Source organism: Nycticebus coucang, chromosome 13 (genome assembly GCF_027406575.1).
Source record: "Nycticebus coucang isolate mNycCou1 chromosome 13, mNycCou1.pri, whole genome shotgun sequence".
NCBI lineage: Eukaryota > Metazoa > Chordata > Mammalia > Primates > Lorisidae > Nycticebus > Nycticebus coucang.
The window spans coordinates 101,172,982-101,240,421 of record NC_069792.1 but is presented as its reverse complement, the minus strand read 5'-3'; the positions used below and the strand labels follow the sequence as shown (position 1 = coordinate 101,240,421).

The 67,440-nt window shown below is 57.0% G+C and overlaps 5 protein-coding genes across 8 annotated transcripts; 3 read left to right on the top strand and 2 right to left on the bottom strand.

Annotated features, from left to right (window-relative positions):
* Window positions 1-4,180: 4,180 nt before the first annotated feature.
* SLURP1 (secreted LY6/PLAUR domain containing 1) lies at window positions 4,181-5,480 on the top strand. Of its 2 annotated transcripts, none has more exons than XM_053559308.1 (3): window positions 4,181-4,254; window positions 4,567-4,686; window positions 5,230-5,480. In XM_053559308.1, the coding sequence occupies exons 1-3, from the start codon at window positions 4,197-4,199 to the stop codon at window positions 5,352-5,354; spliced, it is 303 nt and encodes a 100-aa protein (XP_053415283.1). In that variant the 5' UTR covers window positions 4,181-4,196; the 3' UTR covers window positions 5,355-5,480. The 2 variants fall into 2 exon arrangements, with proteins under 2 accessions (XP_053415283.1, XP_053415282.1); XM_053559307.1 differs by having other exon boundaries at window positions 5,184-5,480.
* Window positions 5,481-7,504: 2,024 nt separating this feature from the next.
* THEM6 (thioesterase superfamily member 6) lies at window positions 7,505-11,641 on the bottom strand. Its single transcript, XM_053559426.1, has 2 exons — window positions 11,043-11,641; window positions 7,505-8,815 (listed from the first exon to the last, which is right to left on the bottom strand). Exons 1-2 carry the CDS (start codon window positions 11,556-11,558, stop codon window positions 8,702-8,704), a joined length of 630 nt encoding a protein of 209 aa, XP_053415401.1. The 5' UTR covers window positions 11,559-11,641; the 3' UTR covers window positions 7,505-8,701.
* A 6,504-nt stretch (window positions 11,642-18,145) lies between these two features.
* Window positions 18,146-20,317, bottom strand: PSCA (prostate stem cell antigen). Its single transcript, XM_053559414.1, has 3 exons — window positions 20,264-20,317; window positions 19,204-19,311; window positions 18,146-18,881 (listed from the first exon to the last, which is right to left on the bottom strand). Exons 1-3 carry the CDS (start codon window positions 20,313-20,315, stop codon window positions 18,667-18,669), a joined length of 375 nt encoding a protein of 124 aa, XP_053415389.1. The 5' UTR covers window positions 20,316-20,317; the 3' UTR covers window positions 18,146-18,666.
* A 6,011-nt stretch (window positions 20,318-26,328) lies between these two features.
* Window positions 26,329-39,650, top strand: JRK (Jrk helix-turn-helix protein). Of its 3 annotated transcripts, XR_008373894.1 has the most exons (4): window positions 26,392-26,678; window positions 28,051-28,142; window positions 29,675-32,700; window positions 36,683-39,650. XR_008373894.1 is itself a non-coding variant. In XM_053559300.1 (3 exons), exon 3 carries the CDS (start codon window positions 30,072-30,074, stop codon window positions 31,782-31,784), a length of 1,713 nt encoding a protein of 570 aa, XP_053415275.1. In that variant the 5' UTR covers window positions 26,329-26,381; window positions 28,051-28,142; window positions 29,675-30,071; the 3' UTR covers window positions 31,785-39,650. The 3 variants fall into 3 exon arrangements, 2 of the variants coding, with proteins under 2 accessions (XP_053415275.1, XP_053415274.1); XM_053559300.1 differs by lacking the exon at window positions 26,392-26,678 and adding an exon at window positions 26,329-26,381 and having other exon boundaries at window positions 29,675-39,650; XM_053559299.1 differs by having other exon boundaries at window positions 29,675-39,650.
* Window positions 39,651-62,839: 23,189 nt separating this feature from the next.
* Window positions 62,840-66,238, top strand: ARC (activity regulated cytoskeleton associated protein). The gene is made up of 3 exons (XM_053559046.1): window positions 62,840-64,793; window positions 65,057-65,200; window positions 65,412-66,238. Exon 1 carries the CDS (start codon window positions 63,030-63,032, stop codon window positions 64,215-64,217), a length of 1,188 nt encoding a protein of 395 aa, XP_053415021.1. The 5' UTR covers window positions 62,840-63,029; the 3' UTR covers window positions 64,218-64,793; window positions 65,057-65,200; window positions 65,412-66,238.
* Window positions 66,239-67,440: the final 1,202 nt, after the last annotated feature.

The window sequence follows — 67,440 nt, the reverse complement described above, 5'->3', positions numbered from 1 at the left end:
TCAGTTCATGCCCAGTCATAGGTTCTGTACCTTTGACCTTGACCTCATTGGCTATGAGGCGACCTTTCAGTTTCTGTCCCTGTTCTGAGACACCATATGGCCTGAGTCCTTCATCCAGGCTCCCTCCTCAACTCATCAACAGGGAGGAGAAGCAGGTTTGCAGGGACCCAGCCAAGCCCGGGCTTCCCAGTATAGCAGCCTGGCAGCTCTATATCCCATGGGGGCTGGACAGTACGGGGTATGGCATGGTGGGGAAGGGAGGAGCCAGTGGCCCCAGATTTGGGCTAAAGAGACAGGATCAGGTAGGGAAGGGAAGGAGCTGAATCCCACATCTAGTGACACAGGCCACCTTCCCCTAGCTGGATGTTCCTCTCTGTAGGGCTCTGTGGCAACCAGGAGAGCAGATGTGGAGCTGCTCTGAGAGGGAGTGAGCTTCCCATCTGCATGAGTATCCTAGCCTGTGCTAACTCAGCCCCACCAGAGAAGCTACAAGGGCATTTATACCCTTGGAGAGGTCAATCCAAGTGCCAGGACAGGGTCCAGGTGGGGCCAGAAACAACACCTGTCCTGGGTTTCCATGGAAGAAACAACATTTATTACCCATCCATCCTTGTATCCGTCCATCATTCATACATCTACCCATGCACACCCTCCCCCCTCCCCATCCATCTGTCCCTCCATCTAGCCAACCCTGCTCGACAGTTAGCATAGCCAGGTCTGGGCTGTGGGAGGAGGATTCTTATAGGAATGGAGACATGTTCCCCCAGGAAAGGAGCCAACAGTTCAGCAGCCCCTTAGGCCAGGCCAGGCAGGGCAGGCCTTAGCCACCAAGGATAGGGCAGGGCTCTGCTGTATCCCAAAGGCAGTAGGCATCCCTGGAGGGTTCTGGGAAGGGCAGTGGATCAGTGCAGTGTGCATTTTAAACAGCTTCTCTGAGTGGAGGGTGAGGGGTGTGCCCAAGGAGGAAGAGCCAGCTCCCAGGACACAGATGGCTGACCTGGCAGCTATGGCCAGCTGGGTGGACAGGTACAGGCAGGGCCATGGATGCATCTTGGATAATGGATGAGGGCCTGGAGAGTGGCCCTGGAGGTTCCTCTCTGTCCCCCTCCTGACGTGGGCAGGCCACAGGAGGGAGGATGCAGGGATACCCCACTGGAGCCTCTGCCAGCTGCTGCTGACTGTCTGGCAAAGCCCAAACAGTTTTTATACAACGCCCCTCAATTCAACTGTCCAGCAACCCCAAGGGCTAGGAGCAATCAGCATCCTGGGACAGGGATGCAGGCTGACCCCAGATTAGCACTTCCAGCTCAGGAAGCAGCGTTACCTCCCGTGTCACACACTACCCTTGACCAGTCTCAGAGCTGGTCTTTGGTTCCATGTGTAGGGCCAGTGGAAAGGGCATGGCTTCACCAAGAGGCAGGAGGTTAAGAGGGCAGACCCACTGGGTCACAGATTCAGCCCTGCCTGGGTTGTGTCTGGCTTGGTGCTGCTTTCCCACCAGCTAATGGGGTGCTGGGCTCAGGGATGCTCCAGGGTGGTGCCCGCTTTGCCTGAAGGAGGGCCGTGTGTGCCCCTCTTCTGGCTGCCACTCCCACCTAGAGCATCTTCCCAGGTTTTCCCTCCTTTCAAAGTCAGGGCAAGCAGCAGCCCAGGCGGCTGCAACTGACAGCACGCCGGCATCTCTATCCTCAGCACCCAGACCTGCGGCTCACTGGCACACCCACCCATCCACCCACACTGTGACCTACATGGAGCTGAGAGACTGGCAGAGACGCACCCTTAGCTCAGGCTTGCTAGTTCTCATAGCCACCCTGTGGGGCAGCTGTTTCCCCCGCCACCAAAAAAAGAAAGGGGGACAAGAGTAAGCAAGCTTGGAATACCCAGGATGTTGGGCAGAGCCAAGACTGGGCTCCAGAACCAGATAGCTCCTGGCACCTCACAGTGTCTGCGGAGCAAGCCCTGGGGAGGAGCCGCTCCTGCTGCCTGTGCAGGTACAGGCCCAGTGTTTGATTTGCAGTAACCATGATCTCTCCCTCTGCAAACTATGCCCTCTCCATGATTTATTGCAACCATCCCTAAGCCTTGTAAAACTAGCCTCAGCCCATTTAACTTTTGCAATCTACAAACAGGAAACTAAAGTCTAGAGCAGTGATTTTCAACTGAGGTGTCATGGCACACTGGTGTGCTGAGAGAGGATCTTAGGTGTGCTGTGAAAATTTTTAAAGATCATTAATTAAATTATTTTCTAAAGCTGAGTACAGTGGTTCATGCCTGTAATGTTAGCACTTTGGGAGGCTGAGGCAGGTGGATTACTTAAACTCAGGAGTTTGAGACCAGCCAGAGCAAGAGTGAGACCCCATCTCTACTAAGAAAAATAGAGAAATTAGCCAGGTGTAGTGGGGGATGCTTGTAGTCCCAGCTACTCAGGAGGCTGATGCAAGAGGATCACTTCAGCCCAAGAATATGAGGTTGCTGTGAGCTGTTATGATGACCCAGCAGTCAAGCCAGTGTGACAGAATGAGACTCTGCCTCAAAAAAAAAAAAAAAAAGCAACATGTTCTTTAAAAAGAAATAAAATAAATAAATAATTTTCAAAAGAAGTTCAAAGCACAGTAAGAATATTCTTTTTTTTTTATCAACATAATTTAAGTGTTCCATGTAAGTTTAACTACAGGTTCAAGTGTGCCATGAGATTAAAAAAAGTTGAAAAACACGGGTCTAAAGAAACAAAGGGGCCACCCAAGGCCATATATGGAGACAGCAGCAAGGCCAAGCCTAAAATTCAGGCCTCCAACATAGGCATTGTCCTAACGCCCCATCCAGCATCCCATTCTGCCTCATCAGGGCCCATTCACCATCCACCTATCTACCCCTACTTCTCCAGCCACCCATCTCTCTGTCCTTGAATTCTCTCATCCCTACATTCCTCTCTCCACCATCCACTCTCAAATATCCATCTACCCACCCACCTATCCAGCCATTCATTCCTCCAACCATCCATCTATCCACTCAACCATCACTCAATCCATCCGTCCATCCATCCATCCATCCATCCATCCACCCATCCATCCATCCATCCATCCACATAGCCCTCATTAGGACCTTGGAGGATAGGGAAACCTGAGAGGCTGGCATACCAGATCGGGCTGTGGAGCAGGAGAAACTAGACAGGCCTTGCAGCACAGGGAGAGTGAGGCAACGGGTAAGGGGCCATACAGTGTGCACTCTGGAAGGCCCAGGCAGAAAAGGCATGGGCACAAAATGTTCAGTGGGAGGAGGGCCGTGAAGGTCAGACGAAACTGTCAGGCCAGGAGAGTGGCAGAGTCCTGTTTTCAGGGGCCTAAAACTGAGAAACTCAGGCTTAGCCTACAGGCTATTCGCAGGGAAGAGGCCAGCAGTGATGAGAGGCCTCACCAGCCCACACCACACCCAACCGACACCTCATCAGTTTTCCACACTGGTCTCCACTGTGTGGGCATGTGTATCAGGGTACGCCAGACAGAGGGGTCTGCGTATGGAGGGCAGTGGTCTTGGCCGGATGCAGTTCCTTCCTGGGGTCAGGTGGGCTACAGGGAAGGAGCACCAGGCAGGTCTGGGCAGCAAGGGCCAAGGCCATCCTGGACCTGGGTCTTAAGTGTCCCCAAAACTAGAGGTGAAGTATATTATAAATACTCCAAGGTACTCAGATGTGATTTATATTAATAGGTTAACTTGTTAATCAAAAAATGGTATTTTAACATAGTACTTGCAAAATACTTACAATAGTCTCGTCAAGATATAATTCACATATCATACAGTTCCCTCATTTAAAGTGCACCTATGTGGCAGACATAGTTACCTACGTGAACCTCAGGGGCCCATCCAGGACATGGGGGCCCATAAGAGGGTCAGTCTGAGCTCAGCAGGATGTGCCTTCTCCATCAAAGCTAAGAGACAGGACATGTCTGGAGAGGGATGAGTTCTCCAGAGCTGGAGGTGTGCAAGCAGAAGGCAGGCCATGGTCTTCAGATGGGGCTCCTAGGTCCCGCCTTCCCCCCCAGTTGGTGAGTGACAATGGCTCAGGTGGCTGCCTCCATGTGACACTCTACTGACTCATAGACTGGCTCCTGCCACCGCCCAGGAGCAGCTGTCCAAGGGGCCGGGTAGGTATAAATCTCGATGTGAGGCCAGCCGCCTCCAGCTCCAGAGCGCAGAGGATGGGCCCTTGCTGGGCTGTGCGGCTGCTGCTCATGGCAGCCTGCAGCATGGGCTGTGGTGAGTGGGCTGCACATGGCCCTGCCTCTGCACCTGTCTGCCCACCTCCTAGAGGACTGAAGGCCTCCTCAGGATCCCCTTAGGGCTCCTTATCCTCATTCTCAATGAGTCTTCTAGGTCCTAGAGCTGAGAATCGTGGCCCCATTCTCTAGCAAGGGAGACTGAAGCTCGGTGGAGGGATGTGGAGTTCAAGTCTGTCAGTCAGCCAGAGGGCCTTGAAGGCACCAGCAAGTCTCCTTCAGCCTCTTCCTCTGGGTGCCAGGATGGATCTCAAGGCCAGGTGATGAGGTTCTGTCCCTACCCCTTGCCCAGGTGAGGCCTTCAGGTGCTACAACTGTGAGCAGCCCACAGCCATTGCTTCATGCAAGAACATTACCCACTGCAAGCCAGAGGACACAGCCTGCAAGACCACGCTGGTGACGGTGGAGTCAGGTGAGGTAGGGGCCTCCAGCAGGCCTGGGGTGCACTCCCCCAAATGCCTCCCTCAGCCTGCTGTTGCTCTCTGGGCCTGAGAGGTGGCGGGTGGGAAGGGCAGGGTGGACTTCCCCACCTTAGAGGAGGCCCATGCAGCTTAGGGGGTTACTGCCCCTTAGGGACCCACTCTGAGGCACCAGACACTTGGGGTGGGGTGGGGCAGAGGTCTCCGGTGGGACTCAGGTCCCAGCTCTGCCACACACTGGTAGGGCTATTGCCTCAGCCTCTGGCCTGGATAGCCTGGGGCTGGTGCTGCAGACGTGTGAGGGGCTCGAGCTCTATCCGTGAACATGTCACCATCGGTCAGGGAGCTAGGCGTGGAGGACTCTCCAGACCCAACCCGAGGAATGGGGATGGCAGGGAAGGGTTGGAAGCGGCAGGAGGGGCAAAGCCAAAGGCACAGGGGAGTGCAGGGCTGGGCAGGGCTGCGGCTCTGACACTGGCCCACCCTGCAGAGTACCCCTTCAACAACAGCCCCATGGTGACCCGCTCCTGCTCCAGCTCCTGCATTGCCACTGACCCCGACGGTATCGGGGATGCCCACCCAGTCTACTGCTGCTTCCGTGACCTCTGCAATTCGTAGGGCGGCAGGCTGGGAAAGCTTTCCACAGCACCTCCTCTCCTGATGGGGCCTGGCTCTGCCTGCGGCCAGTTGTGCCCACACGCCTCCTTGTGCCACTCAAAGGCCCCAAAGGGAGAGAAGCATGCCAGGGACGCTCTTTGCCCTCTGTCCCCCAAACTCATAGAAAATAAATGAGGCAAGGGTTGAGATGACTTCTGTCCTTCCTGGGTATCAAAAAGCACAGAGCTGGCCATGTTTCATCCAGGGCGTTTTGGGCCCATTTCACAGACAGGGAAAGTCTGGAACTGCTAACTAGCCCCACCACCTCCCAGACTAGGACCTAAGCCCAAGGAGTCTCCTTCTCCCTTAGGTCCCTGGTGTTGGGCAGAGAAGTCAGACAGGAGGGGCCGTCTTAGCCCGGGACATGTCAGCCCTTTTGGTTGGCCTCACTGAGTCACCTGGCCACGCTGGGAACTCGCTGTCTAGGAGGTGGGCAACATACTGCTGTCCCAAGATCCCAAGGAGCTCTAGAGGTGGGTGCCAGGCAGAGCTGCACCCCACTCATCAAAACCTTGTGCAGGGGGTCTGCATCCTCGGGTCTTGATGGAAGGGGACACAGCAGTGACCAGCCAGCTGAGTGGGCCCAGGAGGTAGGTGCTCCAGCCAGCAATGCAACAGGCAGCTGCCCCAGCGTAGGCCCGAGGACATCCCACCAAAGCAGCCTAGTCTCTGTCTACCTGGCCCTCGGGGCACATACTACCCACTCCCCAGGGCGAGAGTCTCTAGGGACTGCTTCACCAGCACCTACCATGGGGCTCCTGGGCCTAGCACCTGGACATTGTGCAGACCCCAGACACCACAGCAGGTGGGGCTTCTGGAGCTGACATTTGTCCTGCAGCTGTCAGTCCATGGGAGGCACAGGAGAGATAGCAGGGCCCCATCCTGTGCATGGGTGGGAGCAGTCACTTTCCTCTAACTTCCCAGGAATAGCAGGGCTGTGGGATCAGACTGGGTCCAGCTGGAAGAACAAGGCACTGCCTCATTTCCAAGTCCCAGCTGCCCATTCCCTACCCAGGCCTGACCCATCACCCTGGAACAATGCCTGAGACTCAGCGGGGTCCCTCCTCTGCTCAGTGGTCAGCCTGTCCTCCAAACATAAAAGCCAAGATAGCCAACTGGCCTTAAACCCTCTGCCAAGCTGGCCCCTGGGCCCCTGCCATGTTTTGTTTAGCTCCTGAACTGACAGAAAAGCCCAAGAGGTCTTCAGGGTATAGCCTTCACCCATCTTCATGACCCAGCCATTGTGCACAACCCCCCAACACACTCACACGGGCACACTCTTCCTCAGTTCAACCACTGAGCCTGGGACTCCATGTCCAGGCAGACATGCCCTTCATAGCCTGGGGACAGCTGCTGAGCCAGGGACCCATGGGACACCTTCATATGGTACCAAACAAGGCTGAGGCACCCCACCCCAGGTTCCAGGGACACTGGCTGGACCAGCCTCTACCTGAACATGTACGCCCACCACTTCCTGTCTGGATTCCCTGGAAACTTGTCCTCTGGACCTCCAGGAGGGCAGCAGAGGCTCTGGTCCACCCTCTTGGCTGCAGCCCCTCTTCAGTCCTACTTCCCCCATCACAAAATGCCTGATTCAAATCCAGCTATCTCCAATTGCCTGCTTCTCCCTGCCCCCCTCTTTGGGCAGGAGGCCAGAGCACAGATGTGGCCCTCGTCCTCCTCACCTGCGGTTATGTCCAGGAATCTCACTTCTCCTTGCTCTCTTCAAAGACCCTGTGGAACAGCCCAACTCACTGCCCACCCCTCCCACCAAGGTCCATTGATCTCAGCCCCCAAGTGCTACCCCCACCCTGCCCTCAGGCTCTTGGAGCCCAGACTGGGCATCTGTGGATGGGGGTTGAAAGGCTCAAGGGCTGGGGTCCAGGAGAGGGTCAAGAAGTGCCAGCAAGGGCCCTTGGGAAACCCCTTCCCAGCCTCAGTCTCAGGTTCTGTGGGAGGCAGACAAGTCCTGCCCTGTCAGTCAGACCCCTGAGCTCAAGGAGCCTGACAAGCCTGCACAGCCCCCATATCAGAAACACATCCTGGCAACAGCCTCTGAGGGGAAGGGGCAGTCAGAAAGGAGGCCTTCCAGGCACGCTTGCATTTGAAATCCTTTAATCTCAAGCTTTCTTTAAATAAGACAAAAAGATTGCCATTCCCAAGTGGCTTTAAGGCAAGAACAGCCGGGGAGCGGGGTGGTGCCAAGGGGATGTCAGGGGCATCCCTGCAACTCCTGGCTCTGGCTTAAGCAGGGCTCCTGAGGGGGCAGCAAGGCAGTTCTGGGTCCAGCTGCTCTCTTGCCCTGGGCTGGTGGGGGCCAGTGTGAGTGGCACAGTGTGGGTGGCCTGAGTGGGCAAGCAGTGATCCCCACACACAGGGTCCTGGGCCTCAGCACCCCCTCTCTGGGACCTGAGGGCATTGGCCAGAGCCTCTGGCTAGTGACTAGCCCTCACTTTGTCCTCAGTTGTCCCAGCTGTTAAGGCCAGCATTAGGCAGGAGCAGGCAGCCCTGGCCAGCATCCCGGCAGCCTGGTGTCCCCATCAGCTGCCACGACAGGCCACTCGCTGCTGGCCCAGCAACTGACAAGAGGCCTATAAAACAGAAGGTAGAAGGGCCAAAAAGATACCCCACCAGCCTTCTAGGGAAACAACTCTCAGAGCAGGGACAGCTCTCATGAGAAGACAGATGCCTAAGATGCTATAGTCCAGAGGGAAGGGCCCAGCCCAAGGTTATAGAGCACAGCCGTAATAGGCACCCACCGGAGTTCAGCCCCTGCTGTTCCCACTCTGACCAGGACACCCCAGCAGGGAGCCCTGTGCCAAATGACGACTCTCAGCCACCTGCCCAGCCACCTGGAAAGACTAGCAGAGGCTACCACACCAGGGGAGCTCAAGTAAGGCTGAATGCTGCTGGCACATGCCAGCCGATCCTCATTCCTGCCTTTGGTCTGCCTCTAGCCAGGCATCTGACCACCCAGACTCCACCCTGCGCCTGCCCCACCTCAAAGGACACCAGAGGGAATAAGCTGGTGAGTGCTGCGCTGGCCTGGCCCTGCCTCTCCCAGCAGCTGACAGGGATGTACTCAGGCCACTGTGCTCTTGGCCTGTCCTCTCCACCTAGGAAACAGAAGCACGGCCTCACTGCAAGGCTGGGCTGGGCCTCCTGCACCTCCGTCCCCACCCTGGGTGAGGGTACTGATACTCCCCCATCCCCTGCCCAGCACAGAGGGGTGTCAATAACTGGGGAGGCCAGTGGATGAAGGGGGCTGGGTAGGGGCCACTCTAGCTCCCAGAGAGCCCAGCTGGGCCTGCTCATTTCACAGGCAGGGTGGGCTGGATGCAGGAGCAGCGGTCACTGGTCCTTGCCGGCACTGCTGAGCCCACTCTCTGCACAGAGCAGCCGGCTGCTGGCCTTGTTGTAGGTGACCCAGTGCTGCAGATCTTCTGGCAGCTCAGGCGGCTCCACCTGCAGAGGATAAGAGGGTGAGGCTCCCATGGGTCATGCACTGCTGTGGGCAAGCTGAGTCCAGGTTGCTGCCTCCCTCCTCTGGGCCTCTGCCCATGCCACTCCTCAGCCTGTGACCTTCCAGAAGCCTCCTCTCCTCTACCCACCCTGGCTGTGCCCCAGGCCCCTCCCCGCCCCCTGTGCTTGTTATTCCACCATCAGAGCTCTCTCCACACAACCCTGCCTTTGCCACGCCCATCTCCACAGGGAGACCACGTGAGCCCTCTCTGTCCCCAGAGCCCAGGCAAAAGCCTTGATGCTGGGAGGTTGGAGGATGACAGAAGACCCAGAGGAGCCAGTGGCAGGGGTGAAGGAGTGGAAGGGGAATGGCACAGGAGCCACTCTCCTCTGAGAGTGCAGGCTGGGGCTGGTAGACAGTGCACCAAGGGCCCTGGACTTAATCTCCAGGGCAGCTCTGGGCCCAGCCATGTCATTTCCCAGCTGTCTCCTCCTGCACACACAGCCACCATGTGGTGACGGCAGCATGACTCTGCGTCAGGCCTAAGGAGTCAGAGACTTCACAGATGGGTGCTGGGGACTCCAACATGAGGAGAGTGGCCAGGCAAATATCCACCTGACCTCAGGGGCAGTGGCCACACAGAGGTGCTTAGAGCTGGAGCCTGGGCCTGTGCAGAAGGGTTGGGTTCAGAAGAGGAACTGTCTGCCCCCCATGGAAAGTCCCAGCAGCAGGGGCAGTGGCCACACAGAGGTGCTTAGAGCTGGAGCCTGGGCCTGTGCAGAAGGGTTGGGTTCAGAAGAGGAACTGTCTGCCCCCCATGGAAAGTCCCAGCAGCAGGGGCAGTGGCCACACAGAGGTGCTTAGAGCTGGAGCCTGGGCCTGTGCTGAAGGGTTGGGACCAGAAGAGGAACTGTCTGGCCCCCATGGGAAAGTCCCACCACCACCATCTGGCTCTAGCCCCGCTCTCCTTCTCTGGCCTCAGCACCCCAGGCCAGCCTCTCAGTACATAGGACCTTGGCCTGGACTTAGCCTGCCCCAAACCATACTTGCCACTTGGCATGGGACCCTCACCTTCCTGGGCTCAGGCTAGAAACCCTTGGCCTGAAGTAGTCCTGGGAGTCAGAAAGCTATAAGCTCCACCTCTTCAACTCTGTCCTTGCTGTGCAGTGATCCTGGCCCCTCACCAAACAGCCCATGCATGACCGTGATGGCCACCCCCTCCTGGACTCCTAATATGAAGGGACACAGAGCCCAGCATCTGCCCTGCCCTGCAGGGACAGAGAGTGATCTAGATTCTTTGGGGTTTCCCTGACTCCACAAAGACAAAAGACCAGGACCTGGCCCAGTCAGGTTGCCATCCTGTCTTGAACCCTCAGTTTCCCCACCTCTGATATAACCTCTCATGACTGAGGTGAGATTGTCCTCCTCTACTTGGGAGATGCCTGTGGGAGGCCAAAGAGGGCAGCATCCCACCTGGGGGCACACCAGGGGCAGGCACACCTGGCTTCTCCCCTGGAGGCTTCAGACAACTTTTCAAAAACCTGCCTGTGGCAGAAGCCTGCCCTGGCAACCATGGCCATCTTGGCCATCCCCAGGGTCCCAGTTGCCATGCCCTAACAAGCTTTGCGATGCTAGGAGAAGCAGACCCTGGGGAAGAGCCCTGGGCCCCAGGCAGACACGTGGCCTGTCTCCAACCCGAGAAAGGCAGGAAAGCTTGCAGCTCTCCAGGACTTAGTCCTTTAACCTTAAACCAGGTGACTGAAACCTAGCCCCTCAGTTAGAAGCTGTGTGGAAGGGCTCAGGTCCTAAGGAATGCTCAGCAAACTCCTCTGACTGACCACTCCCCTCCAGCCTCTGGTCAGAACCAAGGAGACAGTGGTTCAGCACGCCAGGCCACGCAGTATCACAAGGACTGGCACCCTAGGACAGACCTGGTCTGTTCTCGTTTTGCAAGAGGGGAAGGAGGAACATGAAACTGTGAAGAACCAGGCTAAAAAACGGCAAGAGAGGAGCACGCTGAGTCCAAGTACGAAGTGTTGATTCAGGGACCCAGGGAATCCCCAGGGCATCAGAAAGGCCCTCGGTCCAGAGAAAAGGGCAGGGTCGGTATGGGGTGGGATGGGACACCCCAAAGAGGTGCAAGCAGTAGACCGTCTTCTCGGGAGGGGGCCAGGGACCAGGAGGCACTGGGGACCCTGCAGGATCGTGCACGGGGCCAGGGCTGCTCACCATGCGTTTGCAAAGGTGTTGCACTACACGCTCGGGCGAAGTGCCCACGATGTGCTGCCTGAAGCGCAGCTGCGCGCACACGAAGTCCTCGTCGCGCAGGCTGATAAAGCAGGCCTCCAGGTAGAAGGCGCGGTCGTCCCAGCCCAGCAGTCGGGTGCGCACCTCAAAGGGCTCCAGCAGGCGCAGAGAGCGGCGGTAGCGCGCGCAGGAGGCGGCCAGCACCGAGTATGCACCCAACTCTCGCAGCGCCCCAAGCACACCGCAGCGGGTCAGGTGCGCGGCGCGCGCCACGTCGGCCTCGCGCAGGTAGCGCGCATTGTTCATGTGCAGCATCAGGTCCAAGTCCGAGGGTAGCACGCGGCCCGGGAAGCGCTGCTCCGCCAGCAGGTCCCGGACCCGCGGCTGCAGCAGGCGCGCGCGCAGCACGGCCCACGGCACGCGCACCAGGTACCAGCCATCTAGCAGGGCGAAGAAGGCGAGCGCCAGGGCCAGCAACACCACCAGCAGTCCCAGCATCGCGGCGGCAGCGCGCAGCCTGCTTGCGCCAGTGCCGGCCCGTGCCCGCTGCGCCGGCGTTCGCCGCCCAGCAGCCCTGCCTGGTAGGCCGCCCGCGCAGCGAAGCCGGAGCAAACCATCTGGCAGAGCCGGCTGAGGGGAGGCACCGACGCCCACTTCCTTCCCCCGTCTCCGCTCCCTCAATGGTTCGTCCGGCCTTCCGGGCCTGCGCCGCTGTTGCTTTCCTCAGACTGGGTGAGGCGCGTTTAGCACCACAGCGGCATCTGGCGGCCGCTCCTGGCTCTGCAGGCTTAACGGGGCTGTGTGCTGCGTCTCCGCCTCCTCCCGACCCGATCGCTCGCGCGTCCCCCGCTGTGGTTGGAGACACGGTCCCACAGCGGAGGTCTCAGCGAAGTGAAAGGGTCCAGCACTTCTCCGGCCTAACCTGCAAGACTTTGCAAGGACCATGGGACACACTCTGGTCCCCAGCGGCTCCGCTGCACACCTCTCAGGCCTCCCCAACCCGCGGAGCACTGCCCAGGGCGTTTGTAGCGGTTCTGGACCAATCGCGATCTAGCCCCGAAGCGCAATTTCAGTCCCATCCTGTAACCTCATTCCAACCCCCTAGATATCCGCTAACCCCACTGTCGCCATTCCCAACTTCTGTCTCTCGGGAAACCCAAGGGGAGGAGCCGGGTAGGTGAAATAGACTCAGCAGCCGGGCGCTTGAGACTCCGGCGGCCTCCTGTCCCTCTTGCCTGCGAGGCTAAGCGGCAAGGCTGCCAGCCCTCCCCGCCAGCCCCAGGGCTCTAGATGACAGCATGTGCCGGTGCCAGAGTGCTGGGTTAGGTCTGAGAAGGCTTTGGGTAGCGGGCCACACGCTGGCCCCGAGCTGGGTGACAGGGCTCCTGCCGGCCCTCCAAAGAGGCGCTCCCTGGAGCAGCGCCACCCACAGCTCCTAGGCTGCTGAGCGTGCCTTGGTCATTGTCAAGGGCAGAGGCTATATTCTTTCTTTCTCTAGCTTTGCTTCTGGGGCCAGCAGCTGTGGCAGAGTGGGATCTGGCTTTCCCGGGTTCCCGGATCCGCTCATCTGTTGGATAGGAGCTGGGAGCTCACTGTCCTGACCTAAGAAGGGCCTTACACCGTCCTGCTGACACTGGACCCTGGAGGCCTGTCCTGGCTCTGAGGCCTCTGTCCCCTGGGAGGGGCAGCCCCTCAAGATGAAGAAAGTGGGGATGTATCTTTTGAGTCCAAAGGCTATTGCTCAAAGAATGCAGACTACTAGTCACCCACTTTGCCCACTGTGTCCCCTCCTGCTGCAGAGCGACCCACAGCTGGAAGCCTAGCCCTGGAGATGTCAGTGCAGGCTGGCAGCTGAGAAACCAGCCCAGAGCCTAAAAGACTTCTTCCACCCTCTTCCCGCTTCTTCTAGTCCTGTTACCATCTCCAAGTGTGCGTTTGTTCACGTTCTTGGGGTTCCTCAGGAAAAGAATTTCAGGACACACCATGCAAGCCAAGCAAGGTAAAGCTTTTATGGAAAACCCACATACACTCTTGGAGGGAGAGTGGACAGGCCCTTTAGCTACACTGGGAGGAGGTGGTCTGAAATCTTTTTAGTCTTACTAATTGAGGGCAGGAGTATTCAAGGCTTTTACTGAGAATTTCGGTAGTATTTCCTGGAATTGAGTTCCCTCCCATTTTCATACTTTAGATGGTTGTTTTGAAATTATCACAGTGATTTCAAGGGCAGAGAAATTGTAAAACCACAATGCAAATGATACTGTGATTAGCCAAAGTTCATGTAAAGTGGCAGAGTTGTTCCTGCCTGAAGTTACCAGCCCCTCCAGTTAGCTTCTGCCTAAGAGTAGTTTAACATTCGCCCTGGTCTCCAAAGCCTTACCAATCCCCACATGAACCCTCCTCCTGTCTCTCCCACCAAGCCTCCCTGTCCACTGACCTCACCACTATATAATCAGGGGATGTCTGTCTCCCACTCAGCCCAGGAGACTCAGGTGCATAAAATGGAGGTGGTGCCCCTGGGAGTGGTGGCTCTGCAGCTGACTGCAGGCCTCTTTTTCTGGGTACACGTCTGCCTGGGCTGGAGCTGGGAGTGGGGCTCGGCCTAGGGGCATGTGTCTTTTCTGGAGTCTGCTGAGTGCCCCATCATTCAGGCAGTGGCCTTGTCTCTGGGCCAAGAACACAGGTATCAGCACAGAGCCAGGCCTGGGCACAGGGAGGACTCCTCGCCTGGGTCACCCCACCCCCACAGCCTTTGCGGAGTAGGTAGTTGGGAGTCTGGGTTGTGGGGACTTCAGTAAAACCTTATTAAAGTATAGTAAGGACAGTCATGAGGATTTCTTGGCCCACAGAGAGACTCTTTGAGGTATCTCTAGGACAACTTCTACCCAGAGCTTTAGAACCTCTTCCTGTCTGGCTAGACTCCTGCGGCTGGATCCACTGGCTTGGCCGAGGAAAGAGAGGAGGGGAACCCACCTCAGGGAATAGTCTGGATGCAAGGAGGAGGGCAGCTAGGGAGAGATGGAGTGGGGGAGGAGGGAGAAACGTAGTAAAGTGGGGGGAGGAGGAAATGAGACCCTGTAGATGGCTACGGTCCCCACACATGCCCACCCTCACACATTGCCCCTCCAGCTGTGAGCTGTGAGCAGTGAGCTGATCTGCCCACTCCAGCTGCCCTTGTTCTCTGTAACCCTGGCCTGGCCAGGGGAGGAGGAGAACTTACAGAATGGGGACCCCAGGCAGGTAGTGGGCAGTCCATGGAGGCATCTCACTGTGGCTGTCCATGCCACATTTTGGGAGGGTGGGCAGGATCTACAGACGCCCACGTGCTCTGTAGGTGAGGATGCCCCTCTTCTCAGGGAGCTGGACCATCACTGACCTAGGGGAAGCCCACCCGTCCCAGCCCTTGAGCACCTAATCAGGTTTGGGAGCAATCCCAGCTGTGCCAGTGTCCCCAGGGGAAGGAGAACGTTAGATTAACCCCAGCCCCAGGTCACAGGTGTCTACTTGGTGATAATCCCTGGAGGCCTGGTGTAGGGTAGACAAACACTCAGAGGAGGATGGCTAGGAATAGCTGTGTCACCTGAGGTCAGTCCCCTCACCTCTCTGAGCCTGTTTCTACCTGGGGGACAATCCTGAGCCTCACCACTAACTCTCAGTGTGATCGTGGGAGAGTTACCTTGCCACTCAGTGTCTCAGTTACTTCTCTGTGAAGGACGAATGAGTGAGGCCTGGAAAGCCCACAGAATCATGCCTGGAATATGGTGAGGGTCTATTATCGTCGCCTATTGTTACTATAGACATAAAAGGATCAGTTCAGCATCTCACATAGCAAATGCTCAGGAAATGGCATCTTAAAAACTAAAACTATCCACCCATTCAAGGGAATGCTAGCCATCAGAAACAAGGATGAGGCTCTCTGTAGGATAATATGTAGAAATAAACATATCCTACATCAAGCACACAAAGTGAACACACAAAATGGCTTGCTTTTTTTCCAGAGGCTTAAGGGACCTGGGCCCCACTGGGACACATGCAGAGTTGGCTTGCCTGGAGTTAAAAATTCCACAAGCCATTTCTCTGAAGCTGTGCACCCCCGTGAAACCTGAGATCAAAGGGCATGCTGCCCTTCCTCAGAGATAGGGGCCAGAGGGTTGACGTATGTTAACGACATATTGTCAGAGGTCTTTAGGTGCTCTGCCCTGAGGAAAAGACACAGTCGTTACTTCATACTGAGTAAACTGAGTGAATGCTTGAAGATATTCTTCCATTAACTCTGTTCCCCTGTGGCTACTTTCTTCCTTATGATTTTGTTTAGACACCTGCCCAGAGATTAGTCAGCGTCTAGAAGAAGATGTTTACTGCAAAAGTGATTGTGTTGATATGGTAACAGGATATTTCCTTTCAAGTTAATTCCAGATAGGTAAAATGAGGTAATGGTGAAACTAACAGATAATAGATTAAGTGTGTACGTGACTAGAAAGGTATAAAATCAAACCCCTAAATAAAGAACTTTGCTACGTGCCATACCTATCCTGTGTAGTCCGTTTCTTGACTTAATAATTACAGGAGCGAGTTTACACCCATGGCAAAGCTACTGTTCGTTCATGTCTCCGGTCATGCAACACTCTCTTTCTGAAAATACAGCAACTAAAAGAACAGTTTACCCACCAGGCATGGTGGCTCACGCCTATAATCCCAGCACTTGGGAGGCCAAGGCAAGAGGATCTCTTGAGCCCACTAGTTTGAGACCAGCCTGGAAAATGGAGTGAGATACCACCTTTATGTTAAAATAAAATTCAACATTAGCTGGGTGTGTGGTGACCTATAGTCCCAGCTACTTGGATCTCTTGAGCCCAGGAGCTCAAGGTTGCAATGAGCTATGGCTATGCCACTGCACTCCAGTCTGAGCAACAGAGTGAGGCTCTATCTCTTTAAAAAAAAAAAAAAATCAGTTTAGCTAAAAGGATATGTATTGTGTTCCAGACACGCAGGTTGAAACTGTTTATCTGCGTGTGTTTGCAAAAGGACACAAAAGATATTAAAATGTTGACAGTACCACTCTAGGGTTGGGGGGTGTAGGTTCTGGACTTTCTTTTTCTTTCTATAGTTTCTACAGGTGAGGCAATGCCTGAGGAGAGGCCGGTGTGGGCAGGCAGATCCTGCCTCGGGTTGGCTGGTGGACCCAGAGCAGGTGGAGGACACTCGAGGCCCTGTGAGCCAGGGCGAGGGCCTGGGCTGCTCCTACAGGTGGCCCTTGCTGGCTGGTCCATGCCTTGGAGATGTCAGTCCCTGTCAGCCCTGTGTCCCTAATGTGCTGTGTGACCTGAACAGGGTCCTTGTGTAGGGAAGGGGTAGGGGTGGCTATTCCCAGAGGTCCTCAGCTCAAATGCTTGGTGATTTCAGGAGGTCAGAGACAGCCCAGGTGACAGTGAGGCCTCTGCCCTGCAGGGTCCTCTCTCACCTGGCCCAAATCATTCAAATTAGGAAGTTCTGGGACAGGATGTGGGGACCCTTTGCATGCAGGGCCCCAATGGGCTACAGCACCGGGACACACCTCATATGTCTGGACCTCAACCCCAGGGAAAAGGACCCCCTCTAGGTTTGACTGCTGTTGGGTACTTCATCCGATTCCACTGCCCTGTAGGGTCTGGGACCTGGGATGGCTCCCGGTGTCTGGGAGGTGAGAGAAACTTGCCACACCAGAGGACTGCCATGTGGGAAGGGCCTGCAACAGCACCTGGAACAGCAGGTGCTCAGTAACTGTGCTCAGCAGGTTGGACAGTGCAGGGTACCAGCATCCTACACCAGGGTCATCAGTGATCTCCAGGCAGCTTCCCTTGCTTTCTGTACCCTGCCTGGGCTGATGGCTTCAGGAGATCTGTGTGGTCAGAAGCACAGTCTGTAGGCTGCTGTTGGCCTAAGTTCTAGCCCCAGGTCTTGCACCGGAGCCTTGATGGGTGCAAAGTTCTGCCTGGGCTCCCCAGGTCTGCAGCACCCTCCCAGAAAACAAAGGCCTGGCCCTGGACCCAGGCCCCAGACCAAGGCTGGTTTGTGTGCTGAATGGGTGTGGCAGAAGGTGGGGGCAGGATAGGCCTGGTTGGGGACTAGGAGTAGAAGGAATCAACACTTGGGGTCACTCCAGTGCTGGCCTGGGAAAGGTGTACCCTTCAGACACCACTGCCCCAGGCCACCCAGTGCTCCAGAGGGAAGCTCCCACCTGAGGTCACATGCAGGGTGAGCCTCCAGGCTGCCACTTCCTCCATGTGGCCCTGCCCTCAACTGACCCCATCCCCAGCTCAGAGCTCCAGGGCCCGGGTTCCAATCCTGTTCAGTATGCATTGTGGGTAACAGACCCCCTTCCTCTCTGAGCCCCTGTGGCCCCAGTGCTTTTGAGGCTGCATCCTGAGCAGGTCCCACCCAGAGCACAGGCTGTCCCCAAGGCCTGAGTTAGTGAGGCCAGCTGTTTTCAAAGAGGCTTTCTCAGGAGTGGGTGGGGACCCCTAGCAGGGCCTGGACTCTAGGTGCAGGGGAAGCTGGCATGGCACAGAACCTCCCATAGGAGGCCCCAGAGGCGTGATAGGACATCGTAGAGCCGGGAAGGGACCTGGGGGCTGGGGTGGGGGAGGCCAGCCTGTCCCTGGGGACACTGTTGCAGTGTTTGAACACTTTACTGTGGGGGTGTGGCTCTTACAAATAACAAATTTGAAAATCAGAGAGGCTCACAGCAGGCCAAAGGGGAGGTGGCCAGGTGCTTGTGGCAGCAGCCCCACTCACCCAGCCTCTGTTTCCCATGAATTTCCTGGGCCCATCCTCGCAGCAGGGTGGGGTCACAGATGAGCACCTAAGGCTCAGAGAGGTTTGACAGGTATGAGGCTGCGCAGCTGGTGCGGCAGCCCTGAGAGACGCCATCCTGCCTTGAAGCCCCCCTGCCGGGCGCCTTGCATTTGCCCCTGAGAGGTGAGAGCTGCAGCCATGAGGTCAGTGCCACAGCCACAGACCTGGGCCTGAGAGGTCCAGACACAGTACTGGCCCCCGTCTCCAACCCCAGGGGCATACAAGGACAGAAGGTCTCCAGCTTATCCAACAGGAGTTTATTAAGTGCCTACTGTGTGCCAGCACTTCTGCTCAAGGACCCCCATGGATATAGGGGTCTGGTCCCTCCCTCCAGGCCTCCAGGCTCCATCTCTTGGGGCTTCCAGTACCTCACACCACTCCCATAGACCCTAGTTCTACTCAGCCCAGTTCATCTTGGCCTCTGCTGGGCCCTCCTGAATGCCTGTCCCTGCTGGGGCAGGGACACCACAGACCAGACCTGGCTCAGCTCACAGAGAGGCAAGTGGGCAAGTAAGGCTTCCTGGAGGAAGAGGTGCCTGAGCAGAGGGTTAAGGATGGGGAGGTTGGGCTGGGGGCTGAAGGGACCATCTGGAGGCTGGTCTGTGTCACCAGAGCCTAGCCTATGCAGCGGGTGGGCAGGAGTCCAGGAAGGAACCACAGGAGGGCCAGAGGGCAGAGGGGCACAGCTAAGATGGTGTTAGGACACGCTCTCACGGACCAGGGCCACCCTAGCTGGGCGAACCGTGTGGGGGCTGTGGCGGGGCACTGCTGGAGCCTACAGCCGGCCTGGAACCCAGTACAGTAGGCTACCCAGTGCGGTGAGAAGCGCCACAGTGGCGGAGACGGGCTGCAGGGAGCGGGCCCGGCTAGCGTTGCACAGGTCTGTGGAGCAGCATGTGATGTTCTTCTCCCCCACGTAGTAGTCCTGAGCGTCGTCCACGCAGTCTGAGCTGCAGCCCTTGCTGATGATGGTCAGGAGGCCGGCAGCACCTGGCAGGACATGAGGACCTAGGGCTGAGGCCACCTGGCACTCACCACCTGGCTGTGCCCCTGGCCCTTCTTGCCACCTGCAACTGGAGCCCCGCATGGGGAACGGGCTTGTCTGCACCCATAGGCCAGGGCAGCTGAGCCCCGCTGTTTACTGAAGTGTACAGGGAGAGAGTGGGGGTGGGGCGGAGAAAGCTGGAAAGCTGAGCACTTATGTGTGGGCACATGGCCAGAAGGATGCCGAGCTCAGGGGCATAGACCCAAACCCAGGCCCTTCGGTGCCCCTGGAGGGAAGGGCTGGTGCAGGGACGGCAGGGCCACTCACGGATGCGCTCGGTCCAGCACTTGGTCTCCGCCTGGCTGCAGTTCTGCACGTTCAGGCAGTCACTGTTTTTCACCTGGGCCTTGCAGGAGTAGCACTGCAGAGCGCGGCCTGTGAGGGGTGCAGGCACAGGTGAGAAGACAGCTGGGTACCCCGCGGGAAGGCCCTGATTCTCCAGCTGCACCTGGAGCACTTCTCTGACACTTGGCTGTCTTGAAGCTTTGTTAAAATGCCCACGCTGCTTTGAGGGCAGCCCCCGCAGGGACAGGCTAAGCTCAGCTGGACGCTGAGGAGGTGGAGCTGACAAGACTTGGACAAGACCCTTCTTTGACCTCCCCAGGCCACCAGGCATTGAGGCCCACCTGTCCTTGTCCCCCAACAGCCTGTCCAGGCCTCCAGCATGCTGTTTGGGCCCTGGGTTGTGTCCTGTCCTGCGTTGGGGGTTGGCCAGCTACCAGTTTGTCCTGACCATTAAGTGTCTTCCTTTTACAACAAGAGTAAAGCTGGGGTCCAGCCACCTCCATCCTCAGTACCTCACAAGTTTTGCCCATTTTAGTCTCCCATGGGCCTTGGGGGGCTGTTTTGTGATCCTACTTTTCAGAAGAGGAAGCTGAGGCTCTGACAGGTTTGGTGACTTACCTAGGACCCTCAGCCTGCAGGGACCCTGCCAGAACAGAGCCGCACAGGCCAGACCCTCCCATGGGATGCCCCAGCACCCCTCCTGCACCCCATTCTGCCCCTTTCCTCCAGCGCACTTCTTAGTGGCAGGCTTTTTGCCCCATGCCTCCTGCCGTTGGTCAGCATCTCTGTTCCTCCCTCTATCCAGCCATCTGTCCATCCTCTGCCCCTCCTGGAGCCAGCCTTTCACAGGATGGCAGGGAGAATAGCTCTAGGCATGAGAGGGAGCGCTCGGCTTAAGGCTGCATCCTGGTTGTGCCAAGAGTTGCCCTTGTAGGCCCCGGGCAGTGGCAAGGGCCCCCTGCCTAAGTCTCCCTTCCTTTTGTCTGACCCCTTCACTCCCCCTCTTCCCACCTCGCCCGCCGGGGGCTTGTCAAACCCTCACCTGGCTGCAGAGCCAGGCCAAAGGCCAGCAGGGCAAAGAGGATGGTCTTCATGGTCGCAGGTGGGCAATGGTGGAGAGGGCTTTGGTGGCTTTATATGGCTCCAGTGGGTGGGGAAGGCCACACTGCCCCGGCCAACACCAATAGGTTCCCTGGAGCCAGCGAGGGCCCAGGGCTGGGCGGAGTCCAATCTGGGCCCAGCCGGCACCTCCCCTCCATTTGTCCTTCTTTCTGCCCCAGAGGGCAGAGCCTGCTAAGGCTGTTTTCCAGCCACCCCCAGGACAGGCTGAAAGGTCCTCAGGCCCCCGACTATACCTCCCCCACCTCACAGAGCAGCCCAGATGAGGAGGACGAGGCCTCAGACTCTTTCGCTCTCCAGCCTTCCAGCACCTTGTCCTTCTGCTTGGGCAGAAGCTGCGCTGCCCTCATGGGGCCTAGGGTCCTCAGGTGACAGGCCTTGATCAAAGTGCCACAGCCACATCAGCAGCAAGTGACAGGCAGCTAGGGTCATGTTCCAGGACAGATACTGTTTTGGGGGCCACCTTTCCCGGGGAGGAACCCAGCTACACAGGCTCATATTTATGGAGCATTCAGTGTGTGCTGGGCACCTAAGTGCTTCAGCCTCATTTAATCTCTACCATGTGGAATTTTAACTGCAAGAGAATCAAGGAAATGCCACTCAGGGATGCCCCTGCCATGGTGGAGAGTCACAGCACACTTCCTGTTGGCCCAGCCCATGTTCCCCTGCTCTGTGTCCTGGGAGGCTGGCCTGGCTTCAGTGCCCGGAGACTGGAGGGCAGGAAGGGACACAGGTTTGGCCAGCTCTCCTGCCAGTGTCCTGACCACTGGGCAGTGGTGGCAGTAGCTGCAGCTCTCTAGAGGAGCCCCAGACCCTGTTGGTCAGACTTCTCCTGCCCCAGGGGCCTGGCTGGCCTTGGTAACTGTGCTTTCCCCTCATCCCACCAAACCCAGGGGGCAGTGGTTACCAGCTGCTGTCAGCTTTGGGGTGACTTGTAGTCCCTGTCATCTCCTGAAGCCTCACCCCTGCCTTCATCCACCATCCTTTTCAGACTCTTCCTGTTGGCTCCTTTGGGCATGTTGTTGTTTGGTGGATGCTGGTGGCTATGTGCTGGCCATGGCCACTGCCTGCCTTCTGAATACATGTCTGAAGGGGCCTGGAGGGGACAGGCCCCACCCTCAGGATGACCTCCCCCAGCACTCTGCCATCATTGCTTATGGCTTGTTGGCCCTTCATTATTATTACATCTTCCTCAGATTCTCTCCCTGAGGAGTGTCCAGGGCACCCTGGGGGCAGTGAGGCTGCTGCCGGAAAGGGCATGTGAGGACCAGCCCATCTCCTCGCACACCTGCACCTTGCAGGAAGGCTGAGCAGCAGGTGCTTCTGGCCTTTTCACCCTGAGTCCTGGTCCAAGATGACACAGCTGATGTGAATCAGGGTAGGGCTCCCCATTGGCCTTAGGCCAGCCCTAGACCCTTAGGAGTCCTCCCCTGTGCACTGCCTGCTCTCACTGCTTTGGGCTCTTTCCTGTGAATATTGTCTCTCCTTTGGCAGGTGAGGCCTGGGGCCCAGGCTGGTCAGGAATGTGAGTGTGGCCTCCTCCCTAGGATGCTGTCCTCTCTGCTCTGCCCACACAGAACTTTCTCTCTGAAAACCCCTGTGCCTACAGTTCTGTAAACTCAAGTGTCTGTCACAGTAATTAAAACGCGTGTGACCTCACTGCCCCATCCTCCCTGCCCCTGCTCAGTCCCAGCTCCCTGGGACTCTTCCCTGGATAGAAGCCTTTCTTATCGGTCTCTGTAGTCAAGGCACCTGGTACCCGGCACCAGCATGGAACTTTCATTCCTCAAATATTTACAGGTGTGTAAATGTTTGTTGATCTGATTTGATATAAAGTGATTGCTCTAAGGTTGTGGCTCTCAAACAGGGGTGGTTTGACAAAGCCTGGAGACTTTTTTTTTCTTGTCCTAGCTTAGGGGTGCTGCTAGCCTCCAGTAGGTCAGGCCAAGGGTTGGCTCAACATCCTGAAGTGTTTGGGATACCACCAGAGTCATCAGCCTCAACTATCAGTTGTGTTGAGGTGTGAGACTCACTTGAGGATGACCTGATGGCCACAGCTCAAATGCTAGAGCACCCCCCAAACCCGGGTTGAGCTCTGATCTCAGCCCCAAACTGAACACTCACTATGGTCACTCTGGACTTTGACCCTGATCACCAAACATGCCCCGATTGTGGTCACACCCTGGCCACTGACTGAGTCCTGATCCTGGTCACACTCTGACCCCTGTCCCCCTGTCATTCATGCTTTGGGCATACACTGAATGCAGGCTCTGAGCCTAAACTGAGCCTGGATCCTCTGGCATCCCACCTTCTAGAAAGGTCTGTCACAAAGGGCCATGACTCCCTGCGGTCCCCTTCATGCAGTGGAGCTGGCCAAGGTGTGGCTTCACCTGGCTTACCCTTAGCCTCATTCCTGTGCTCTGCTACTTACGTCCTGGGCTCCAGATTTTCCTGTTTTTGCTTGGTCTCCCTCCAGACTGCCATACCCAAACCAGTCAGGTCTGCCCCTTCACATAGTGCGGGGGTTACCCTGATCCTTGCCAGGATGCCAGCTGGGCCCCTTGGGAGCAGGCTCACCTTGTGGAGAGCCCCATTGCCACCTTCTGGGGCGGCACACAGTCCCACGCTGGAACACACAGCATTCCCGTGTGAATGGTACGGTTCACACAGACGTAGTTTTTAAAAGTAAAGATAGCATATTAATTGCCAAAACACAACTGATTTCTTGTTTATACCCCTATGGCTCATTTGGAAAAATGCACTCAAAGATCAGGAGGGTGACCCTTTGGTAGTCAGTGCCAGGCCCCCATTTGGGGTTCTGAAAACTAAGGGCATGACTTGCAAGCTGTGTGCATGTGACGTGTGTCAGGGTGTTTGTGCAAACTAGCTGATGTGTGTGTGAATGGGGGGCTGTATGTGGGAGAACGTGTGGGTGGTATGGGTCATGGGGAGGGGCACTGTGTCCCTCGAGGACCCACTAGGCAACTGGCAGGGCATGCTGGGCCCTCAGAACCTGCTCCCCCAGGCCTCCTAGCTGAGCAGCTACACCAGCACCGTCCCAGTATCCAGTCCCCACTGCTAACTCCTCAAGGGCCCTGCATGACCAAGAAGATGACTCTTCCTGGTTCTCACAACAGAGTCCCTGGGGCCCTGCCTCACACCTGTTCCCTCCAGTCTCAGCACCAAGGTGGCAATGGGCACCATCCCTGCCCCTGCCCTTTGCCTCCAGTGGCTTCCTCCCAGAGCTGTTCCTGTCCCTCAGCCCCCTCTGCCCATGCCTACTCCTTCCTTCTTGAATCCGTGGAGGAGCCCCCAGACCCACTCAGGACAGCTTCCTTCTCTGCCAGCTGGGCAAGGGTTGCAGAAGCACCCTTTGCCAGGGAGCTGAAGCCTCCTGTCACCTTGAGACCTGCTGGAGTAAGGGCAGGTAACTTCCCTCACCTGAGGCTTCCAGACCTCAAGCGAGGGGCACTGCCAGGGTTCAGGCCTGTCTCAAGGCACAGGGCTGCAGGAAGAGGAGACAGCATGAATGGGGTACAGTCCAGGGCTTGTGAGAGGACAGAGAGAGGGCAATGTGGGCGTGGCCTTGCAAGGACTGGGCTTTATTCAGGGAGGGGGAGTGAGGCCCTCAGAGTGACCCGCTCAAAGGCCCTCTGGCTGTGAGTGTAGATGGTGAGGACAGTCAGGAAGGAGGCTGCTGCTGTGACTCAGTCGAAGCCTGGGGGCTCCACCCTGTGAATTCAGGGGACTGCGGGAAAGGGAGCCCTTGGTGCCAGGCCCCAGGAGACACCAGTGCATCTTCTTCCATTTCCTCCCCCTCTTTATGTGCTCTCCCCACTGCCAGAGTGATAGGAGCTCCTGTGGGAGCCTCACGCACCTTGGAAGTCAGGCTCCAGTTCCTTGCCAAGCCCCACCCCTGCCAGAGCTGTCAGAGTCCTGAGAGGTGCATGTGATCCTGTGTCCACGAGGCGGCAGCAGAATGGCTGTAGGAATGCAGCCAGCCAACGGGACATCCTGGGTCGGGGGAGGGAACTTCCAGGTCCCAGGAGACCTACCTAGGGAGCACCAGTCCAGTGGCCTCACCATGTGCCTGGCATGCTGATTCCATTTCCTCCTCCCTCGAAAAAACATCTGACCTGGCCTGCCCAAATTTCTGCTCCCCAGAATCATGTGCAATAAAATGGTTGCTGTTTCAAGCCACTAAATTTTGGGGGATTCAGTAGGTTGCAGTTGACAGCTGATGGGGTTGGGGGTGGGGAGGAGGTCAAAAACAAAGAGAGCAGGGAGGAGGCAGCTGCAGGCTCGGAAGTGTGGGCCTGGGGAGGACAGATGGAGGGAGGCAAAGAGGTCAGATATTCTGTGGGTTTTGAGAGTAGGTGTCGGTATTAGGGGCTGAGGGCATCAAGGGTGATTGGGTGTTACCAGCCTGAGGGAATGGATGTTGAGTTACCATTTACTGCAATGGGGCTGGGAGCTCCAGTGTGCAGGTATGGAAGGGTGCTGGGTCACAGAGTGGCATCTGGATTTCAGGGTAGGGATCCTGACAGATTTGACTTTGGAAGTAGCACCTAAAGGGATGATGCTGGAGGATCACCACCCAGTGGTGACAGAAAAGAGGGCTGGAGTGAGCCTAGCCAGTAAGGAATCAGCAAGAGAGGAGGAGGACCAAGGGTGGGGGGTCCAGGCACCAAAAGAAGACTGGAGTAAGGCGGTATGAGCTAGCAAAATCTGTGTTAGTCTCCCATGGCTGTTGTAACAAGTTACCGTAAACCTGGTGGCCTAAAACAATAGACTTCTTACCTCATAATTCTGGGGGCCACAAGTCTGCAATTAATCTAAAGGGGCTCAAATTCAGGTGCTTGTGGGGCTAGTTCCTGGTGCCCCAGGAGATCGGTAACCTGCTTTCTTGCCTTTCCAGCTTCTGGAAGCCACCTGCACACCATGGTCTGTGGCCCTTACTCTGCCTTCAGAGTCTCTTTTGTGTTGTTTCCTTGTCCCCTGCTTTCACCATGGCATTGGCTTATTACACTTGACCATTTAAGGCCCCTGGTGAGTGCAGTCCACCCTCTGTACCCATGGGCTCTGCATCCATGGGTCAACCAACCACAGATGGAAAACGTTAAAAATAAATTGCATCTGCAGGGAACATGCACAGACTTGGCACAGACTTTCCTCTCGTCCTTGCCCCTACACAGTAGGGCACTGCCACTGTTCATGCAGCGTGCACATTGCTCGTGGAGGGCATGATGGGGGGTGATAGGAAAATGCCACACCATTTTACATCAGGGACTCATGGATTCTCAAATTGGTGCCCTTGGAGTTCCTGGAGCCCAGTCCAATGGACACCAGGGAGGTTCGGCCCACCCAGATAAACAGAATCTTCACCTATCTCACGAACCTTACTCCTAACGGTAAAGTCCGTTTTCCCTCGTTAACAGTTTCGGGTTCCGGGGATTAGGCTGCCGACATATCTTGGGGCCCCTATTCAGCCGGTCTCGGTCCCGCCGCGATTCCCGGGGGCGCCCCAGTCCCGCGGGCTCGAAAGTTGTGAATTGCACCCTGTCAATGACCCGAGTGGCGTATCCACCTGTCAATCACCCGAGTAGGGTACACACCGGCTTTAGCTAAACGGGGGTCAGGCGGGTGAGCCTTGGCGGTCGCTGCCTTCCCCCTGAGGTACTGCCCAGGCAGAGTTGTCCGGGGCTGGGGTCCCTAAACCCAGTGTTGTCCTCCAGGCTGACGCTTCCCTGAGGCCACAAGACCCCCAACGCCTCCTCGGCTTTTTACTCGTCAAACCGAGACTCTATCGCCTTACCCCCATTCTACAGATGGAGAGAGCAGAGCCCTGAGCGCCCCCAGGTAGAGGCCATACGCCTCCCCCCGGTCCCCACACGGTCTCCGGGCCAGCTGGCTCCAGCCCCCAAACGCCACCGAGACGCCGAGTCCTCCAGCCCGCCTAGAGCGTCCCGGAAGTGGGCGGGAGAGGCGCGGATCAGAGCGGCCGGCACTTCCGGCCAGCGGCTGCGCTCGGGGTCCGAAGGGTGAGTCGGGAGCGGGGTGATCAGGCCCGGCTGGTGCGGATGCGGGGGCTCGTGGGAGCCCGGACGGGGCCGGCCCTGGGCAGCGGTGCCCTCTCCGCTCCGAGCTCCAGGCCCGAGCCCCGCCGAGGACCCGGGTGGGTCCAGCCTGGCGCCCCTCCCTGGAGCTCCCCCACCGCCGTGCCTGGCTTTGACTCCCCAGCCCAGACCCCTCTCGGGCTTCCATTTTCTGGGAGGGTTGGTCCCAAGGCACCCTTGTCCCTGGAAGAAACCAGACGGAGACTTGGCGCCTTTTTTGAGGTCCGTTTTTGTTCTTTCCCCAAACTCAAGTTTCTACCCAAACATGGTCTCTGGGACAGAAACTTTAAAAACAAGGCTGTCCACGGTAACCCCGAAAGGGCTGCGTGCTGCAGTTGCCCCCCACCGCGAAAGGACTAGAGATTGTGAGTCCCGCTCACATCCATAAAGGCTCCTGGGCGCTCTTCCCCGGAAGGCACACCCCGATGCTGCCGCCCCCATCCGTCTCTCCCCGAAGACTCTCAAATCCACCTCTTCCCCCCTCCCCAGGACCCTTCTTGCTTGGAGTATTTTTCATTGCCCAATTACCTTTGCGTTGAGCAGGTGGTTCCTTCCAGCCTTCTCAGTTTCTTTCAGCATGTTCTAAGGCATGAGAACCGGTCTGACTGTGGGCGAGGGCCTTCTCCTCCTCTTCTGCCCCAACTCTGTCCCCTTAGTTCGCCCTATTTTTTTCTGAGCCTTCCGCACAGCACAATTTGTCCCATTCCGTGTTTAGGTGGTCCCAGAGTATCTGCTTCCTTTAAAGGCACAAGGCGAGAACCCCCTTAATCTCTCCATGTTACCCTTTTGTTTAAGACATTTTTTTTCGGAAAGCATACCTGAGTTTCTTTTTTAAGGGAAGTTTTTTGGGTTAGCGAGCAGGACAATAATGGGTTCAGCTATCTTTTGTCTTCAGGCCACACGACCGTGTCACACACCAAGAAATGACTATAGTAGCTGCATATCTGGTGTGGAGCCCCCCTCAGGAAGTTCTCTAGGTATCCCAGTCCTGAGACAGCCCCTCAAAGTTACTGTGGGATTCCATATTTCCCTAGTTGGTTTTTTTTTTTTTTTTTTTTGGTGGTTTTATATTAAAACTCTTGAGGATGGATTATGGCCTTGATTTCCTACCTGGTCCTTGCAGTGAGATGTGATATCACACTATGTACGTGCTGTGCCAAGCAGCTCCCATACGTGGGTCATTGTGAAAGTTTTGAGATACTCAAAGATCAAGAAATGTAAAATCCGCATGGAAACAAATGAAGCCCTCCCAGCAACACCAGTAATCCAAGCAAGTTGAAATTTGCGCAGGTGACTCAGAAAGGATGCTACCGACTGTGTCTTGGGCAAGTGAAACAATGGACCATAACAGTCTATCTCAAAACTCTCGTAGTGATCCATGTACCACACAGTCACCATTGGTAAATAGAAAGTAAGGCCTTAGGGGACCAGCACCTGCATTTTGCAGATGAAGAAACTGAGAAAGGGGGAAGGACCCACTCAGAGCTGACTGGTAACAAGCTTAGAATTTGACTTTGGAGCTCTCTGATTTTTGAATAAGCTTCTCGTTTCTCTTGAGTTGTGTCTGAAAGAGCCATGTTTTTATGTCTCACAGGTAACTAGCCCTCTGGCTTCACTGCGTGAAGTTGAAAGAAGCAGCCAAGAGAAGGGTTCAGGAGGGAGGGCCGTGGATGGGAGCTGGAGACCGTGAGTACCGAGTGCTTGTTCATCCCTGGGCTGTGACTGAGGGTATGGAGTTTGCTGGTGCCACACTGGGTGATCTATGTCCCTCCAGATGAGAACAGTGGAGAAAGCGTGAGGTAGGGTCATGAAGGGAGCTCGTGGGAAGTGCAGGACTATCTGTAGCAGAGCTGCAGACCTGCTCAGTATCCTCCCCAGTTGTCACAGATTAGAGGGCGTCAGGGTCTTACCAGGTGACCCACGTGGCCTGAGATTCCACAGGCTACCCTGGACTAGTGAGGATGCCAGCCTGCTTGGCAGTGCAGAGAGAGATGTGGTGTGTTGGGGGAAACTGTCATAAAAGCATAGGGTTCTGCTGGTAGGGACCCTGATGACCCAGATTCTCTCGATCTGGATAAAGGATTAAAAACTTGAGCAGAACGATGCATTTGATTAGAGCCATGGGGCTAATGTATAAGCACTTTTCTTTGTATTATCTCATTAACTTTGATCAAAGCTATGTGTGTAAACTTAAAAGCAAAGTTTATTACTGAAAAAAATACGTAACTGATTCAGGAAAAATAGTTTGCTCCTGGTGGGCTGTAAGATGGTTCTGGTCCTTTGCTTCTGAACTAGTAATGTCATAAAACATCCTGAATTAGCAAAATACTTGGAAGCCCCTGTGCTGGACTGGCCCGTTCCTGTGACCTCCATGTGTCTGAGTGACACACGTGTAAGAGCGTGTATGTGTCCAGCAGTGTCTGTGCTCTTGTCTTGGTTGGAGAGCCCAGGTGGACAGAGCACTGAACAGTGAGGATGGCACCAGGTGGACAGTAGGGCCTGGGGTTTCAAGACCAGCACGCTCGGAGCTTGAGGTATGAGAAGCCCTGGAGCAGTCATGTGCTGTCCACTTGCTACAGCTCCCAGAGACCCCTGAGCACATGTGGGCATGGGGGTCACGTGGTAGCTGGCAACTTTGGCAGCACTTCCCAGCTCTTGGAGGAGTTTGAGGCCTACTGTTCCAGAGAAAGTTGTAAGGCTTAGTTTTCTGGAGGCAGTTTGCAGCCTTTTGGAGAGAGGATTTAGGGACCCTGCTCCTGTGGGGTTGAGGGTGTTGTTTCAAAAGAGGTCCTGATGGTCTTGAGCAATTCCTGCTCCCTGCACCCTACTGCCCTTTACAAAGCTCAACTGTTTTAGAAGGAGCAGTTGTCACAAGAAACTCAGTCTGGGCAGCTGGGAGCTTTGCTCTGGGCCAGCCCGGCATCACTGGCTTCCTGGCTTCACTCAGTAGCCTCTCCTTAGCATTGACCCCCAGGAAAGGCCAGGTAGCTCTTATGAGAGACTTTTAGTTTTTAGCCATAGCGAGTGACTCCAAGCTTGCCAGGTATAATCTGGGAAGAGCTAGTGTGAGTAGCACGTCAGCATGCTGGGCTGGCAGCTCCGGGGACAACCTCTTCCCAAGAACACCTGTGTTGGTGTGTCCAGAGTGACACAGAAGCACTCAGGGATGTCACGGGCACTCTCTGTCATGTTCTTCTCTCCCCCCCTCTGCTTTTCAGTTCCTGAAGTGCTGTGCCTGGGAGACACGGTTGTGGACCCTGGAGAAGGGCTCCCGTAGCTCGTTGCACCAAGTCCTCGATTAACACGAATCCCGGCCAGTGTGAGGGAGCTGCTGCTACAGTGCCCATGGAGAAGGCCAGAGGTCCAGCCCTGCAGAGCAGTCTAGGGCAGGCTGACAGTCACTTTCCCTGCAGAGACGACCAGCAGCCAACCTCATTGGTAGGAGCCAAGGCCTGAGTGTGCTGAAGCCTGAAAGATGCTGGAAAGCTGAGGCTGGCGTTGCTGCAAGAGGAGGGGGGAGCCCTGGAGGGACTGGGGCACGCACCCAGGCTCAGAGGCACAAGTGGGGAGCTGGAGAGGGAAGGGGCCTGCAGACCCCGGGACCAGCCACTCCTCATGGCCTCCACTCAGGCTGCCGGGAAGAGCAGGGGGGAGAAGCGGAAGAGGGTGGTTCTAACCTTGAAGGAGAAGATTGACATCTGCACACGCCTGGAGAGGGGCGAGAGCCGGAAGGCGCTGATGCAGGAGTACAACGTGGGCATGTCCACGCTGTATGACATCAAGGCCCATAAGGCCCAGCTGCTCAGGTTCTTTGCCAACTCAGACTCCAACAAAGCACTGGAGCAGCGGCGCACCCTGCACACGCCCAAGCTGGAGCACCTGGACCGGGTGCTGTATGAGTGGTTCCTGGGCAAGCGCTCCGAGGGCGTTCCTGTGTCAGGCCCCATGCTCATTGAGAAGGCCAAGGACTTCTACGAGCAGATGCAGCTCACCGAGCCCTGTGTATTCTCTGGAGGGTGGCTTTGGCGCTTCAAGGCCAGACATGGTATTAAGAAACTGGATGCGTCCGGCGAAAAGCAGGTGGTTGACCACCAGGCGGCTGAGCAGTTCTGTAGGTTTTTCAGGAGCTTGATGGCTGAGCATGGCCTGTCCCCTGAGCAGGTATACAGTGCTGATGAGACTGGCCTGTTCTGGCGCTGCCTGCCCAAGCCCAGCCCCGAAGGTGGGGCCGTGCCCAGCCTCAGACACAGCAAGGACAGGCTGGCTGTCCTGATGTGCGCTAATGCTGCGGGCTCCCACAGAATCAAGCCCTTGGCCATTGGGAAGTGTAGTGGCCCTAGGGCTTTCAGAGGCATCCAGCACCTGCCTGTTGCTTATAAGGCCCAAGGGAATGCCTGGGTGGATAAGGAGATTTTTTCTGATTGGTTCCATCATATCTTCGTTCCCTCAGTGAGAGAGCACTTGAGAGCCATAGGTCTGCCTGAAGACAGCAAGGCCCTTCTCCTGCTGGACAACTCCCGGGCCCATCCGCAGGAATCTGAGTTGGTTTCTGATAACATTTTCACCATCTTCCTGCCTGCTAGCATTACCTCATTAGTGCACCCCATGGAGCAGGGCATCCGGAGGGACTTCATGAGGAATTTCATCAACCCTCCCGTCACTCTCCAGGGCTTGCACACGCGCTGCAGCGTGAATGATGCCATATTCAATGTGGCCTGCGCCTGGAGCTCGGTGCCCGGCCACATCTTCAGACAAGCCTGGAGGAAGCTGTGGCCTGCGGTCTTGTTTGCTGAAGGCTGGTCAGAGGAAGAAGAGGAGGAGGAGGAGGCAGACTGCTTTGGAGCTAAGCCTGACAACAAGACTTTTGCTCACATCCTGGAGCTTGTGAAGGAGGGTCCCTCCTGTCCAAGCAACAGACTTCGTAAAAGCGAAGCAAAAGAGTTGGGTGTAGCAGGAAGGGAGGTGGAGGTGGTGGGGCCCCCTGCTGCCGTGTCTCCAGCAGGAGCTGTTTGGAATCCAGAACAGGCTACAAAAGCCAGCCAGGACAGTGTGGGAGACTCTGGTGAGGACGAGGAGTCAGCCTGGGAGCAAGCGGCCGTGTCCTTCGGTGCAGTCATCCGCTTTGCTGAGGGGCGGCCGTGCTTCTCCATGCAGGAGGTCGGGCAGCTGCGTGCACTGTACTCCGTGTTCAGACGGCAGCGGCAGGTGCGGCGGAGGCACATGGCCCTCAGGGCTGTGGTCAAAATTGAAGCTCTCCAGGAGTGCTCTGGTGGGCCTGTGGCCTCAGCATGTCCTCCTTTGCCCTGTTCGTCCACAGTAGATGACTGATGGCTTTCTTTGGTGCCTGCCCCTGGCCGCCAGTGTCTACAGCTCTGTGCTGCCTGGCAGTGTGGCTGTGTGGCTCAGGGTGTCTGCCTGAGGTGGGATAGCATACTGAGACAGAATTGTGGGCACTTGCAAGTTGCTCGGAACACCTGCCCCCTGCATGCCTCTGGTAATTGAGGTTTTACTTTATCACCTGTCCCATCATCTGAACGTGAGGAAAATATTCTGGAAAGGTCCAGCCTAACCTAAAACAGACCAGAGTCTCACCCTCGTGGGAGCTGGAATCAGGCTAGATTGATTCTGATCTCACGTTGGCCAGCTGAGCCTTGCTGTATCAGAGAGGGCACAGATGTAGGTCTGTCTAGGAGAAAAGCTGCCCTCCAGGCTGACGGGTGCAGTACCCTCCACAGCTAGACAGGCTGCCATGTATTCCTAGTTCTAGGGCCCACTGCCTGCCCCGTGGAGAGCTCGGTCTGCTGGGCCTGCAGCGCTATGCCTGAGAGTATGTGGCTGGGGGTGGTCACAGGTCACAGCTGCTGTACAGGCTGCACATCCTCCTCCAAACGCTGCTGTCCTTCAGTCCCAACCCTGGTCGGTAGCATGACTCCGGAACATTCCTCTGGTTGCCAGCACATTCTATCTTGGGCTCTGACCTCAAGATGTGAGTGGGCCCTGTGTCGAGTCGACTTGGTGGAGTTCCTTCCTGAAAAGAAGGTGCGATGTTTGGCCAGGCCTGCTCAGCTTCAGTGGAGGGCTCGGGTTCCACGTGGTGGTGGTGGTATTTTAGCTGAGAGCCCAACGGACCATGTTCCCCAGAGTTTCTCACTTAGACCTTAACGTGAATAAGTCTTAGGTTTGCACATAAGTCAATGAAGACGTTAAAACAGGCTGCTTCGATTTCATCAGTATTTGTGAGCAGGTTAGTAAACTTAGTAAACTGTGTGGGTGGTTTCATGGAGGCTGGTGGGAGGGGCAAGGTGGTCTGTGTCTGGGGATCTGTGGCTTCTCCACCCCCTGCCCCTACTGCATGCTGCCCGCACTGTGGTCCCAAAGGCTTCTGTCCATAGCGGCAGCCTCTTTGAATGCATGAAATAGGTCTGTTTTTCTGTGATCTCTTCATGGCTTTGCCCTTGAACTTCATCCCTCCTTAAATTCACATCATGGGAGCTGAATCAGCAGTGGTTTCCAGTCCTGCTGTCCTCTTCCCCCCAGAGACCTTTGTTCCCAAGGGAGAGCAGCTTCTCCAATTTTTAGCCTCTTCAGGCAGAGGGGATGGTCGCTGCTGACAGCCCTATGTTGGGGGAGTGTGTTTCTTGCTTTTAAACGCACTTGTGAAGATTTACAAGTTTGGTCTTCACAGGTTCAGTTGCTGACCTTTGGGTCCTGCTCACACAGCTCCCTCCACGTGTCCAGGTAGCATCTTGGCATCCATGTACTTTGTGCCGCTTTCTTGGCTCCCGTGGGTCCCACCCACATGGCTGGGCCTGGTAACCGCGACTGCAGAATTACAGCTGTTTGAGACGTTGCAGGTTAGACGCCCCCAGCCCAGGGCTTCCACAGCAGCAGGGTGTGTAGGGTGGGGCAGGGCAGGTAGAGTTCCTGGAGGGCTTTCCTGGATTCCCCTGGGGACATAGCCCCATAGGACTGTAACACTTGTGGGGCCAGGATTCTACCCTTACTGCCACAACCTGCTCCTGTACTGCCTGTGTTGGGGCCCATCAATAAATGCTTGTCACCTGCATGGTGGGGGTGATGTGTGTTCTTGGGGTGCAGTGGGGCCTGGAGCATGACCCTGGGTGCAGCCTCCTGTGGCTGGGTGTCTCTGGTGAAGGTTCTTGTAGGGGGCAGGACTTGGGCCCTACTCTTCATGCAGCTCCCTGCTCCCCTGGGCTTGCGAGGTCTTCCTGAGAGTGAGTGTAGGGTGTGTGCTCTGCAGGGTCCAGAGTTTGCTAAGCTACCAGGCCCAGCTGCTGGGTGAGCACCTCCGTCCTCCACCTGCCTCCCCAGGCCCTGCAGAGACAGGCTGGTACTTCGTTCTTTACTTCCAGCCAGTTTCTCAGAAGTTCAGATCGTTGAGTGGTTTAGTCTCAAAGTCTTTTTCCTAAACCACATCTGATGGAACCAGCTGTGCCAGGTGCTGGGTGGAGATGTGCGGAACCACGGCTCTTCACTTGCTTCCAGAGCACAGAGTGAGAATGGAGTATAGTCCCACCTAAGTGCCTTTTTTTCACCTGTGAGCATCAGGCTGCATGTTCGCTCTGTCTTATCACAGTGGCCCCAAAAGCAGTAGCCTCAGGTCCAGCTCTGGTAGGAGGTCATAGGGTACCGTAGTTGTTTTTCCCGCCGCACCAGGGGAGCTGCTTCTGACTACTGTGCTCATCTTAGGTGGCACTCTGACCGCCCAAGACCAAGGGTGCCTGCCTGTATCCCAGCAGCAGGACACTTGCTGCCATCCACCCTGGGGAGACGGTGACCACATGCCACCTTCCTCACCAGATGGGATCGCCAGTACACTGGTCAGGCAGCCACAGCTGTCACCATTTAGGACTGTGGGGCACTTCCTGAGGGGCCTGTTTGCTATCATTGGCCTTCCCATCTGTTGATGCTGAGGATGACTTAGCGGACCCCCGATATCCTCCGTGCCAGAGCAGGACTCAGCCTCTGCTCTTCCTGCAGGCTTTGAGGCAGGGATGTGCAGAAGGTGCAGATGGTCTCCATTCCTGGCAGGCTGTGGCCCAGGGTAGCAAAATTTGGGACAAACTGAAACCCATATGGGGTCCCACTTTAGCTGCTCTGTGGTGAGGAAACTTTCACAGGCACTCTTGTTGGAGTTTTCCTGGCATATAAATGTGCTTGTGTGGGGTCAGGGTGTGGAGGTTGCAGAGTGGCAGTCAGGAGGGGTAAGCTGGGAGGCAGGGACTGGGCTGGGCTTCTGTGCTGTCCTCTGCCTTCCCCTGGGTTCCAGGACTTTGTGACCAGGACTGGGTTCTTGGGTGCTGCCTTGGGCTCAGTTGCCTGCTGGCAGGGTGGGGAGAGAGGACCTCTGAGGCCCTGCTTGTCTTCCCCCTGCTAAGCTGTTACAGAGCCAGGCCTGGCCATCCCCAGGGTCAGGAGCTGCAGTCATGGCAACCACCAGCCTCCCAACCTTGGCCCAGCGCCCATCCCACGTGCCTGCTCCTTTCTGAGTGCGGCAGGTGTGCACTGGACTCTGCCTCCTCTGCTCTGCCCTCTGTTGTCTTTCTTGCAGGGTAGTACAACGACGTGAAATGAGGTGGGCTCACTGTTCTTCAGAAATGAGATGGGGAGGGAGGGGCAGGTGTGTCATGGCAGAGCTAGGCCTAAGGCTGCCTGTTCCTATCCATCAGGCACCTGCTTGAATTGGCTAGCTCAGTGTTCTCTCTGCCCTCACTCACTGTTGGACTGTACACAGTGCTCTCAACGATAGAACTGAAGAGTGGAAACACCCCTTTACCTGCCTCTTTGGGTCCCACTCTTATATGAGAGTGTGAAGCCTCATTTTAATTCCATAGGTGGTCCTGAGCCTCTGAATTAGTATAATGGCCGACCCGACACCGGTCTCAAGAGGCCCACTGGCCATGGCTGGGCTGTCCTTTAGAGAGCCTGTCAGCACAGCCTTCTCCACACCCAGCCTGGCAAGGAAGCCAGACATGAGGTCCTTCAAGGCCTTTGATGTCTGTGGGCTATCCAGTCCCAAATAGGTCAGGGTTGTTATGCCTGCTTAACAGCCAGGGAAACTGAGGTCCAAAGCAGGGAGGTCTAGTTGGTCTCGACATAGTTTACTTTGGGGTCAGGAGTTCTGTAAGAGGTACTGTAGCCCTTTGTCAGGTGGTGGGCCCCTTTTATCAACCCTGTCCAGCAAGATCAGTTATCTAGAGCCTTTGTTGCAATGCCCCCATTTCTCTTCTGAGGTGCTTTAACCTCTTGGCCTTTCTTTGTCTTTTAAGGAAAGAAACGGCTTCTGGATCAGACATTCTTAATTAATGTGGGCTTACATGACCAGGTGTGGTGGCTCATGCCTGTAATCCTGGCACTAGTACTCTGGAAGGCTTAGGTGGGAGGATTGCCTGAGGTCAGGAGTCCAAGACCAGCCTGAGCAAGGGTGAGACTCCATCTCTACAAAAAATTAAAAAACTAGCTGAGCATGGTGACATGTGCCTGTAGTCCCAGCTCTTCGGGCTAGAGCAGGAGGATCACTTGAGCCCAGGAATTAGGGGTTACACTGAACTATGATGATGGCACTGCACTCTAGCTGTGCCCAGGAGTTAGAGGTTACTCTGAACTATGATGATGGCACTGCATTCTAGGTGCCGCGGCAGAGTGAGACTCTGTCTCAGAATACATACGTTTATGCTTACACCTTAAATTGTCTTCTGGTCTCAACTTAAGGATTGTCGATTCAAGACCCACACTGGGGACATTCTGGTTGGTTGGGTTAGAATCCCAAAGAACAAGGGCAACATTGGAAGCTCTTACCCTCAAGGCACTCAGTTTGGTCTGGTTTTGATTTGTGTGTCTGTATTCTTGGTCTGTATAGCAATATTTGGCCCAGTGGAGATCAAAGACTTTGATGGTCACAGCAGAAGCCGTGCGAGGCCTTTAGACTAGTTTATTTGTGTGCTCAGTTGGGATAAAGAGGCAATGGAACCTCACCAAAACAATGGCAATCACTCATAGTTAGTATTTCAACTCTTAAAACAAATCGAGAGTCTCTCGTAGCCTCCCTTAAAGTGAGTAATTCATAATTAAACAAAGAGACTCCACAAACTAGAACCTAAAGAAAATGGCACTTGTGAACAATTTATGAAAAATTTGTGGAGTTGACTTGTCTTCTTACCGCCTCCCTCTCTCCTCCCTTTCTTCCTCTCTTACTCTTCTTCCAGCCCTGCTCTGTTCCCACAGTGTTCTCTTTCTGGGAGAGTCAGTGCAGGAGTAAAGACCATGACTTTGAAGGTCCAGCTGCTGTACCCCAGCTTTGCTATACTTGGCTCTCACTCTGGGAGACCCGTGATCAGAAGCTGACACAGCAGGAGGCAGCAGCCAAGTGGCGCTTGGGCTTCTTGTGTATGGAGTTAACACCTGCAAGTAGCTCCCCAGAAGGAGACGTAACACTGCAGTGGCCCAGTGGGGTTCTCAAACGTTTAAGCGTACAGGCTTTCTGGGACTCCAGCCAGCTACATGTTATGCCCATTCTATTGCACTTTAAAAAAAAACAAAAAACCGATGGCCAGGAAAACTCAGAGTTCAAATAGTTACTAATCAAAAGAAGAAAAAGAGCAACCAAAGAGTTATATGTAGTCTTCAAAGTTCTATTTTTTCCTTTTGCCTGCTTTGAATCTGATGACTTTTCTAGTGATGTTGAGATAAAACTTAGGTTCTTGGTAATACTAATTCAAAATTATTTGGCTGAAGAGGAAAAAAAGCATGAAGAGATCTTAAAGTCAAACTGTAGCGGAAGCCATTTTAGCTGCATTTTGGTTTATGGCCTTCATTAGATTACTCATTGGGGAAAATAAAATTTAGCCATGTGAACAGGTTACAGTTTTGTCAGGAAATAAAGTTAGACTTAACTGTTTTGTTTACATATATGCATGTGTTAATATGTTGTATCTACATAGTCTACATAGTACCAAACTGGCTTGTGGGTAAAGGAGTACTCATAAATTAAGTAAATAAGTTCAAATGCTTTTCAAGTTCTGCTGACTTTATTAATCTTGGTAAATAGGACAAATTTTTAAATTGTTGATAAACTAGAAACGTCTTCAGAATTTAATTTAGACATTTTTGGCTGGGTCTGTCGATCATTCAGGATTTTACTTTCTCTCCCAAATGTTTTAAAGTGACAGAATATTTGCTTCTATGATATTTTTAATATTTGCTTAATTTGCTTAATTATGTCTTTAGATTTGAGACTTTAGATTCCAAGGTGCAGGGAAGTGAGCGTGATGAGGCCTCGGAGAGACGCTGAGCCTTTCCTCCCAGCCCAGCTCCGCCTCTCGCCCTGCAGGGAGAGATTCATTCTTCTGCCGTTACCTTCACAGCTTTGTCCGTTCACATGGGCTCTACATCTGGTACATAACTAAAATTGCTTATTTCCTAGATTTTGTTCATTGAAATAAGGATTACTAAGAGTTAACATTGTAATTAACGTATGTGATTAAAACTACCAGATAGAAGAAATAATTATGCAAAATGCGTAAGGAAAGTGGGATGTGGTTTTGGTTAAACTAGAAAAAGGTTGTAAGAAGGCAGGGGAAGTGGTTTGTAAGGGAAAGTAATTCTGCCTAGTTGAGAGGTTTTCAAGGATTGTTTTAAATTGAAGGAATAAAAAGAATAATGGATAAAACTGGATGGGAAGTTGGGAAACAGAGAGAATGGGGAAAAACCGTAAGAACTTATAATGGTGTGTGGAAGTCTGCTGGTCAACACTGAGGTTGATGGATTTGTTTATACTGTTTTATTAAAATTAGCATTAATACACAAATGCAAAGATGAAATTTTGTCTTTTGAACAAGATTTTTGTGTAATATTAATAAACAGTAAGAGATTTTTTTGTTTACCTTTTGAGTAAACTACCAAAAAAAAAAAAAATAGAAAAAAAGGGCCAGTGGGACAGGCAGGTTTGGTTTGCCTCATGGTGTCTTTGTTGGGTCTAAGAGTCTCCTCTCTGTCAAAGAATAAAGGTTTTTGCTTTTTGAAATCTTTGAATTCAATCATTTTGGCTAAATGACTGTTTACAATGAACTGTGATATTACTTTGAGCAAATGTTTTAAACTTTTGATGTTTAACAAATTTTCCAAAATCAAAATTTCAAATTCTAGTTTCAGTCTTTTTGACTTCAAACCAATTTTTTGGATATTGAGGCCCATGGAAGTCTAGGAGAAAATTCCTGAGACTGGCAGCCCCATCATAGCTCTTCCTTAACCAGAAAAGGTCCACTCCTCCCTGGCCACAGAGCCCTGACCTCCAGAACCCTCCTGTGCCCCATGAGCCGTCCACCTTTGCACAGGCTTTGCAGCTGCCATGGGATCAGAGGACACCGCCTCAGAGCCCCGCACTGTCACAGAGGGTCTTGCCCACCCCAGAGGCTACCAGTGGGGGCTGCCTATGCAAGAGGAGAGCTCTGTCCACAGCTTGCAAAGCACGGACATTGAAACCGCGTCACGTTATTGCAGTTAAAACAGTTTGGTCGGTGCGGCAGCCTTTCTGCCTGTGGGACCCGTGGCGGACTCAGTGTCCTCCCGTGGTCTGCAGGTGGGCTGAGGGCCAGGTTCTGTCCTTACTACTCCAGCCTTGTGTCCCTGCTCTGAGAGATGCCGAGGCAGCCTTCGGGAATCCCCTGGTCAGGACCGAATGGGGCAGCAGCCCAGAGTGCCGGGTGCTCTGCTGGGGAGTGCACTCAGACCCTGGCAACTCCTTTGCTTTGTGCTGCTTGAAATTATAGGAGCAAATCTCAGAATCCCAGAAACTCCCTCCCAAAGCCTGGGCAATCTGACTCCTAGACAGGGCCTAGCCAGAAGCCTGTCACCCTGGGTCCCTGCTTGGCCTGGACTATCTACAGCAGGTGTTCAGCAAATGCTCCTGAATGAATGGGCACCCGCAGCTCCTGGATGCTGGTCCCAACAGGCCCCACCCTAGCTGCTTGCCTGTGGTGTGTGGTGGCCTGGCTGGGCCCCCCTGTTACCTGGGTGCCACTCCACCTGCCCAGGTGATAGTCGTAGGTTCCTCCTCCCACAACGGGAGAAGCCAGGCTGCTGAACTTTGTGCTGTGATCAAGGGCTTCCAGGGTTTTCTTACTGTTACGTTTTGTTTGCTGACATTAAATGATGCTATGGGCTGGCAGGCCTGGCTTCCTGATCCATAAATGGGATCAATGTCATTGTTACTTCTCTAAAGGCTTTAAAGGGATGATCCTGTACACTGTCTAGTTTGTAATCTGCACCAGGCACTGTGACCCTCCCGGGACCATTGTCCTCTGTCCCACATCCCCTCCTCTCTTCTCCACCGGCAGGCAGCTCGGAGCTGGAGCCAGAACTGTCCCTGCTGCTGGTACTGGGCCCCAGCCACTCTCCATAGGATCCCTGGGCTGAGCTTGTGTTGAAGATGTAGAAATTAATCCGTAGGCTGTTTGTGTATTGAAAACCAAGGGGTGATAATGAAAGAAGCCAGGCAGGAAAGGACAGACCATTAGGATCCCAGAGGTATGAAATATTCCCAACAGGCAGGGTCACAGAGAACCAGGTAGAGGCCATGAGCGGCAGTGGGGGGTCACAGAGACATCAGGTTGAGGTCACGAGCTGGGGTGGGGGGGTCACAGAGACATCAGGTAGAGGTCACGAGCTGGGGCAGGGGGGTCACAGAGACATCAGGTACAGGTCATGAGCTGGGGCAGGGGGGTCACAGACATCAGGGAGAGGCCACGAGCTGGGGCGGGGGGGTCACAGAGATGTCAGGTAGAGGTCACGAGCTGGGGTGGGGGGTCACAGAGATATCAGGTAGAGGCCACGAGCTGGGGTGGGGGGGTCACAGAGACATCAGGTAGAGGCCACGAACTGGGGCGGGGGGGATGCATCTAGTTATCTAGTTGGTGTTTGGGGTGAGGGGATATAGCTTCAGTTCTGAAAATAGGTCATGAAGAAGATTACACCACACCATGAACACATTCAAAACCGTTGAATCGCACATTTAAAATGGTTAAGAGGATGCATTTTATGTTATGTATACCTTATTGCAGCAAAAAAAAAAAAAAAAAATAGTTATAAAAAACCCCAACCTGAGATGGTGAGTGGGGTTTGTGGCTCTGGGATGGAGGGGAAGAGGAGGCCGCCCAGAAGGTGCCCACACAGCGGGAAAGGTGCCCACATGCAGCAGACAGGCCTGGCCTGGCCTTCGGGTCCCCACAGAGGCTCACTCCATAGCTAGGATGCAGGCTGGGGCAGGGTCACAAAGGCCTTTTGCTTGGCCTTTCCATCAGCAAAGGCTCCTGCCAGACCCCACCCCCAGTTCATGGGGGTAGATTCAGGCCTGGAAAAGCCAGGGAAAGCTGGGGCACAGACCCCAGGTAAGAGCAGGGTGGGGGCAAAGCTCCAGGCCCAGCAGTGAGCAGGTGAGCCTACTGTGCAGTCCCTGGGCTCTGGGAAGCCACCTGGACGGGGTCAGCTGCCCCTTCTTTGTCCCTCATGTCATGTTTGTTGGGTGTCCCTGACACACTGTGTAGGCCCTGGGATGTCGTGCATGAGAACTGGCCCTTTGGCCCAGGGCTCCTAGGCCCTGTGTGTGTTTGCCATGGGCTTAGGGGTCTGTGGGCTGGGGTGTCCGTGGAGGATACAGAGCTGGCCAGAGCCTGCATCTTCAGGCTTCTGCCCATGTGCTGACAGGCTCTGCCTGGCACGCCTCCCTGCGCAATCCTGGTGGTCAGAGAACCTGGCCAGTCTCAGCTCTGCCAGGTATGTGACCTTGGACAGCACCCCCACCCCAAGTCCTGTCCCCTCCAAGAAGATAAGAATCCACTAAGGTTAAATGAAAATATCCCAGAGCAGATCCCCCACAGGGCAGTGACTCAGCTGGCCCACCCACCCCCATCCCCCGCAGACACCCAGCCCCCAGCCACCTACCCGCCATCTGTCCATCCACCCGACACCTCACTGACAGCCTGCTGTGGACTTGCTGGACCAGGCTCCCCTCACTCTTGGGGACAGCTGAGGCCTTCCACAGCCCTTGCACCACATTCAGGGCATGTCCCTTCAGTCATGCCAAGTGCACCCACCTTAGACATGATGCACAAACCCAGAAGGGAAAGCAAGTCGCTGAAGGCTGCAAGTCGGGACACGCAGCCGAGGAGACCCACTGAGGTGAAGGGCTTCCTCCCCGGCCTCCTGCTGACTTCCACTCGACCACTGGCCAGGCAGTGTGGCCCCACACCTCCCCTCCCTGAGCCTATGGAGCAACTGCTCAGCCTACCTTTTGGATGGCTCAAGGGACTGTCCCTGGGGCTCCATTCACACAGGCACCCTCTGGGCAGGTGGACAACTTTTTGGCCATCTAGCACTCACATGCAATCCTCATGCTGCCCCTCAAAAGATGCCAGGCCACTTGAAGCCTGAGCCCCACAGCGAGGTGCGGCCCAGGCAGAGGCTCCCTATTACATGGCTACCTCAGTGCCCCCGCACATGGGGGCAGCATCACGGGCTACACTGGCCTATGCATCAAACATTCGTTGAACACCTGCTGTGTGCCAGGCTCTGGCCTGGATATTGGGGATCTTGAGGGGCCCATGATCTGAGGGAGAGTGTAGCTAACATCCCAGCGCACTGTGGCTGCCATGAAGCTGGTGTGTGAGGCCTGCACAGGGAGGGACGGCCACTCCAGGTGGGCACAGCAGGGCAGGGGCTATGGGCGGGGGCTAGGAGGGACACTGTCCCGGGAAGTTCCTCCTGTGCCCCTTAAATGGTTCCAGTCACCTTCAGGTTCAGCCAAGAGGGCACCCCCTGGGAAGCTTCACCGGATGCCCTAGTGGGGTCCCTGGCTGTCTCCACCCTGGCCACCTGCCAAGACCTGCTGGTAGGAATCTCCTCTGCTGTGATGGGATTAAAGCTATAATTGGGAGGGCTCCCCAGCGCCTCAGCTGAGTAAAGTCCCCTGTCCTGTGCCCCAGCCAGGCTCAGGAGAGTGTAGCTCAGGAGCTTCTTTCTGCCCTCCCTCCCTCTCCCTGCTTCCCCTTCTCTCTCCCTCCTCCTCCCTCCCTCTGCTGCCGGCAGACTTGTCAGCAGTGATGCAGGCACAGTCACCATCAAGGGCTGACTCACCTCGCAGGTGTCTGGGCCTCCTTTTCCTTGGAAGTGGCCTTTGTGTCTTAGAGCAGAGCATCCGTGCTCAGCCTCCCCCCAAGCACCCTGGCAGGAGGGTGCCTGGCCAGGGCCTTCACAGGGCCCTTCCACTCCTCTCTTTAGGAGCCTCTCCTGACTACCAGGCCAAGTTCAGCCCTAGAACCAAGGTGAGGAGCCCCAGGGCTCTGGGCAGGCCTTGCAGCCTCCAGCCTTCACTATGAAACTGAGCACAACCCAAGAATAGCTCTCCCCCTTCCTGTTTCTGCCCAGGTTTCCCTGGACCATTTCAGAGCAACCTCACCTCACAGCATCTCCAGGAAGTGATGCTTTGGGGAAAGGGAACTAAGCCTCAGTACGGCCCAGCAGTTAAAATCACCCTTTCCAGTTTTGTTCCCACACTGCCTTGGGTTGCCTTGGTTCCCTGTAGGGGCCTGGTGCTGTCCAGGGGTGACCACTGCTGGGCAGCTGCCAATACCAGCAGGTCTTGGTAAGTTGCCAGGGTGGAGACAGCCAGGGACCCCACTAGGGCATCCAGTGAAGCCTCGCAGGGGGTGCCCTCTTAGCTGAACCTGAAGGTGACTGGAGCCTTTCAAGGGGCACAGGAGGAACTTCCCAGGACAGTGTCCCTCCCAGCCCCCACCCATAGCCCCTGCCCTGCTGTGCCCACCTGGAGTGGCCGTCCCTCCCTGTGCGGGCCTCACACACCAGCTCCATGGCAGCCGCAGTGCGCTGGGATGTGTTGGCTACACTCTCCCTAGATCATGGGCCCCTCAAGATCCCCAATGTCCAGGCCACACCAGAGCCAGGGGCACGGCATTTCCACACTGTCATAGTGGCAGTGCCTGAACTTAAACCGTAGCCAAGGTGGGAAGTCCAGAAGGTGGACCTGTGTGGTATCCCCATGACAGTCCTATTCACAGAGGGCACAAAGGGACTCTGGCTGCCCAGTAATGCTGGCCAGTATGTCCACCTCTCTGCGCCTCTGGTGGAGAGGGATGGCCAGTAGTGCCCAGGCCCTGGACTCTGGCTGATGCCCACCTGCCTGGGAGGTTCTACGCTCCGCAGAGCATACACTGGGTGTGGTAGGCAGAGCCCAGCCTGTCCATGGGCCTCCAAGCTTGGACGTCCTCAGGAATGTCCCTGGCCTGGCCTATGCTGCCCCACCAAGGAGCAGGCTGGAGACTCTGTGCTCAGTGGGCGAGCAGCTCAGGGCTGCCATAGCCCTCGGACAGCATCAGCAGGTGCAGACTGGCGAGAGCTGCCAGGAACGGGGCCCCAGGATTCACATGTCCTCACTCGCTCCCTGCGACAGTGGCAGTCAAGGGTGCAGATGTCCTGCCTGGGGCTGCCCTGGGGGAGCAGCTGTGGCCCAGATTCAGGGCAGGGGCCCAAGTTGGGGTTGCATCCCATGGTTAGGAGTCCACCTTCTTGCCTGGACCAGCTGTGGGCAGCCAGTGGGCCATGGGGAGAGGATCAGTGTGGGCAGCTGTGGTGGCTTTGGGTTTCACTGGCGCCATGAGTGGAGGCCAGACTGCCAGGTGGGGCTGTCACCAGCTAGTCACACCCCTTCCACGGACAGTCTCCCCGCTGGGCACAGCGCTGGATTTAGACACTGAAGGGGCAGACCAAGGACTTGCTTTGTTCTGTCACTGGAGCCATGTAGTACCCTCTGCTGGCCACTTCAGGGAGTGCAGGCGGCCAGACCCAGACCCTTCAGGGAGCAGCTCCCCCAGCAACCAAGGTCAGGGTGCAGGTCTGCATGGCATGTGGGATCATGGCAGGACCTGGGCCTGAGTGTGCAGGAAGGCCTCCGGGATTTGAGTATGGTGGCCCTGCAGGAAGGTGGGACTCATTCCCAAGATCCAGAGGAACAGGAAGGCACAGAGAAAGTGTCATATGGGCCCAGGCAGCCAGAGTTGGAGGTCTGGCAGGGCCGAGGGAGTCAAGTGCTACAGGGCCTGGCCTGGCTCTTGGCAGGAGGTGGATTCTCCAGGGGAGCCTAGGATGTGCTGGGCAGGGCAGGACCTAGAGGCTGCCCCGCAGAATAGGGGCTGTGCAGGTGGGGGCCCAGGGCATACAGGGAAGGAGGGGTACAAGACAGACCCTCCTGCAGGCTCTAGGGACCTTGTGGGGGTTGTCTCCCCATGCTCCTTTCTCTGTCTTCACACCAGGGAGAGTTCAGACAACTCCCAGTCTCCTCATATCCCTCCTGCCTGTGCTTTCCCTCTCATGGCCACCCCAGGTCCCTGCCCATCTTCCCACCTCCCTCCAGCTCCCCCACCCCAGGGAGACCTCAGCACCCAAGCCCTGACCCCAAGGTGTCTATGGGAGGGTCTCATTGATAATTGGGCTTAGGACAGGCTAATTCATCTGGTGACCTGCAGGCCTAGTACAGAGTGGGCACATGCTTTGTGAGTGCTGGACAGGATAACCAGAGGTCATGGCCATAGGTGAGGACTCAGGGAAGGCACATCTGAGTTCCTGCAGCAGGTGCAGTGTATTGACAGGTATGGGCAGGAGAGGCCAAGGGCCAGAGCTGGTGCCTGGAGACAGTCCTCTCTGATGTCAAGTGCAGATTGGGACCCAGCCCTGTCCGCAAACTATACTCCAGACACAGACACACCCTGTGTCCTAACCTCAGACATGGTGAGACCTGACCCTGGTCACACACTGAGCCCTGAGCCTGTGGGAGGTAGACATGTTGACTTTTAAAAACTGGCACAGATTATTTTTTCTCAGTATCATTTCCCAGTCAGCTTTCCAACCAGGTCAGGGTTCACACGCAGTGACCCCTAACATGAGCTCTGGCCACACACAGCCCTGAGCCCTTCCCTCTGTGGATCATAGGGAAGATGAGACCAGCAAACTGGTAGCCTCCACTTGTGCGTTTTGCTCTCAGCCCAGGGAAGCCAAGAGCTGTCCTCCTGCTTCCTCCTCCACATGTGACTCAGTACTGTCCCTGGCCACACACCCCTTCTCTGCCCCCACCACAGTTCCACACCAAGTGGGGCTCCAGGCCCTCTGAGTGGCAGTCAGCAGTCCCATAGGTGGGTGAGTGATTTGGGGGCTGACTCATGCAGAGCTGGAGGACGGTGTATCACAGCTGTGGTTCCCCCAGTCTGTCCAGGTGGTCTCTGGGAGAGCATTCAGGGCTGTCACTTTCCCCTGGGATGGGTACGGCTCCTGGGAGCCAGAGCCAAGGGCCCTCTACTCCAGGCCTCATGCTCAGAGACCCTAGGGGTCCTGGGCTTTGGCCTTTCCCAGGTACCAGGTGGGACCTGTGGCCTCTTTACTGTAGGGGTAGGAGGCTACTCTGACATGGCAGAGAGGGACTGACAGGGCTTTGGGAGGTCCCTGGGTGGTGTGATCCCAGAACCCAACTAGAGGTGGCCTTCAGGGGCAGGGAGCTCCTGCCTGGCTCTGTGGTCACTGGCTACAGCCTCTGCCTTGAGGGATCCTATAGATAAGACACTGGTTGAGCCCAGGGGCTGGGGGCATGCAGAGAAGAGGCACAGACCTTCCCTAGGGAACACTGTAGCTGGGGGAGGAAGGGATGAGAAGCTGGACAGCAAAGGGCCAGAGCCCCTTTCTAAGAGGGGGTAGGGCCATGGTGCTGGAGAGGTGTGGCCATAGTCTTGGGACTGGGACCATGGCCCTAGATGAGACAGAGCTATGGTACTAGAGGTGGAGGACCCTGGCCCTTATCTGGCATGGCTGCTGCTCTGACCTCCAGACAGTGGCCATTGTCCCACTGGCCACAAGGGTGGGTGGGGCCTCATCAGGCTTGGAGAAGGTGGCCTCTCGGTCCATGGGGTGAACTTGACAGGTGAAGGTGTACAGACTGGCAGTGAGCTGTGGGGTAGCCTGTGCCCTGACCTTAATGTCCCCTCAGTGCCCCCAATAAGCCTCTGAGGGAGGCATGGTCTTTCTAGGTGAGGACTCTGAGTGACCCTGGGTCATCCGGGTCCTGACAGTGGGTGAGGTGGCTGCTTCTCTTCCCCACTCTGCACTCCCCTGGCGTTCATGGCTCCAGAGGGAGCTCCACCCCTCAGACTGCCCAGCAGGGGCTGGCAAAGGTGGACCCTGCTGCCTGCTCCTTGCTCAGCAGCAGGGTGGCCCCTGCACCCTGGCAACTCCAGCACCCCATGAGCCTGGCTTCTTGGTGGCTCTCTTGTCTCCCCTCAGCCCATGCGGACTCCTCTGTCCAAGGTGCTGAATCAGAGGCTCAGTGCACTGGTTCCCCGGTTCCGGGTCCAGATGTCCCCTCAGGGCAGGAAGGGTGGGATGACCTGTGGTCTGAGGGCTGCACCTGAGCCCCACTCCCGAGCTGGAGTGAGTGGGTGGCCTACCTGTGCGCACAGGGATGCAGAGCCCTGTCCTCCTTCCCTGGGGTGCTGTCCTGCTGGCTCCTCCTCGAGGTGCCCAGTGACCTCAGACAGTGGCCTCGTCTCTGGACAGCTCTAAGGGATGCCCCTGATCCTGGGCACTCTGCCACCCTAGAGTGGTGGGGAGGTGCCAACACCAGCCCAGTGGGTTCCAGCTGGGAGAGAGTATGGGTGTGTGCTGACTCGATTCTTGCCTACCCCACCCTGTCCCAGTCCTTGTCCTCTGATCTCTATCCTGGGACCTCAGATGTTCCCCTCCCAGGCAGGAGCAGAGGAGGAAGCAGGAGCTCAGGGAGTGGAGTGGCTGCTCCATGCCACACCGAGGCTGCTAAGAGCCCAGCCTTTGCCTCCTAGGAGCAAGGTCCCCCTTCTCTGACACCTCCCCTCCCCTCTGGGCTCTGCTGCAGGCAGACTGAGGTTCAGAGGGGGATGAAGTCCACACCTGTTCACGTCCGCCTAAAGAACCTGAAGAAGGAACGGAAGAGGGGTAGAGGGCAAAGCTGCTGGCCACCGTCCCCAGGCGCTTCCTCCCGGGTCTGGCTGGGGTATTTTGTTCAGCTCTGGAGTCTGTCCCAGCTGTCATGATTTTGACTCACCAGTTGCTGGGGACGGGGCTGTCCTTTTCAGAGGACCATCCCCCAGGCCTCCTCTCTTACCGCCGTGACCCAACCATGGTCACTGCTGCTGTGATGGAAGGGAGCCCAGAACCCAGGCCAGCACCCAGCCCCCACAGATGTGTCCTGTTCCATTTCCCTTTCAAGAATGGGCAATGAGGAACTGGATCCGGAGCCTGGGCTCAACTTGGGGGGGAAGGTCAAGGGGAACGCCTTCAGTGGATTCTCAGGAACTCCCTGTTCCTGAGGAGGAGCCTAATTCTCCTCTGTTGAGTGTGAGCTAGACTTCTGATGAATAGAATAGGACAGAAGTGTGTGATTTGGGGACTAAGGCACAAAGCTTCCTCTCTCTCTTTCCCTCCCTCCCTTTCTCTGGGGGGTAGGGGGAACACACACACCACCAGCAGCCCTGCCAACAACCGGTGAGGTGCTGAAGCCTCCTGCCTGCAGACACCAGCCCAGCCTTCAGGCTCCAGCCAGCTCTGCAGTGACAGCCTCAGACGCTCAGCCAAGCCCCTCCCAAATTCCTGAGAGAGTAATGTGATGTTTGCTATTTGGAGCTACTAAGTCCTAGGGTGATCTGTTAACCCAGCAAGGTATAACCAATATGCTGTGGGTGCCCCCCACCCCCCTTCTGAGGAGGCACCCACCATGCTGCTCCTTGGGCTGGCTGGTACCAGGACATTGCCTTCCTCTCTTTGGAGGAATGCCCTTGTCCATGAGGGGTGCTGTGCCCTCCACAGGCAGAGTGAAGCCACTGGCCATCTGGCACAGGGCCAGGAAGGCTGCCCTCTGCCTCCAGGGGAGCCCATTGAGTGGTGGTCTCTGCTCCAGAGCTCCCTTGAGACCAGCTGGAGCCAGCTCAGGCTGAGAACAAACCCTTGCCCACCTCCTTCCCCTGACCAGTCCAGATGCTGGAGGCCTCATCTTGTGCTTGGCCTGCAGGGAGCCTGACCTAAGACCGTGGCTGTCCTTAGCAGAGTTGCTGCTGTTCAGGGGCCATGGATCTTCGTGTGGTCCCCTTCTTACTCTGGAATGGTGTCAAGAGCAATTCCTCACAGGTGTGAAGCCCCCAGCATAGAGGGAGGTGGGGGAGGAGCATGGAGCCAGGCCCCAAGCAGGGAAAACTCTGCCAATGCAGTCAAAGATCCAGGCCCAGCACCCTGTTTCGGGCAGAGCCAGAGATGGGCCTTCCTGGGGAGAGGACTCAGACAGAGATTGTGGGGGGAAGCAGAGGAGGGAGATTGGCCTCTCAGCCTTCATTGAAGCCAGGAGCAGAGTGCAGTGACATCTGGGCAGTGCTCCAGGCATGAGCCCTCCAGGCACCTCTTCTCTGCATTGGTAGCCTGATCCCACCCATCCAGGAGCCAGGGAGGCAGAGGAAACTACTGAGCCGCTGGGGCTTCCTGTACCCTCAAGCACCTGCCTAGAACTCAGTCTTCCTCTGTGAGGAGACTGGTGGTCCCTGACCAGTGTCACCTCTCTGGGTCACGGTTCTCAGGGTGTTTGCTCCTTCCCAAGGCTGAGCTATCTCCTCAGGCCCCTGCAGTTGTCAGCACTTCCAACTTTGGGTGAGAGCCCCTGTGAATGAACCTGGAACTCCTTAATGGCCAAGATGCAAACACTCACCTCTGGTCTTTCCCAGCACCCTCTGCCAACCTAGAATGTCACCAATAAAGAATTGCCAAATAAAAAAAGATAAATAAATGTGAGAGTCCTTTGACAGACTAGGAGTGCAGTATGAATCTGACTGTCTAACTGAGAGTAGGGAAGAAGCACTTCTGCTCCCTGGGGTCTCAAGGTGACCCATCTGTGATCCAGGTCTATATTCCTTCTGGGGCTTCCCGGCCAGGCCTCCTGGCTCTTGCTTGCAAAGATGAGAAAGGCTCCATGGCTCACACAGTCTCCTTAGCTCACACATCTGCCCACTGCCAGGCCATCTCCCCATCTGCCTTCTTCAGTGGCTGCGCAGGCTCGGTCACCCCTCCTTCTGGGGCCCAGCATCCTGAAGTACTGTACCCCTGAGGTCTGCACATGACGGATTCTGTGGGAACTGAAGTTTGGTCTTGTCTTTCCTTGGGTCCCAAAGAGGGGCATAAGCTAGGTGCAGCATAGATTGCTGGATGGAAGAGTGGAAGGTTAAGGATGGATGGATGGATGGATGGATGGATGGGAGAATGAGTTTCCTGATCATTGTGTTAATAGTCAGGTGACAAGTATGGCCATGATGGAGTGGGGCATGGAAAGAGGTGACAGTAGTAGTTGTGATGATAATGAGGATGGTGAGAATGAAGATGTAATGGCAACCAGGATAAGGTTAGTAGACACAACGATGGGAGAGGTGACCGTCGGAACAATGGCGATAATCGTCATGTCACGATGAGGTGGAGATTATACTAATGGTGATATTGTAGTGATGGTGACAGGGATGATGGCGGTGACGGGGATGATGGTTGTCATGGTAAGGGTGGTAATGATGATTATTGCTGGCAGGGGAAATTACTTTCAGGTTTTTAAAGGCTGTTCTCCATGGAAGCTGTGTCATGGCCGCAGGATCCTCCTTATCTGCCCAGAGAAAGAGAGAGACAAAGGCTGCAGAGCCATTGTGACCCTCTGCTGCTGCAGTTTTCCTCCATAAGTGCATGTAGAAAAGACTGTGTTGCTGCCATCTCTCCAAAGCTGGGGTCGAGCAGAGGCGTCAGCCTTCTCCTGGATGTCCCACTTGTCCTCCGATATTGCCCTGGGCAGGTCATGGGGGAGTGAGAAAGGCACCATGGCTAATGTTCTCATTGTTCATTGAAGAAAATTGAGGCCAGAGAAGGTAAGGGATCAAGTTAAGCCCAAATCTGGGTCACTTCCCAGGAGGACTCCCTGCCCCCAGGACCTGGGGCAAACCCACCTTGTGTGGCAGGCCCTCACCTAGCTAGAGAGTCACACTCCTCGTCCTGGGCCCATTTCTAACCTGTCCCTTCTGGGGCCCTTCCCATTTATGTCACCTCAGCAGCCTCACCTGTGGGGTGGGGCCAGGTCAGTCCTACACGGTGCTTGCTTGTGGAGCCATCGCTTTTTTTGTCTGGACCAGTCAAAGATGGAAAAAGGAGGGTGGATGAGGAGGAGAGATATTGAGAGGGAGCCAGAAGACAAGTCCAAGGGGTAAGTAGCTAATTTAGGAAGCGGCTTGGTCTTCCACGCCACTATTCTCTGAGAAGGAGATTCCACCCAGCCTCTAGCAGTGTGGGCATCACCCCCTCCCATGTATTAATAACGCTGTGCAGTGATGTCACTCAGCACTCTCACAAATGTGTCACTACACTGACTAATTCTTCTTAATTAGAAACAAGGACAGAAGAGCGTGGTCCTTGGAGGCTTGACAACCATGGCTCTCCGGGTATGTGCTGTGCCCACCTGCTGCCTGTGACAGCTCAGGCTCCCTCACCTACCTGGAAGTTGGGCGGGGCTAGGACTGAGTTTCAGCCTCCGGGCAGTGGTTCTGGGCCCTTCTGCTGAGCTCCAGGCTCAGCAACACAGCCTGGGGTGGGGGGAGCGGGCAGCTGCTGTGACAGTCCCCGGGTGGGGGCAGAGTGATGTAACACCCACACCAGCCTCTGGAGGAGGTCATGGTGGTTACCCACCAGGTCACTCAGGCATGAGCAGGGCATGAAAGGTGCTCCTGGGCATACTGGGTAGGCAATACCTCGGGTCATGATATGCTCGGTGTAGCCCAGGGTGAGGGACATTTCCTGCAGTTTGAGGACATCCTGCACAGAGGGACCTGGAGCCAGCTCTCGAAGGACAGAGGGGTGCCCCCAGGAAGGGGTATGGTCCACAGCCCCCTCAAGGTGCCTCTCCCTGCCCCCACACCCTCCTGCCAACCAGTACCATGTACCTCCTTGAGCTGGGGGTGTCTTGAGGCCCGTAGAATCTTCTCAACAGGAAACCAAGCTCAGGGCCTGTGCAAAGCCACCGCCATAACCCCTGAAATCACGGCCAGGCGAGTTAGCACTAAGCACTGCATGCGCCAGGCCCCACCAGGCTTAGTCCTCAGCCTCCTCTCAGAGGGCGCTGCTGTGGCACTGTGACTCCTGCAGCCCTGAAGGGTCCTTCCTGTTCAGCGCTACACATGGAGGGGAGTGGAAGTCGGTCTCAGCACATTCTGCAAAATCCCTCAGACCCCCTCAGCTCTGGTTCTCACAGACAGAGCGGCTTTCTGCTTTAGCAGTGGAAATGTCTTTCCAGCTTGTCGGCAGATGTGGGGCCAGGAGCACGCTCTGCAACGCACGACACCCACCATGCCCAGCCGGGTCCAGGAACTTCTCACTGGCTGTGGCCGCTCTGACCTTCCGCAGATGTGGCAACAGGGATCATCCTGATGGTTGGGTCAGCTGAGCCATCGTCCTGTGACTCATGCCCTCCTAGGGCTGGAGGAGATGGGAGTGAGGATGAGAGCCTCACCCATGGGCAGGGGGCATCCAGCCTCCTCTCCTCTTCCTCCAGTAGGAAAGTGAATTTAAAAAACTTTCTAGGTTCACAAGCCAATAATGATCATGACTGGAGTTTGAACACAGGCTTGTCTGCCCCAAAGCCCTTGCCCTATATCAGCGAAGGATATTGCCAGCCAGAGGCAATGTGCACATGGGTGATCAAGCTGATCGTGAATGTGGTGGCTGGGGTGCAGTGTGGCCACAGTGATGGAGGTGGGACAGCAGGAACCATGTGGGTGGTGATGACCGCAGTAGTGCTGGTGGGATCATGATGGCCACAGAGTAAAAGCAGTGGTTGCAATGGTCACAGGTGCAACATGTGACAAAGTTTATGGCAACTTGCGTGTGAGAGCCTGAGTGGCCCAGAGAAAGCAGGGATTTGAGGTGCAATGCCTCTCGTGCCCTGATGACGGTGTCCCTGGACCCCTCCTTTTTGCTCTCTCAGGCCCAGCCCTGTCCCTCCAGTGGGGACTCAAGACCCTTATGGGCTCTTGAGATGGCAATTTATTTTTATTTAGAAAAATGCAATGCTTCAGCCCTTGTAACGGTCACCCCAGACCTGAGGGAATCAAGCCTCAAGGGCAGCAGAGGGGTCCTGAGAGGGTGGAGCACCCTGGGGTGGGAGGAGGAGCCTGTGGCTCCAGTCCAGGTGAGGAAAGGAGGAGATCCTGGGAGGGGTTGGGGGCCCAGGGTAGTGTTTGTGGGGCTGGGTGCACACCCAAGCTGGGACTGAAGCTAGGGGGCGGTGTCCAGGGCGCTGGACCTTCACATCGACCACCAGGTTTGGATGGAGTGTGTGGGGGGAGACCCAAGGCTATGTCCTGAACCTCCTCCCTGCCCTTCTCGTTGACCCGCAGCCTGTACCTGGCCTCCCATCCACCCTGCCACCCCCCACCCCCCAGAGTGGAGGTAGCAGTGGCCTTGTCCTCAGGGAGCACTCAGCAGCTAGGGCCATTGGGCTTTGGGGCTGGAGACAGAGAGATGTGGAGCACAGCAGAGATATAGAGGCTGGGGAGAGAGAGAGGGAGAGAGACAGAGGCAGAGGGAGATAGAGGCTCAGGGACAGAGACAGGAGGAAAGAGTGACAGAGGGAGATGCAGAGAGAGACGGAGATAGAGGGACAGAGAGAGAGACAGGAGGAAAGAGTGACAGAGGGAGATGCAGAGAGAGAGGGAGATAGAGAGTCAGAGGGAGATGGGGAGAGAGGTACAGAGACAGAGGGACAAAGAGAAAGGGGGAGACAGAGACACAGGGAAAGAGGGAGAGAGAGGCAGGATGGCCAGAGACAAACTGAGGCAGGGTACATGGCCAGCAGGTGATGCCCAGGCTGAGGAGCGTCTGGTCAGGTTAGCCCAGGAGGGACCAGACGAATACAGTGGTGATGAGTCTGGGCCCATCAGAAGGGGAACCTGAGGCTGCTGGGGGTCCCAGAGCCCTTCCTGACAACACTGTCATGGTCAGACAACTGCATTTGGGGCAGCCATGGGCCTTGGGCTGGAGCCTGGGTCCATGGCCGGGTGCAGGGCAGGATGCGGGTCACCAGCAGGACCAGGGCAGCCCTTCCCCACTCTGTGCCCACCCACCTGGGCTGACACCCTGGCCCTCTTCTCAAGAGGGTCCTTTCTCTGAGGCACTGCCTTCCATCAGGGGCCTAGTCCCCAGACCTGCTTGGTCCAGGGAAGGAACGAACACATTTTTGGAAGAATCCATGAACTTTTGGAAGCACAGCCTCTGGGGAGGGCTGTGGAGGGCGTGCACCCCAGCCCAGCCTCCCAGCTGTGGTGCCAGAAGTTCCTGACCCCTCAGCTGGTGGGAGTAGGAGAGGGGGAAGTCCTACTGGCCCCCTCCAAGGGGCACAGGGTAGGGAGCAGAAGCCCAGTGGGGCTGGGCAGGTGAGACTCCCCTTCCCAACCCACCTCCATTCCAGCAGCTGCTCCACAGGGTCTGGCCTGTCTCCCATGCTTGGCGCCCCCCTCACCCACCCACCCATCCAGGCAGCAGAGGTTGCTGGATGCAGAGGGTCTCTTAAGATCCTGACTAGGGTCCTAAAGGTGCCAGAGAACAGTGCACAGAGGGATGAGTATGGGCAGCCTCAGAGCCAGGTGCATCTGGGTTCGAACCACAGCACGGCACTCACTGTGGGCCATGTTCCCCTCACACCCCTTACCCTCTCAGTGCCTCGATTTCCTCATCTATAAAATGGGGCATCAGTGGTCACCCCAGCTCTTCTGGGGTTCAGGGAGCTGCTTGGCTTGTGGTAGGGCCCTCCCTTTCTCTGATATGACCTCTACTTTCACCTGCTTTTCCAGAACGGTCACAGAACAGTGGAATCCCCTCCCCAAGCCACCCCAGGACCAAGGTTGCCCTGGTAGGACAGACAGGTACAAAATGGAAACATGGGTCCTTTGTTCAAAGGTGAAACTGCAGCATGAAAGCTAGCACAGACCCTTCTGAGCTCAGGGCCCTGTGTGACCTCTCCATGCCCCCGTTCCCACCCCGGGCTACCCACACATCCTGTCATAACTCGCTGCAGAGCCTCATAAAGGCTCTGACCTGAGGGCACCCAGGGGCAGGTGCCCCTCAAGGTCTCCCTGGGGTACTATCAGGGACTGTGGAGACAGAGTGGAGGCCTGGGCAGCTGACACCTCCTTGGTGGTGGAAGATGGTGGCTGAAGCCTGGCATCTGGCAGGCACACAGTGGACAGGATGGTGCCGAAACCCAGGAGGCAGGAGGTGGGGAAGGTCAGCCTGGGGCATCTGAACTGTCTGAAGCTATGTAGGACACCTGGGCAACCAGAGGGCACCAGAACAGGAGCCCAGCGGAGGGGTCTTGGCCTGAGATGGTGGCCCAGGAGGCCTAGGGGTGTGGCAGCTGAGAAGGGTAGGGTCCAGGCTTCAGGTCCCGGCCCCTATGCCCAGGAGGGAATCAGCCAGACAAAGATGGCTAGGACCAAAGGGCTCCAGGGGCCAGGAGTGAGTGGAGGGAGGGATGTGGAGTTCTGTGGTTTCCAATGCCCTCCTCCAAGGAACCTTCCCTGATGTGGTCATCATGGACCCTGCTGCCCACCTGTTGCCGGGTACTCCTGGGCCTCTGCCCCTCTAGATCTCAGCATCTCCCTCATAGAACAGTGCATGGGAGCCCTCCCTCCCCCCCCCCCCAACCTCTGGCAGATGCTTGGTGTCAGCAACTTTCCGAGTTCCGTCAACCCAGGACAAAGCCGAGCTCCCTCAGAGTCCTTGGGGGGAGTACCTAGGGGGTTGTAGGAGACTGAGGGACTGCTGGGCAGGGCTGAGACCTCCCTTGGGGGAGAAATGTCTCTAGCTGTCTCCCCTGTTAGCCCCTCCTGCGGATGCAGCAACCGTCAGGGGGCCCAGTGCAGGGGCAGCGTTCCCTGGGCCTCTGGCCTCGGGGCCTGGGCTCTGCCATCCATTCTGGCAGGGCTGGGGCTGAGCAGGGGTCCCTTCAGGGCAGCCCCTCAGCAGCGGGTGGTACAGAGCCTGCCTGCGTGGGGAAGCTCCTGCCGCGTCACAGCCCAGCTATTCTCAGCCTGGCTCCTTTTATGGCCACGGAAGTGAGCTGTGATGCTGGCAGTCTGTGGCACGGGAGAGATTTAAATGGAAATGCAGAGAACAGCAGGAAAGCACAGCCGCCAGGGCGGGGGTGGCAGGCTGTCCTGAATGCCACCTCCTCCCTGGCACGGCATCCTCAACCCCCAGCTCTGGGGGCGTCCGGCCAGCCAGCTGGCAGTGAACCCTCCATCCTGATGGAGGGTGGCCACTCTCAGAGCTCCTGCAGCACGATTCGAACCAAGGGCGGGGCACCCAGGGAGGTGGTGGGACGCACATAATGTGGCTAGACATCCTCTGGGGCTGAGTAGGGTGACCACCATGCCCCACACCTCAAGTTGGACCCCAGAGGCTCCAGGTGAACTTTTGTGCTCCCCCAACCCATGACTGTGCTGTGGCTTTGCGCTCAGCTCAGCCCACCAGACACAGGTCCCGGGCCCTCTGAATAGCTCTTCTCACCCTGGCTGAGCCAAGGGGGCCACAGATGGGCCCTTCTCACTTCCCTCACCCTCCAGCTCTGCCCTGAAGGATGGAACAAAGACCACCCACTTCGCCGCAACCTGCACAAGGTGTCCCCCCACCTGTCCACTGAACACCTGGGGACAGAGTATCTCTGATGGGATGCCATGTATCCAGAGCACACCCAGGGCAGGCACCAGCAGTGTGCAAGAGAAAGGCCCCTGCCCACACACGCTGGTGCTCACACACCCACATTTTCACACACAGGCCTGCATAGATACACAGGAAGAAAGACATCATTTGTGCTCTGGGGCACACACAGGAGAGGACAAGGGACATAGAAAACTCAACCAACAGGCACCGGAGGCCAGGAAGCCATCCTGGAGGTGGTGGCTTTGGGCTCAGATCCAGACAACACTTAAAGCAAAGCCGAGGTTCAACACTGGGTTAATGACGTTGATTGAGCACGGGGGAGCAGGTGGGGTGGATAGGGTACTCTGGGTGAAGGGAGTCTCGTGGTCATAGGGCCAGCTGGCTGCTCCTCGCCCTCTACTTCACCCCCTGAGTCAATGCCAACCTCAGCCACCATTTAGTCGAGTCTGCCTGCTGTGTGCCAAGGATGCGGGTCCAGAGGGATGAAGTGACTTATGAAGTCACATAGCATCACAGGGATGTGGGATGAGCCGAGCCCTGTCCTCATGGAGTGCTCAGGCCAGGCTGGAGACACCTGCTGTGCCAGGCATGCTACCCAGGCAAGGGGCACTCATCGAGGGCCTCCTGGGCTCCAGCCTGTCCTCTGTTCTTGCCATGACACATGTTTCCTGGCATGTGTGCCCCAGGCTTGCACCTGCAATGACCAGATGGCCCCCTTCTCCTTTGTCCCCGCCAGGGTAGTACCAGTATGAGGGGGACCAGCCTGATGCCCCTATCAAGAGCCCCAGGATGGAAATATCTTCAGGGTGTTCTTTGGAGAGCTCAGAGTCTCAGGGAAGGGTGACCTGCTGGTGCTGATCGGTGCCCAAGGACAGTGGCCGGCTGGCAGCACAGCTGAGGGCCACACAGGCCAGCATCCTCCAAGCCTGTATGGGCAGTTATGGGAATGCCCCCTTCTTTATGGGGTGCTGTGTACCTCCCTGCACCCCACCCTTCCCAGGAAAACACACCCACCTGGTACAGTGCCTGCTGCCTCTGGCTTGGGAGATGTTTGTTGATTGACTGACTGACTCAGCCCATGGGCTGAGCAGGTTGGAGACAGTGTGTGCATTTCACGGGTGAGGACACTGAGGCCAGAGGGAATGGGGATTGAGGGGAATTGCCCACAGCCTCACAGGACATGGTGGCATCTCTCCTAGATTCCTACACTCTTCCCGCCCTCACTGGCCTTTCCCAGTGTGTGGCTTGGGCAGGGAAGTCCCTGGGCCTCTCTGGGCCTGGGTCTCCCCTTCTGTATAATGTCAGGGTGGGAGATGGATGAGTAATGAGTATTTCCTGAGTATGGGCCTCCACCACCCCATTGCCCTTGTCTGCTAGGGGTCATTCGAGGTCTGGGCTCTGACAAGCCTCCCCACCCCAGAGGGGACACCAGCAGGGCACCCGGGTTGCTGGATCATTGGAAAAATACGAACTTTCCTTAGATACTGGGCTGGGACATGCTGGGGCGGAGGCAGGAAGGAGCAGGGAGGAGGGTCTGGTGTGTGGGGGCCTGGAACAGGCTGCCTGTTCCAGGGACAGGGACGCAGTGGTACCCAGCTTGCCAACCAGGGAGGAGAGGAAGGAAGGAAGGAAGGAAGGAAGGGGAGCAGAAAGAAAATGTTCCTGCAGCTCCAGGGGGCTGGGAGCCTGTGCAGGGAGGGGGTGCTTGGAGTCCCTGTGCCTGCCAAGTGCCTCTGTCTCTCCTTGGCCCCAGGCCATCAGCTTCAGTCCCCTGCACCAGTGCCCAAGCCACCCCACCCTTAGGGGCTCTCCTGGCCTTCAGTATCACCTTGCAAACTATGCTTAGCAACAGCAGGGCTCCCTGGAGACCCTGCCCAGTTCCACTCTGGCCCTCTCCAGGGGTCTCTCAGAGGCTATCTAGGGACAGCCACACCATTGGTTGCTGGGGAATTGGGCAGGTGGCTTAAGAGACGGGGACCCTGTCCCTGTCACTTGCCGGCTCAGTGGCCAGGGGCAGGTTCCCCATCTCTAAGGAGCTCTGTAGGAAGCGGGTGGGGGCACCTCTGTGGCCAGTCACAGCCAATAGCTGGGCGGCCTCTCTCCTTGCCGTCCAAGTTCCCAACCGCAGCCCATTTTCCTCAGGTCATTTCCCCAGAGTCAGCCCAGATCTGCTAAGCATGCTCCTTGGGAGGGGTCCGGGACCCTCAGTCCTAGCTCTGGTCTCCCTCCTCTGTCCCCCACCCCCACTGTAGGTGGCCCCTCAGCAGCAACAGTGGACATGGGCAGCAGGTGCAATGGAGCCAGTGGAGGTTCCAGGTGTCCAGCTGCCTGGGCCGGATCCATCCCCATGGCTCACCAAGCTCAGCAGAATAGCCTGAGCCCACTACTGACAGCCTCGGAGGCAGAGAGGGAGGACGGTGAGGGGTAGTGGCCAGAGTTCCCTCCTGGGCAGCCAAGAGGGTCCCAGAGGTGACACTGAGGAGGGGCTCCCAGCTGAACAAGTTGGGAGAATCCTTTGGCCAGACTAGGTGGGCTCCTCAGCTTTGCTGGACACGTGGGCCTGGTGTTGTCACCCACTTTATGGACAGAAGGTTGATGATCAGGTGAACAACAGCCAAGCACTCCTGATGAGAAAGGAGAAGTGGCCTGCCCTCCTCCTAACCCTTGAACCTTTGCCTGTAAGCATGCAGACGAGATGCTGGCCCAGGACAGGCCAGGGGTTCCCACCTAGGCTTGGCAGCTTGGGAAGCCCTACCTTGTGCTTAGAAGCAAGAGGTGACAGGAAGAGAGGACGCCTGGGGTGGGACCCAGCATGAGAGCCCAGTGACAGGATGAGGGGGCCAAGGTCAGAGGTCAGCAGCTCCTACACCACAAGGACCCTGAGATGGGCAGCCAAGGACACCTACCCTGAGGGGATGGTGGGAGGCTGTCCGCCAGGAGATCTGGTCAAAGAACGTGGCCTGTAGCCAGGCAGCTTGGTCTGTCTCTTAGCCCCCATGGGCAGTGGATGGCAGTGGGCTGAAGCCATGTTACTGGGACGCCTTTGAGGCAGCAGGCCTGGACTGTGACCGCTGTAGGGGTGCCTGGACTGCCCAGGCTAGGCAGGCAGCGGGGGCAGGAAGGTTGTGTCCCGACCCCCACAGCCTTCTGGTGCCTGGCTCCTCATCAGGTGACGGTGGCCCTGCAGCCCAGGCCAGGGGGTTCCTCACCCTGGAGCCTGTGGCTTTGGTAGAACCCTGCCTTCAGGAGTAGTAGTGTTACTTGCTGGCCTCCCAGAAGGAGGGGGCAGTGGGGCAGTGGCCTCTGGGAAAGCAGGCAGCACCCTCACTGCACAAAGCCTGTGGACCTGCTAGGAGGCGACTCCCCACACTTTTAGGAGGTGACTCCCCACACTGTGAGCCAGCAGGAACAGCTAGGCATGTCCCTGGAGGAGGACCAGGGGGGCTTAGGAAGCTGTCCTCTGAGAAGTAGGGTGGGAGGTTCAGGGCATGGGTCCCCTGCCTTGCTGAATGGGTTCGCACATACCTTTGGGGGCCCAGGCTGCAGATGCCTAGGAGCCAGCCCTGAGCACTATGAGAAAGGGACACTGTCCAGAGAAGTCTTAAGAAAGGAGGGAGGGTGATGGCACCCCCAGGGTCTGGGCAGATGTGTCAGAGAGACCCCAAACTGGAGCTAGGCCACCCCAAAAGATGCATTTGGGAGAGAGAGCCACCTTGAAATAGGTATCTCCATCCCAGCCTCTGTAGGCCCCAGGTCACCCAGTCCACCCTGCCCCACTTAGGGCCCTGAGCGGGGGAGCAGGGCCAGCAGGTAACACTACCCCTGAAGGCAGGGCTCCCTGCCCCTCCCCAGCCTGCACCCCTGGGCCACCTGCTCTGGATGAGGCTGCGGCTTGTGAGGGAACAGGCAGCGGGGGCTCGAGCAATGGGCAGGGCAGGCCCTGTAGCGAGAGGCCCTCCATGGCACTGGGAGCGGCCTGGCCTCTTTCCTGGAGGCGGAAGATTGGAGTCCAAGGCTGAAGTGTGGGGGTTTGGTGAGGACTTCTGGGGCGATAATTGGGCAGCGATTAAATGTTCTCAGCAGCGGCTGCTGCCTGTCACCTGTCAGCTGGGCTGTGTTCACAGCCTCTGTGCAGCCCTTGCAGTTGGGGAGGGCAGGGGTCTGTGTGACCCATCCTGGGGATCTACCCTTGTCCTGCAGAAAAGGCCTGGACTCCTTCAGCCCACGTGCTCTTGACTAGCCACCCATCTGGCTCTTTAGTGAGTGATGGAGAGTGGGTGGTGAGATGGCTATGGCACTGAGGGGTGTGCAGGGATTCCCATCAAGGGGTCTGGCTCTGGTCTTCCCACCCCTACCCTGCTGGCTGGGCCACCTTGGTAACCTGACCCCCTCCAGGCCTGGCTTCCCCCACACAGGGGTCGATGCTGGCTTTCTAGAACTGTGTGGCAGTGCCGGCTCACGCTGTCACCCTTGGGTCACAATCTGCAGCCTTAGCTCAGGTGTCCTCCCAGCCTCACCTCCTTGTCTCTGCTCCCACCTGGAAGCCTAGTCACTTTGCTGTTGCCTCAGGTGGGGGTGGAGGGGGCAGCTGGAGGCCACTGCTGGCCAGGGGCCTGAGAACTGAGCTCTAGCAGTGCCACCAGCTAGTCAAGGACCCCCAGAAGCCACACAGGTTTGTAAACCATGGTGGAGCTGCCCTGATCACTGAAGTGCTGGCCCTCATGGTCACAGGCAATCCCCAGCTAGCACATCCCACTGAACCCTGCCGCCACACGCAGCCTGCAATACCTGATAGGTGCACTTGCTCCCACTGCTGGGGCCACACTCACCAATAGGGCCTGGAGCCTTCCTATGCAGGCCCAGCACCCCCCTGTGCCCCGGGATTCCACAGTGGGAAGGCTGGTGGTCTCCTGCACTGCGGCTTCTCTGCCGGCTTCCACGGCGCCCCTCCGCCCTCCCTTCTCTGTCCGCCCACTTGCCTTGAATTAGAAATTCCAGAAGAGCCATTTTGGGGGAGTTTGCACCAGAAAGACATTCCCCCTGGCAGAAAGGAGGGGACAGACTGGCTGGGGGGGCTCCCCAGGACAGCAGAGGGGGGTGGGATTTCAGGGAGTGTGGACACCTGTGTGTCCTTGAGTGCCTGAACAAGACAGAGAAGGCTGTGCGTGGGGGGCATGAGTGTGTATGTGGGGAGCATGAGTGTGTACGTGGGGGGCATGAGTGTGCATGTGGGGGGCAGGAGTGGGGGCCATGAGTGGGGGGCATGAGCTGGGGACAGGAGTTGCAGCATGTGTCTGAGTGAGAGAGGGAATTTGGCAGCACAGGGGACAGGTGTTGGGCGGTCCTGATTTTGCATCCCCACATCTCTGGCTGTGGATACTGGTGTGTGTTACCTGTGCCTAGATTACAGTCAGAGGGCCTGAGACCCCCACCCATCCAGCCAGAATTTGAGCAGCCCTGAAGGGCGTCCCTCCCCCACCAGGTTGCCTGAGAGCCTGAGGGGCCTCCCTGCCAGGGATCTCAGCTTCCGGAGCCCCTGTCCTTATATGGTGCTGTGCTTCCCTCTTCCTCTCCTGCGGCAGCTGCCAGCTCCCTCCTCCCCCCTCTCTTGTCCCTCCTCCCTTTCTCCTTTCACCATCTTCTTAGAAATCTTGGAGCTTCTGGCCAGGTTCCTGGTGTAGCCTGGGAGGTTAGGCCCAGTGTCATTCCATGGGGCATGGTCACTGTGGGGCCAAGTGACCCCTCCATCTCCTCCAACCCCATGCTCCCCAGGTAACAACTGCCAGGTTTCCCTGGGGACTCACAAAGACATCTAAAGACCTGGTGTAGAGACCCCAGGCAGTCCTGTCTAGCCATTGCTATAGGGGCAGGTGCCACACATCCACAGCAGTGCCAGGCAGGGGCCCAGGCAGAGCCTGGCAGGCCTGCATTTGGTTCCTCACAGGAAGCAAAGGTGAAGCAGCCCAGGACCTTGACTCAAGGGTGGGCAGGAGCTCACACCTGGGGACACCTGGGGACCCGTGTGTGTGTGTGTGTGTGTGTGTGTGTGTGTGTGTGTGTGTGTGTGTGTTCACTGAACCCCTCAGCCCCAGAGGGTCCTAGCCTGGTTTTTCTGTATGTCTGATCATCCCACAAAGATGGACAGGCAGAGGCAGGGGCAGGAAATACCCAGGAGAGCAGTGTCCAGCGCCAACCTCCTTAGGAGAGGGATGAGTGAAACCCTGGGGGAGGGCCGCAGCTAACAGCCCCTTCTTCGCTGCCCCGCAGAGGGACTGGCCCCTGAACAGTCCCTGGGTCCCCGCAGGCTGAATGAGTGCAGGGGTGGGCGGCGCGAACGCAGGTATTAGTCACCCCGCCCGCCAGGGTGCGGAGGGAGGGAGCGGGCGAGTGGGCGCGGGAGGCGGGGCCTGCGGGGGGCGCGGGCGGGAGGCTGCGCGGGGCCAATGGGAGCCGCGGCGCCGCGCGGGGGCCGCCCACGGGCCGCGCTGGCAGCATAAAGAGCCCGCAGCCGCGGGCTCAGCGCAGAGCTCTGGTGCTGCATCCTCAGCAGCAAAGCCAGCCCCGCGGCACAGGCGACAAACGGACGCTCCCGTGCCACTCCCGCAGCTCCGCACCGCTCAGGACACCCCTGGGACAGACTCAGACCTAGGCCGCCTGGGCAGCGCCACCAGCTCTTGCACCCACCTTCCGTCTGCCCCAAGAGGAGTTTGGCGCCTGTCCGGAGTGCCGGGGTACCTGCCGCAGATGGAGCTGGACCACAGGACAAGCGGAGGGCTCCACGCCTACCCGGGGCCGCGAGGAGGGCAGGTGGCCAAGCCCAACGTGATCCTGCAGATCGGTAAGTGCCGCGCCGAGATGCTGGAGCACGTGCGGAGGACTCACCGGCACCTGCTGACCGAGGTGTCCAAGCAGGTGGAGCGCGAGCTGAAGGGGCTGCACAGGTCGGTGGGCAAGCTGGAGGACAACCTGGACGGCTACGTGCCCACGGGCGACTCGCAGCGCTGGAAGAAGTCCATCAAGGCCTGCCTGGGCCGCTGCCAGGAGACCATCGCCAACCTGGAGCGCTGGGTCAAGCGCGAGATGCATGTGTGGCGCGAGGTGTTCTACCGCCTGGAGCGCTGGGCTGACCGCCTGGAGGCCATGGGCGGCAAGTACCCGGTGGGGAGCGAGCCGGCCCGCCACACCGTCTCGGTGGGCGTGGGGGGGCCCGAGAGCTACTGCCATGAGGCTGATGGCTACGACTACAGTGTCAGCCCCTACGCCGTCACCCCGCCACCGGTGGCTGGCGAGCTGCCCGGGCAGGAACCCGCCGAGGCCCAGCAGTACCAGCCGTGGGGGACAGGTGAGGACGGACAGCTGAGCCCTGGCGTGGACACGCAGATCTTCGAGGACCCTCGGGAGTTCCTGAGCCACCTGGAAGATTACCTGCGCCAGGTGGGTGGCTCTGAAGAGTACTGGCTGTCGCAGATCCAGAACCACATGAACGGGCCGGCCAAGAAGTGGTGGGAGTACAAGCAGGGCTCAGTGAAGAACTGGGTGGAGTTCAAGAAGGAGTTCCTGCAGTACAGCGAGGGCGCGCTGTCCCGTGAGGCCATCCAGCGGGAGCTGGACCTGCCACAGAAGCAGGGGGAGCCACTGGACCAGTTCTTGTGGCGCAAGAGGGACCTGTACCAGACACTCCACGTGGACGCCGAAGAGGAGGAGATCATTCAGTACGTGGTTGGCACCCTGCAGCCCAAGCTCAAGCGCTTTCTGCGCCACCCGCTGCCCAAGACCCTGGAGCAGCTCATCCAGCGGGGCATGGAGGTGCAGGATGGCCTGGAGCCGGCCGAGGAGCCCACAGGCCCCCCGGCCCCTGAGGATGAAGCCGAGGCCCTCACGCCTGCCCTCACCAACGAGTCTGTGGCCAGTGACCGGACTCAGCCTGAATAGAGGGCAGCTGGAGCCCCCAGCCTACTGGCCACACTCAGCCTGTGGCCTTTGCCAGCCTGGACTTCAGAGTGGGGGCTGACTTCTGTGGGGGAAGCCCCCGTCCCTCTGGGTGGCCCACTTGGCCTCCTGGTCTGACTTGCACACAGCCATCTGGATGTGGTCACTGCCCTAAGCAGCAGAGGAGCCCCTCCCCCCTGCAGATCTCTGCCTGCCACCTCCCCTCTCCTATGTGCTCCCAGCCCTGCCCACCCTCCACATTCTTAGGCCACCGCAGAACATCCCCAGCTTCCTCATTCTACTCAGAAACCAAGTGTTTGGATGGCACGGGCCAGCAGGCACCATGCTCCCAGGACATCCAGGGCAGAAGCTGAGGCAGAACCAATGCCCAGGAAACCTCGGCTTCTGGCACTGCCACCCTCTCCTGGCACCACCAGACCCAGCTGGCACCCTCCCTGCCTGCCAGGGCAGCTGGCCAGCCCCGGGCAGCCTGGCTCCCTCCTTCCCCGAGAGCCAAAGCCGCATATGCAGCAGCAGCAGCAGCCATGCCCAGGCATCCTGGTGCCTCCTGGCCCTCAGGTAAGCCCCTGCCCCAGGGCACCACCAGGGAGATGGGGGGAGGCTTCTTAGAGCTGGGAGGGCCCAGGGCACGGAGGCCATTTTCCAGGTGAGCCCACTGAGGCTTAGAGACGCCCCTAGCAAGTTAGCTGCAGGGATGGGGTGGGGATGGCTCTGGAGGGGGGAGAAGCAGAGAGACCCCAGAGGTCAAGGAGGGGGGTGGCTGGGGGCAGGGCTGGGGAGTGTCTGAGCCAGCCTTCATGGACCCACTTTCTCTCTCCTAGCACCAGTGATTCACACAGCCTGGGGAAAGAGCAGAGCTCAGCTCCATGACTCACCGTGGCAGGCGGAGGGTCCCAGAGGGGCTGAGTCCTCAAATCTGGCTGAGGCAGTGGCTGGCACCCGCAGAGCCAGGAGAGTGACAGCAGGTAATGGAGTGCCATCCCTTCCACCAGACCTGTTCCTCAGCTGTCCTGATCAAGAATCAGCTCCCCCAGGTCCCTCTTCAGTGCTCTGGGCAAGCCGAGAGTAGCCCTGCCCACCCATCCCCATCTATCCAGCCCCGGCCCCTCCCTGTGGTGTCCTGGCTGCTGTCCTTGCACTGTCCCTGACTGTCCCATTTCTTCCTCGTTCCTTCAGGTTTCAAGATTCCCACAAAGTCTTTGCTGCTGTGTCTGGCACCACTACTCCCCTCTCAACTTGCAAGCTGTCTGCACAGGAGTCCCAGAACAGCCAAGAGAGGGGCCTGCAGACAGGAGGCAGCTACGGAAGAAGGCAGCAGCCTCAGACAGGCCAATATGAGGGCCAGGACTTGCCACTATGCCTGCCCTACTGGCCACCAGCTGCCTGCCCCCAGAGCCACTGCAGCAACAGTTGGAGGTCGGCTACCCTAGCCCACCTCCCTCCAGCACTGGAACCCTACCTGCTGCGTGGTCATTGTCTCTGCCAGAGCCCTCCATGAGCCTTGAGGCTGGGCCCCTGCCCCTGTCCCTGCTCCTGCCAACAGCCCAAGTCCTGCTGTCAAGACCCTGGAAGCCTTTACTCCTGGGGCTATTCCAGGCACTCTGCCCAGGCTGGTGTTGCCCTGGCCTGAACCCCACCCTCTGCTCCAGCACCAAAACTGGGGTGCTGGCAGACCACTTGCACCTGCAGCTCAGGCAGGCTCTGGTGGGGTTCTTTCTGCCATGTCCACTAGGGTTTCCAGATTCTGGGGAAGCAACTCTGCAGACAACACCAACAGATCCTCCATCCTGTGCCCCGCCAGCTCCCAGATTTTATTTTTGAAATAAGCCATAACTCACACTTGTAGGCTGGCACAGGCTGTTGGGAGAAGCCCCGGGGGGCCTGGGGAGACCCTGGGGACCTCAAGAGGGTGTGGCCAACCCTCCAGCCCCCTACAGATCGGGCCTTGACTAGCCTGGCTGTGTGCACCCCTGTCACCTTACCCCTAACTCTTTTTGTAAGACTTTGTTAATAAAACACTGAAACTTCCTGGAGTGTCTGTCCATGTTGCCATATCTCTGCTGGTCTGGGCTGGGACAGAGCTGGAGAGTGAGGCCCCCTGGGCTGAAGGGTGGTGCTGGAGTGTCTGTGGATCTAGAGAAGGGCCCCTGGCACATGGGTGGGGATGCCACCTGTCACCCCACAGGGCAGTATTAGGGTCCTGGATTCTCAGGCAGAAAGTGCCTTTGGGGGTTCCCACACCCTGAAGCCCACCTGGCTTGGCCCAGCCCTGTCCCAGCCCTTGGCCAGTGCCTGCTGACCGGGACAGCCCTTGTGAACACCAGCTGGGGACTGTCTCTCTGCGGTCCTGCCAGGGGTCTCCAGCTGGGTGTGCAGGGGAACCTCTGCCCCCAGTGCTTGGCCCACACACCCTTCTCAGGACTGAAGCCCCAGCTGAGGGGACCCTGGCCAGTCCTGGCTACAGGATCATGAACTTTCTTTCTCTGAACCTTTCTCCTCATCTGCAAAATGGGGGGAAGCATCACTAGTGTTACCCATGCGTTGGGCTTATGATCTCAGAAACGGCAGTAGCTCGGTGCCTGGCAGATGGTTAGCCTTCCTTGCCTTTGAGAGAATGCCAGTTTTTGAGAGGGGAGAGATGGCCTGGAGGGGCCTCTGTGCCAGTCAGTGGTTGGCGAGAAGCAGGAGCAGTGAGGAGACTCCACATTGCAAGGGTGGTCTCGCCCCATGTGGGGTGCACTAGGCTAGTCACAGCCCACAGCGCAGGTGTGACTGGGCGCAGCTGCTGCAGGCGTGCACACGTGGACTTTATTCTCCCTTAGGGAAGCCTCTGCTCTGCCCTCTGGCCTTTGACCTGAGCCAGGCCCTCCCAGGTTACCCAGAGTGACCTTCCTTAAAGTCAGCTGACTGTGGCTTCAAATCACACAGAGTACCTACACTCCTCAGGTGGGGCTACTCTGCTCCTGGGTCCTGGGCCAAGGTATCGGGGCAGCCATGGGCATCAGCCTGGCCCAGCCCAGGGAGCACTGCACATGCTGGGAGCCCAGACACAGGGTGGCGCATCCCCACCCTGCTCTGGTGAGGTGGCCTGGGGAGGGCAGGGAATGGGAGGAGACTGAGGGAAAAGAGCCACCTGCCACCAGGAAATGTCGTCATCCTCTGCGCAAAGCAGGCACTCCATGATGAAAAGGCCGCCTCCGCCCTA

Coding starts and splice junctions, on each gene's coding strand:
- THEM6 (XM_053559426.1), bottom strand. CDS start 11,558: ATGCTGGGACTGCTGGTGGTGTTGCTGGCCCTGGCGCTCGCCTTCTTC. Junction 8,816..11,042: donor AACACCTTTGCAAACGCATG/GTGAGCAGCCCT, acceptor TATCCTCTGCAG/GTGGAGCCGCCTGAGCTGCC.
- ARC (XM_053559046.1), top strand. CDS start 63,030: ATGGAGCTGGACCACAGGACAAGCGGAGGGCTCCACGCCTACCCGGGG.
- PSCA (XM_053559414.1), bottom strand. CDS start 20,315: ATGAAGACCATCCTCTTTGCCCTGCTGGCCTTTGGCCTGGCTCTGCAG. Junction 19,312..20,263: donor TGGCCTGGCTCTGCAGCCAG/GTGAGGGTTTGA, acceptor CACCCCTCACAG/GCCGCGCTCTGCAGTGCTAC. Junction 18,882..19,203: donor GTGCTGGACCGAGCGCATCC/GTGAGTGGCCCT, acceptor ATGTCCTGCCAG/GTGCTGCCGGCCTCCTGACC.
- JRK (XM_053559300.1), top strand. CDS start 30,072: ATGGCCTCCACTCAGGCTGCCGGGAAGAGCAGGGGGGAGAAGCGGAAG.
- SLURP1 (XM_053559307.1), top strand. CDS start 4,197: ATGGGCCCTTGCTGGGCTGTGCGGCTGCTGCTCATGGCAGCCTGCAGC. Junction 4,255..4,566: donor AGCCTGCAGCATGGGCTGTG/GTGAGTGGGCTG, acceptor CCCCTTGCCCAG/GTGAGGCCTTCAGGTGCTAC. Junction 4,687..5,183: donor GCTGGTGACGGTGGAGTCAG/GTGAGGTAGGGG, acceptor CCCACCCTGCAG/AGTACCCCTTCAACAACAGC.